Source organism: Podarcis muralis, chromosome 5, assembly GCF_964188315.1.
Source record: "Podarcis muralis chromosome 5, rPodMur119.hap1.1, whole genome shotgun sequence".
Taxonomy (NCBI): Eukaryota; Metazoa; Chordata; class Lepidosauria; order Squamata; family Lacertidae; genus Podarcis; species Podarcis muralis.
The window spans coordinates 57,930,302-58,001,120 of NC_135659.1; the positions used below are offsets into that span (position 1 = coordinate 57,930,302).

The 70,819-nt window shown below is 42.7% G+C and overlaps 3 protein-coding genes across 10 annotated transcripts; 1 reads left to right on the forward strand and 2 right to left on the reverse strand.

The window, feature by feature from the left end:
- The first annotated feature begins 1,856 nt into the window (after nt 1-1,856).
- On the forward strand, nt 1,857-22,568 carry FANCE (FA complementation group E). Of its 3 annotated transcripts, none has more exons than XM_028734116.2 (11): nt 1,857-2,070; nt 3,372-3,619; nt 5,165-5,822; nt 6,558-6,602; nt 6,771-6,830; nt 11,759-11,902; nt 14,599-14,722; nt 15,255-15,330; nt 16,203-16,269; nt 16,664-16,789; nt 17,774-22,568. In XM_028734116.2, exons 1-11 carry the CDS (start codon nt 2,017-2,019, stop codon nt 17,888-17,890), a joined length of 1,719 nt encoding a protein of 572 aa, XP_028589949.2. In that variant the 5' UTR covers nt 1,857-2,016; the 3' UTR covers nt 17,891-22,568. The 3 variants fall into 3 exon arrangements, with proteins under 3 accessions (XP_028589949.2, XP_028589950.2, XP_077785055.1); XM_028734117.2 differs by having other exon boundaries at nt 1,924-2,233; XM_077928929.1 differs by lacking the exon at nt 6,771-6,830 and having other exon boundaries at nt 1,924-2,233.
- Nucleotides 19,895-27,807, reverse strand: LOC114598461 (uncharacterized). Of its 3 annotated transcripts, XM_077928931.1 has the most exons (7): nt 27,114-27,806; nt 24,853-25,248; nt 24,165-24,575; nt 23,243-23,291; nt 22,572-22,675; nt 21,353-21,408; nt 19,895-20,269 (listed from the first exon to the last, which is right to left on the reverse strand). In XM_077928931.1, the coding sequence occupies exons 1-7, from the start codon at nt 27,169-27,171 to the stop codon at nt 20,015-20,017; spliced, it is 1,329 nt and encodes a 442-aa protein (XP_077785057.1). In that variant the 5' UTR covers nt 27,172-27,806; the 3' UTR covers nt 19,895-20,014. The 3 variants fall into 3 exon arrangements, with proteins under 3 accessions (XP_077785057.1, XP_077785059.1, XP_077785058.1); XM_077928933.1 differs by lacking the exon at nt 24,165-24,575 and having other exon boundaries at nt 27,114-27,800; XM_077928932.1 differs by lacking the exon at nt 21,353-21,408 and having other exon boundaries at nt 20,133-20,269; nt 27,114-27,807.
- Nucleotides 27,808-29,470: 1,663 nt separating this feature from the next.
- On the reverse strand, nt 29,471-40,838 carry LOC114599255 (triggering receptor expressed on myeloid cells 2-like). Of its 4 annotated transcripts, none has more exons than XR_013392954.1 (5): nt 40,702-40,838; nt 37,455-37,799; nt 36,095-36,149; nt 30,578-30,879; nt 29,471-29,784 (listed from the first exon to the last, which is right to left on the reverse strand). XR_013392954.1 is itself a non-coding variant. In XM_028734122.2 (5 exons), the coding sequence occupies exons 1-5, from the start codon at nt 40,742-40,744 to the stop codon at nt 29,780-29,782; spliced, it is 615 nt and encodes a 204-aa protein (XP_028589955.2). In that variant the 5' UTR covers nt 40,745-40,838; the 3' UTR covers nt 29,471-29,779. The 4 variants fall into 4 exon arrangements, 3 of the variants coding, with proteins under 3 accessions (XP_028589955.2, XP_028589952.2, XP_028589953.2); XM_028734122.2 differs by having other exon boundaries at nt 30,713-30,879; XM_028734119.2 differs by having other exon boundaries at nt 29,471-30,879.
- Nucleotides 40,839-70,819: the final 29,981 nt, after the last annotated feature.

Sequence of the window (70,819 nt, forward strand, 5' to 3'; positions counted from 1 at the left end):
GCATGATTTCTGTTCTCATCCTGAAGCAAAGTTCTTAACCTGAGGTAATATTTCTGGGTTAGCGGAGTCTGTAACCTGAAGCGTATGTAACCCGAGGTACCACTGTATATTTGTTTAGAAGGCAAGGTTTTTTGCTGAAAAGACATGGATAAATGATTGCAGTTACAACCACTTTCTGCTGGCAGTAGTTTCTGATTTGCACACAGAAAGGGAGGTATATTGTTACATTACAGGCTCTTCCCAAAATGAAAACAAAAAGGCAAATGTACCCCTTGAAATAGAATGTATATAATTCAAACAGCAAACAATCATTGCAGTGGGTATTAAATGCCACAACAGCAAATGCTTCTGCAAATGATGCCTAAAAGAACAACGTTACAAGCTGAGTAATTATTGCTAGCAGCTGAACTACTGAAGGCCCTGGTCTGTGTTGCTACATGTTCACCTTATGCCTTGCAGCAATAAAGTCTCCAGCGACTTACTGAAAAATCTCATGGGCAAGCTGGGGAGCTCTGCAATTGTTGTTGTTGTTTAGTCGTTTAGTCGTATCCGACTCTTCGTGACCCCATGGACCAGAGCACGCCAGGCACCTCTGTCCTCCACTACCTCCCGCAGTTTGGTCAAACTCATGCTGGTAACCTCGAAAACACTATCCAACCATCTCGTCCTCTGTCGCCCCCTTCTCCTTGTGCCCTCCATCTTTCCCAGCATCAGTGTCTTCTCCAGGGACAAAACAAAAAAATTCCTTCCAGTAGCACCTTAAAGACCAACTAAGTTAGTTCTTGGTATGAGCTTTCGTGTGCATGCACACTTCTTCAGATACACAGGGAGTCTTCTCTTCTCATGAGGTGGCCAAAGTACTGGAGCCTCAGCTTCAGGATCTGTCCTTCCCAGTGAGCTCTCAGGGCTGATTTCCTTAAGAATGGATGCGTTTGATCTTCTTGCAGTCCATGGGACTCTCAAGAGTCTTCTCCAGCACCATAATTCAAAAGCATCAATTCTTCGGCGATCAGCCTTCTTTATGGTCCAGCTCTCACTTCCATACATCACTACTGGGAAAACCATGGCTTTAACTATACGGACCTTTGTTGGCAAGCTGACGTCTCTACTTCTCAATTGGGAGGATCCAAATCCCAAGTTTCACTGGGCAGGTGCCAAGTAGGGTGCAGTGCAGGGTTTGGGGGCTCGCATGAGGCAATGCTGAGAATTCTGGAGAGTCGGGACTCTGAGCAGGGTGGCCCTCCTGCTTAGACAAGCCCTGCAGTGTAGTCCACCATTCATACTGTTAGTTAAAAGGCGAGGCTGGCATTAGTTTGACTCTAGCCAAAAGTTCTCCATGCACAACATAAGCCAGGATGCGACTTGTGTGTCTCCCTTGCGCCCAACTCCAGCTCTGCTGCAACCAGAAGCCTTCAGTCCCCGCTGAGCTGCAGCTACACACCGCCAGGGCGCTCCCCCGCAGTTTTAAATCACAAGTGGAATTGATTCACAAATGCAACATTGAAAACAGCAAACAAAGGTAGTCCTCAGGCAAAACACAACCTTTAGAACATCAGGCAAAACCCCTGGCAGAATAAAAGTGGTGGGTTGATATATTTTTTTGCTTGTGGTTCCATTATGCGTGGATAGGTAACTGCACTGGCATTTATTATTTTTTTCTATCGTAAAATAAGACCAGTTAGAGCAGGAGCTCTCTTTTATTGTGGGGAGAGGAAGGTTTTTCCGCTTTTTTCAATGGTTAGCTCTCTGCTCCGCCCCGGTGGAGAGCAAAGAAGCCGAGTCTCTGCAGCGGAGTGAAGTACTCTTTCACTTTTTCTATAGGCAGCAGAGAGAATTACTCTTTCACTTTTCCTATCTCTTGGGGCCTTGAGACGCCTGCTAGCCCCGCCTCCCTCCCGCCGGATTGGACATTGTATCTGAGCACAAATAGAGCGCGGGAAGGAAGAATAGGAAGGCGGAGGAGAAGGGCGCGGGGAGTCCGGCCTGCCCGCTTTCCAAAGAAGCGGCTCGACTGGGATGCAAGAGGGACGCGCCTCCAAGCAGGACTTCGCCCGGGCCACACCGGTAGAGGTAGCTGCTGCGTAGTTTGCTCCTTTTCTCACTTCTTTTAGGATTCAATTATATTGAATTCGGTGAGGTTCACTCCCAAATGTGCGCCAGATTGCAGCGCAATCCTACTGTGCGTGACTCCTCTGAAGTAAGCCCCGCTGAGTGCAGTGGGTCTCCTCCCCAGGTAAGTGTGCACATGCTTACTCAATAAGATTGCAACCTCCATCCCTGCTGCGATTGGACTTACCTTTCCGTTGGACGCCAGTGGAACGGAATCTTTGACCAGGAAAGCAGCGCCTCTGCTATGGGGCTTCTCTCACTCGGACAGCAAAGCAAAAAAATGCAGTTTAAAAGATGGTGTCGGTTACTGCATTACTGTTTCCCCCCATTATGCGACCCAAGAGCATCTATGCTTTAGTTGAGATTCCTGCATTGCAGAGGGTTGGACTAGATGACTTTAGAGTAGCGGGTCTCTGGGGACCCACAGGTTGAGAAAGGCTGCTCTAGAGGCCCTTCCATGATTTTATGATCAGGCTCCAGCAAGAACAGAATCGTCTTACAGAAAGAATTACTTATTGTAGGTAGCTTCACTGTTCAGGGAGTATGCTGAGAGGAAATTATTTTTTTGTTGGTTTGCTCATTAATAGCTTTGCAGTCTTTATGAGTAAGTCCCATGGCTCTTGGAAAGATGAGGAAACTGTCAAACCCCCAAATTTCTAGAGTGGGTTTGTCTTGAGGAATCACAACTTTTCATTTAATGTTTGACAAAGACAAATACTTGGTGGGAAATACCTTGTAGCTAAGGATTGATTGTGCTCAGCCTTGAATGTGTGTTTGTGTGTGTATATAAATGTTTTTGAGCATGTGCAGAGTACAGTTCTACATCACTTAGTAAGCATAACTAGGAGGGCTTCTGCAGAAGATGGCAGCACTTGCTTTCTTCTTCTTCCTAAGTCCTTTTTTCTTTTGTATTTTTCTAGTAGATTGTGAGCCTGCAGACAGATACTGTACTAGTTTATCTTGTATGTAGAGCGCTTAGAAAATGTTAAGTACTTTATAGGTGAAATACAGAACATGGCAAAACCTGGAGTTCTATGAGTCCCACTGTTGTAGTGCATCTTGTTTCCTCCCACCACTTGTGATGTGTATTATTATTACTTACAAAGCACTTAATATATTCTAAACACAGGATGACGATTTAAGGACGAGCTATTGATTGTGAAAGAAATACTTGTCTGGAAAGCTTGGACTAGACCAGGTGACTCTTGGGTTCATCCCAGTTCTGTTGTTGATTTGTTTTGTGTGCTTTTTATATTCATTAGAGCTTGATCAACTGTGCTGTCAACATGGATGGTCCGCCCGTTCCTTGGTTGCAACGATTTGATAAAGCTTCTCGTCTCCTCCTCTGCACACTGATGTCTGGGCATTGGGGGGCCCTGGCTGCTTTCCGCACTCTTCAGCGCTCCCTTTCTGGGCAAGAAGCAAGCCAGGGCTTCAGCTGGTGGACCTTCACAGAGATTCTGTGTTCTCAAGAGCCCGTCCTCACAGGCTCTGAGAAGACCCTCACCTTGTGAGTTGCTCAAATCTCTCATTTTAAAAAGTATGGGATAGGGTCCTCATAAACCAGAATTATCACTTGCTTCAGTGATGATCCAGTAGGTTGTGGGACATGCTCAGAACCAGAAAAGGTTGTGTTGAGATGTGTATTCTATCCCTGATGATTTTAGCAGGCAATCTGGGTTATGAAAAATGGTAGAACTGGTCCTCTGGGCATGCGTGAAAGTTTGTGTGGCTTTAAAAATCATTTTATGCGTACTGGATTCTAGATTGTTTTGGTGAATAAGTATAATTTGCAGATAGTAATGCCTATAATATGCAGCGTTGGAACATCATTTTCTTTTCTTGCATTCATAGCCCCTCAGTATTCTGGTCTCGTATTCAAATTCTGGATCCTAATGCTGCTGGATGTCTAGAAGTGACAACCTGAACACACATGTTAAAATTATGTGCCATGTTAACTAAGGTTGTATCTACAAAGGAGGAGAAACCATAGCTCAGTAGTACAGCACAGGATTTCCATAGAGAATATTAATTCTGAAGCATCTTCAGTAAAAAAAAATCTCTGTTAGCTGAACTCAGAAAGCCTGAGAACAGCTGACAGTCAGAATGAACAACACTGGGGTAAATGGTTTAGCTTCATATAAGGCAATTTCATATGTTCGTAAAGGTAAAGGTACCCCTGCCCGTACGGGCCAGTCTTGACAGACTCTAGGGTTGTGCGCCCATCTCACTCAAGAGGCCGAGGGCCAGCGCTGTCCAGAGACACTTCCGGGTCACGTGGCCAGCGTGACAAAGCTGCATCTGGCGAGCCAGCGCAGCACACGGAAACACCATTTACCTTCCTGCCAGTAAGCGGTCCCGATTTATCTACTTGCACCCGGGGGTGCTTTCGAACTGCTAGGTTGGCAGGCGCTGGGACCGAGCAATGGGAGTGCACCCCGCCGCGGGGATTCGAACCGCCGACCTTGCGATTGGCAAGCCCTAGGCGCTGAGGCTTTTACCCACAGCGCTACCCGCGTCCCCTCATATGTTCATATAATACCATATTTTATGATGTCATATAATGGCTGGGTCTTGTTCTTCCCTTTCCCCCATATGTGACAGAAAAGCACACATCCAGAACATGCTAGAAAGTGACTATATATTGAGGGGAAAGGACTACTCAACACAGAGAATGTATTTTAGGGCAGGGGTGGGGAACCTGTGGCCCTTCAGGTGCTGCTGATCAAACTTTCACCATCCAGGTTAGGGCTGATAGGAGCCCGATTCCAGCAACAACTAGAGGGCCACAATTCCCCCACTTTGTTTTATGGCCAGATGCTCATAATCCAGTTTCCATCATATGGATATAAAATCCCAACATTTTATAACAACAAAATAATAAACACCATTAAGACTGGTGGAAACCATTAGCAATAAAGCAACAGTAATAACAACATTCAACCTAGTATAATGAGGTGTGCTGCACATTGAGTTGTACTTCCTATGTTACTATAGAGTTATCGTATTTCCCTGGTGACGATCTTGCTTTTCTTCTTCCAAATGGTTATTTCAGAAAACCGTTGCTGTTGCTGCTTCCAGTGTTGTGCCAAAGAAACCTCTTTTCCCTGTTGCTTACAGTACAGTCTACAGTGCCAGAAGCATGCCTCCAACACCTACTTCAAGCTTCTAGGCAGGATCCCAGCCCTGACCTATGGGTGCAGAGACTGAGGGATTTACTACAAGTGAGGGTGCAAGAGAATAGCTCTGTGATGCCAGTCCTACTATCTGATTCATGTCGGCAGCAGCTGAAATATATTTGCCAGAAAGTTAGTTGCGGCAAACCTGGATTAGAAAGGAAATTAAGCTGGTGTGCTAAACAGGCAAGTCCCTACATAGCATGGGCTGGAGATGCTCCTGGTTCCGTGCCTCAGATAAGGGAAAATAAGGAAGTAGCTGAGGAACCACTGGATCCTGAAGAAAAGGTGCTGGAGAAGAGGTCCAGACTGGAAGTTGAATTGAATACAGAACTTTGTGAACCACATGGTCTAATGCAGGGAGTTGGAGTTAACACAGGGAATGAACTGATGATGGAGGTGTCCGAGAATGAAGGTGTTCATAGCACAAGCAATGATGTATATCAAAGTTGCCCAAAGGAGGAAACAGAAGAAGCAAAAGTTGCCAATTGGAGTCCGCAACAGGACACTGCAGCCGAGGTCCCTGATTATATCAAGGTATGGAAAACTCTTAGATTCTCTTCCTTCTTTGGCAAACATGGAACGTAAGTCCTCCTTACTAGGGATGCTACACAAGTATATTTTATCCTCTGCTAATGCCCTATAGGAAATATTGGCCCCTTTGACAACAGAATGATCCCTTGGACAGTTGGAACAAGTTTTGCAATTGCAGGAAGATTTTGTGGGGTAACCAGCTTCATATAAACAACTTGCTTAAATCTAATTAATGCATGAAGGGGTTAAGACCATAGAGTAAGCTGTTCTGCCAGGCTTAGTTCACATTGGGAGGAATTAGATAATTGTTCTTCAGTCTACCTGAGAAGCTCCCCATGTGAAGAGATTTGAGCTGGTTGAAGAATTATCATTGAAACAGTTCATTATCCTGGAAGAACTGTTCTGTCTGCTGCTGTACTCAGAGCACCCTATTGCTACGTTTGGAGCGCCTATCATCTCACATTTGTAGGATATTAACTGTGGAAAGGCATTCTGCCTCCATTTTAGAGATCTTTGACAGTGACTTACCACTCCTACCATTCCTGTTCATGGAACATTTGATTCTTATTACTTTGTGACTCCATACACACATGTCTTTTGTTTATAAATTTTGAAACAGTATAGTATTATAAAAATATTGTCAGTATATTATTAGCCGATGTGTTGCTTGTTGTTGTTCAGAGTGTGCAACTTTCTGAAGCACATAAACGATTTAACCATTTTTCTCTTGTATTTTAGGACCATGTACCAAAACTAAAAGAACTTCTAGAAATGCAGTTTGATGTAAGTATTTGTTACCGCATTTCTGCTTGGGGCAGATGCCCTGCCAGACTTCCTTATATACCCCTTGAATAAAGTTCTGTTCAGTTGGAGTAGTTTCATTTTAAGGAGAAGCAGATTCATACCCTTCCTTGTTACGTTATCTGTCTTTCCCCCCCATTTGACTTTTAGCTTTCTGATGGGATTGCGCCGCCTGAGCTACAAGTTTTTAATGAATGTACTCCAAGCCAGGTTAGTAGGGCAAAATGAATGTAAGTAATTTACAGCCTGGTCTTAAGTAGGTTTACTTGAAATTAAGTCCCATTTAATGCATCTATTAATTATTTTTTTAAAAAAATGTCCTTATGCCAATTGAATATTCACGATGTCTGTCTTATTTACTTATTTAAACCATTTATATACTGCTTAACTACAATCCTCTCTAATTGGTTACAATTGCCTCTAAGTGCTGTCCAAGAAATACAATACAGAAAAGGTTTTTTTAATGGTTAAGCTATAAAATTAGACTTCAGTTAAAATGCCTGCTGAAATTAAAAAGAAAAAGATTCCAGTAGGCACTGGAAGTTCAACAGGGAGGGAGTCTGTCTGACCTCAACAGGAAAGTAGTTTTGCAGAATTGGGCCCACTATACTGATTGCATGACTCCTTTTGGATATGAGCTGTGCATCCAAGCAGTGGGATACCACTAACGGTGACTCCCCTGAAGACCTCAGTGATCAGGCAAGGATTCAAGAGATTAAGGCAGTCTTTGAGGTATCCCGAACCCAAGTTGTTAAGGGTCTTGTAAATTGCCATATTTATTCAAGTCTAATGCGCCATTGAATGTAATGCACACCTCAATTTTCAGAATCTTGAAACACAAAAAAGTATTAAATGTAAATGTGCCATCGAATCTAATGTGCACCTTAATTTTTGCAACGTAATTTGGCCAAAAAAGGTGAGCATTAAATTCAAGTAAATATGGTAATACAAATATGTGGGCAGCTGGTTCAAGCAAGCCTTTGAGCACCAGAGTTATGTGCTGGCAATCATTTGTCCCCTTCAACATTCTAGCCACTAGTTTGTTTGTGAGGATGGGGTGGTTTTACTATTTTATGCAAGTTGTAATGTGATTTTTAATTCCCCCCCCCTGTATCCATTGTAAGACACATTATTATTATTACTATTATTATTACTCTTATTATTAAACAGCGTTTAAGAAATTTAATTAAAAAAGAGGACTGGTGGTTTATGTTAAAGAGAAATGGGAACCGACACTAATATGTAAGGATGAAGAGGGAAGAATTCTGGGAGTTCAAATTAATCATCAAGGAGAAAAATTTAATGTAATAACGGTCTATGCCCCCAATACAAAAAAAGCAGAATTCTTTAAAAAATTGGAACAAATGTTATTAGAATTAGAGAGCCACAAATTAATTCTTTTAGGAGACCTAAATGGAGTCCCCGACCCTGAAATGGATAGGAGTGAAAAAAAGAGAAAGACGAACCAAGGGAAACTCCCAAAATCTTTTAAAGATTTACAGGAAAATTTAGATCTGATTGATATTTGGAGGTACAAAAACCCAACAATAAGACAATTTACACACTTTTCAGATGTACATCAGAGTTGGGGCAGAATCGATCAGATTTGGATTTCAAGAGAGTTATCATTAAGAACAAGGAAATGTGAGATACAACCTAGAACACTCTCCGATCACAACCCAATTATTTTGGAAATAAAAAGTAGATCACTGGGACAGTACAGGTGGAGAATGAACGAATACCTATTAGAAAAGGAAGAGATTATTGAGAAAGCAAAAAACACCCTGAAAGAGTATTTTGAATGGAATTTAAACAAAGGAACCAAAATTGACATAGTCTGGGAAGCAAGTAAAGCGGTCCTCAGGGGATTCTTGATTCAGCAGAATAGTTATAGAAGGAAGTTAAGAGAATTAAAAAAGGAAGAAATAGTGAAACAACTGAAAGAATGTGAGGAAAAATTAATAATAAACCCAGAGGATGAAAAGATGAAACAAATAGCCAAAGTGCTGCAAACTCAATACTCAACATTATTAGGGCAAGAGGTAGAATGGAGGATAAAATCAATGAAACAAAAATACTTTGAGTCTGCAAACAAGACGGGGAGATTGTTAGCATGGCAATTAAGGAAAAGGAAAAAACAAATGGTGATTAATAAGATTAAAATAGAGGAACATATAATAGAAGACCCAAATGAAATAAAGGAAAAGTTTCTTCAGTTCTATGAAACCTTGTACAAAAGAAAGGAGGATGAAGATACAATAGAAATAGAAAGATATTTGGAGAAAAATGGGGGTGAGCGGCTGACAGACGATGAAAAATCCCATCTAAATAAACCAATAACGACGGATGAGGTTAAGGAGGCTATTAAAAAAATGAAACCAGGGAAAGCTCCAGGTCCAGATGGTCTGTCACAAAAATATTATAAAGTCCTGGAGGAATATGTAACACCTGTCTTATGTGACGTATTTAATAATATCTTACAGGGAGGGAGGATACCGGACTCGTGGAGAGAGGCCCATATTACCCTAATACCAAAACCGGAGGCGGATAAACTTGACGTAAAAAACTATAGGCCGATATCACTACTCAATAACGATTATAAAATATTTGCTGAGATAATGGCAAAAAGACTGAAAAAATATTTGATAAAATCAATTCATAAAGACCAAGCCGGTTTTTTGCCAGGCAGACAGCTGAAGGACAACATAAGAAATATAATAAACATCATTGAATATTTAGAGTTTAAAAATGAAATTCCTGCAGCTCTGGTATTCGTCGACGCCGAAAAAGCTTTCGACAATGTATCCTGGTGTTTCCTTGTAAAGTGTATGGAAAGGGTAGGGATAGAGGGGCCCTTCTTGGAGGGTATCAAAGCAATTTATTCGAGCCAAAGAGCGAAATTAATTATTAATAATAATTTAACAGACTCATTTATGATATCAAAAGGTACAAGACAGGGGTGCCCCCTGTCCCCCCTCCTGTTTATTATGGTACTGGAGATAATTGCAAATAAAATAAGGGAAACACCGGAAATAAGAGGAATTAAACTTGGAGTGAAGGAATATAAATTAAAGGCATACGCCGATGATCTAGTGATATCATTAGAAGAGCCACTAAAAAGCGTGGAAAAAGTCTTGGAAGTGCTTGAGGAGTTTGGGAAGTTATCTGGGTTTAAGTTAAATAAAAATAAGACAAAAATACTGACTAAGAATTTGGCGGAAGACTTAAGAAATCAATTAGAACAACAAACAGGAATTAAGGTAGTGAAAAAGGTGAAGTATTTGGGTATTTGGGTAACTACAAAAAATATAAATTTAGTGGAAAATAATTACAAAAAAACCTGGAGTGAGATTAAAAAAGATTTAGACATCTGGAGTAGATTAACACTCTCCTGGGAGGGACGAATGGCAGCCATAAAAATGAACATCCTTCCAAAAATATTATTTTTATTTCAGAATATTCCAGTAATCAGAGGAACAACAATGTTTAAGGAATGGCAGAGGACCCTGTCCAGGTTTATCTGGCAGGGGAAGAGAGCAAGAATTAAGTTTAAACTGCTCACAGACAGGAGAGAAAGAGGGGGGTTTGCCGTCCCAAATTTGCAATTATATTATGAGGCTGCATGCCTATGTTGGGTTAAGGACTGGATAGTTCTGGAAAACTTAGATGTGTTAGACCTGGAAGGATTTGATGCTAGATTTGGCTGGCATGCCTATTTATGGCAAGATAAAGAAAGGGTGCATAAGGGTTTCTCCCACCACATTGTTAGAGGAGCGTTGTTAGAGGTTTGGAATAGAACTAAAAGACTGTTGGAAAAGGGCATACCTTGGTGGCTATCTCCAGTTAATATCTCATCCCTTAAAAATTTAAACACGAGAAGCCAAAGATGGACCTACGAAGATCTCCTGACCAAATCGGATAAGGGGTGGAGAATTAAATCATTTGAAGAACTAAAAGATAAATCAATAGGGTGGTTACAGGTTCACCAAATTAACGCCCTATGGAATGAACACAAAAAAATAGGGATGAATGAGAAAAAATCAAAATTCCAAGTGGAAATATTAGAAGGAAAGAGTAAGCTTCTATCCAAAATGTACAATCAATTACTGGAATGGGATACAAAAGACGAGGAGGTGAAGGAGGTCATGATAAAGTGGGCCATAGATTTGGGATATAGTTTAGAATATGAGAGATGGGTGAAACTTTGGACTAAGGACATGAAATTTACAGCATGCGTTAGCCTCCGTGAAAATATGGAAAAAATGATGTATCGTTGGCATATTACTCCTGTTAAGCTTGGAAAAATGTACAAGACTGGAGACAAAAGATGTTGGAAATGTAAAAAAAAAGAGGGCGACTTCCATCATATGTGGTGGTCGTGTGAAGAAGTGAAGAGGTTCTGGGGTTCTATCTATGATGAATTGAAAAAGATACTGAAATACACATTTCCTAAAAAAACCAGAAGCATTTCTTCTGGGAATGGTCGGTGAGGAGATTAGAAAAGAAGACCAAACCATGTTCCAGTATGCAACGACAGCAGCAAGACTGCTGTTGGCACAGAACTGGAAATCATCTAAAATACCAACTATAAGTGAATGGCAAAACAAGCTATTTGAGTACTCTGAGCTAGCAAAAATGACACAGAAGATCAGGCATCAGAGTAATAAAATCTTTATTAATGATTGGAACAAATTTATATCATACATGGAGAAAAACTTAGGTAATATTAAAATAACAGTAGGTGAATTATAGAATCTGCGAAGTAAAGATAAAGGTAGAAAGAAGGAACTGCAAGAAGGGTATCAATGGGATATAGCTTAAATCGCGGTGGAGGGAAGTCAGAATGATGTTATGATAATTAATACTTTCGGAGAAATGTATTTAGGTCTTGATATTTTATTATCTACATCTGTTTATTTTGCGATGTCTTTTTTTCCCTTTTCTATTGTGATTTTAAAAGAGTGAATATTGGAAATAAAAGTTATAAAAAAAATAAAAATTAATTAACTAACTCACTTAGTGAGACTCCTTCCCAAGTAACTATATTCCCAAACCTTGCTGAAACCAACCAGCCCAGGTACTAGTGATATTTGGGAAACAGACTATTGGGTAATATTTCATGTCCTCTTTTCTGTTAGTTGGAAGTTCTGTGCTCATTACTGCAGCTCTCGGAGTGCCCAGAAAACAAACTTCTGCATTTCTGCACTTGGTTAGTCGCACTCTCACCTGATCTTGGCTATAGTAATGCAGCAGTTCTTGCTGAAAAGCTCTTTCTACCTCGGGTAAGTACTGAGAATATAAATCAGATGAAGAAGGAACCTCCTTCAGTGGTTTATTGATGTGTGTAATGTTACCTTATGGGTGGTAGAGTCTTTTCCAGTTCTTTAGGGAGTGAAATATTCCAGGCCCACTACCCTGAAAAATGTTTTTTTTATATACTTTCTTGCTCATATTTATTTATATATATATATATTGGCAACTTCTTATTAATGTAATATTTTTATATGTAACTGTAATTTTGTAGAATTTTAAGTTGTTTGTGGTTGCTTTAGTTTTCTGCACATTGCTTAGAGATATTTTTTAATATCTTAAGTGGTATAGAAATTAAACAATCCATCAGGCACAGAATCATGAGGTTGGAAAGGACCTTCATCCAATCGTCTGCTCAATGTAGGATCTGCAGTGTAGGATGCATAATAAAACATCGCCTAGTTTTCTCTTCTCCTTTAACGGGGGCTATGGATTTTAATGGAGTAGTACTATATAAAGCACATATATTTCCTGCCCCATCCTAAGTCATAGCAGTAAGAAATTACTTGTTGATTGTGAATGAGGGCCAAACTAGATGTTACATGGGGAGGTATATAATAGTCTCAAGTTTTTTATATTCTCTGGCAGATTTGCATGTGGGGGAGGAGTTGAGTGGGGAAAAAATCTGGAAGAAAGAGCTGAGCACCTTTCATGGTTTTAAAAGAAATAAATAAACCAGGAGACTGTTACACTTGTGTCTCCTGTGGAAATATCTTAGCTTGGTGCTAAAGAATATTGCATTCCTCTCTCAGCAGCCTATTATCCCTGCTCCACATACATGTTGTTTCTTGTCCCAAATATGCACCTATGAGTTTAAATGTAAGCATTCATGCTCATTTTTTTGAGAAATTAAACTAGCCAGTTAACTCAAGTGTTTACGGCAGATTAAGTCAGGAATAGGCAACGGAGATCTGTGCATCAGGATTGAAATGCTGGAGAAATGTGAGGACTAGGGGAGCCAACCACTGAACCTAACAGAAGTGGTTTGAGGAGCAGGAAAAGGTCAGCTTGGGTGGGTGGAGGGAAGCCAGATAATCCGATGGTGGGTGCAGGCAGCGTTTTATACAGACAGTTTTCCTAGGATGCTGATATGAGCTGTTAAACCTGTGTGTCTCTGTTTAGGGAAGTTTTTAATGTCTGATGTTTTATTGTGCTTTTAATTCTGTTGGGAGCCGCCCAGAGTGGCTGGGGAAACCCAGTCAGATGGGCGGGTTGTAAATAATAAATTATTATTACAGTCATACCCTGGAAGTTGAACAGAATCTGTTCCAGAAGTCTGTTCAACTTCTGAAACATTCGACTTCCAAAGCCTGGCTTCAGATTGGCTGGAGGAAGCTCTTGCAGCCAACTGGAAGCCCTGTCGGACCTCCGGCTTCCAAAAGAACATTTGAAAACCAAAACACTCACTTCTGGTTATTGATTGTTCAGGAGCCGGAATGTTCCACTCCCAAGGTGTTCAGGAGCCAAGGTACGACTGTGTTCTTGTTGCTGCTGCTGCTGCCATATTCTGTGTTTTAAAAATAATAATAATAATAATAATTTATTATTTATACCCCGCCCATCTGGCTGAGCTTCCCCAGCCACTCTGGGCGGCTCCCAATCAGTGTTAAAAACAGTACAGCATTACATATTAAAAACTTCCCTGAACAGGGCTGCCTTAAGATGTCTTCTGAATATCAGGTAATTATTTATCTCTTTGACATCTAATGAACAGTTCATTTAGTAAGTAAGGCACAAAGCAAACCTACCCTACAGTTGGGAGAAGCAGGATGGAGTGGCATGGCCGATTCACTGTTACGATCACATTAGAAACCTACTGCTTGTGTTGTCTAGAGCTGGCACAGCTCTGCAGGGACCTGCATCCTGTGGATACAAAGCTGTCAGTGCTCCATGCTGAAAAGTCCCTTTGGGGGCTTTTTGTTGACAGTAGCCTTTTACCCACTAGCACAGAGCCCCCAGAGTGGCCTGTAGAAAGGTGACTATGTGCCATCCTAACTCCTCTCCCCACCCTTTAACTTTGGGAAGCTAGGACTGCACTCCCAAGTGAAATTATTTGGCCAAAAACTATAATGATAGTGTACCAAAATTGGGGCTTGCAAACATAGTTTTAAACATAGTTTTCATTTTTTAATGAGTGGCAACCACCCTGAAATATCATGCTCTATGGTACTCCGAGTGCAGATGCCATAGTTTCCTATGAGGATATGAACATTACTGAAAATACTTTGATCTGAGTGCAGTACTGGAGATTGCTATAGACCAGTGAGGCATTATATTCTCAAATATCAATAGCTAGAGGATTGCAATTATTTTTGGTGCTACCAGGGCTCGCCCAACCCTGCGGCAAGGGATGGTGACTGCCTGGGTGCTATTGATCTGTAGGTAATGGGACAATGATCACTAGTATACCTATTATCCGTAACTTGAGTTCTCTATCCTTCAGTGGAATAGTGGAAACACAGCTCCTGTAGATGTGTTTTGCATTTTGAGCTGCTCATCTCGTATGACATGTTGCCATCCAATTTTAAATGCAAAACAACCTGAAGAAGGTTGTCTGTTTTCCCCCTCTTTGTTAAAACAGAATTATAGCTGCCTCTGAATCCCCAAAGTATGCAAGGTTGCTACTGATCCAACAGTATTATCTCCCTGCACTGCTTTTGGTCTGTAGGTTCTCTTGTTGACTGAGCCACCTTCCTGGCCTCTCACAACTGCCCTGATGATGTTCTGCTCCAAATATTCTCGCCCAGTCTGTTGCACCTTGATTTCTTCAGTTATACAGGCTCCAGCAAAAGGTGAGCTTATTTTGCCCGAGCTTCTGTTTGTAGAGGTGGCATAAATCCTTCTCTCTAATAGAGAACTTGAGTGGTTGAGCGGTGGCATGATTAGAGAGGAAAATGGGACCTCTACAAAACAGGGTGGTAGTGACATGTTCTGGTAAACAGAACATGAAAAGGGGTGCAGGGCTCAAGAGCCTATTGAGGGCTGGTCAGGCTCCAGGAGATACAGAATGTTGAGTATCAGATGGAAAGGGCTGGAGGGAGAGAATTGGCCTGCTTGTACATCTTACTGCTTGCGACAGGAGTGGGGAAGCTGTAGCCCACAGGTTCTAGGCAGGCTGGCACTACATTTTTTAACTTTTTAAGAATCAGAACTACTAGCAGTAAAGTACAAGACACTTGTGAATCACCAGCCTCTGGCATTTAAGAAATGAGCAGATAAGAATGTCCACAATTTAGCTAAATCATCAGATTTCTGAAAACAAAGTTCTCATTAGCCCCTTAAAAATATATAAAATGCAATTTTTTGGTATCTTTGCTTTTGAAGGCCTTGAGCAGATGAAGCTGGTGTGCAAACTAATTGAGGAGTGTTTGGAGCCTGAGTATGTGAGGCTGGTATTCAGGTAAATTCTCCTAGTGTAAAATGAAATGTAATATAGGAATTGCCTGAAAGGGGATTTGATTTCCAATGACGGGAATGAGTGTCAAGGTGTTCTAGAATCCTCAGTTGCTACCTTCCGATATATGAGACTGTATACTGGGGAAGTTTCTGTGTCTCCTTAATGAACATAAGTTGCAGAGCAACATTGCAAACCTAAGCACTTGCTGCATGTCACACAATCACACATATGACAATGAATAAATAACAGCCACAAGTTTTCTCATATTCAAAAGAATCGACTAAAACAGGAATTTGTTGGACTCCAACTCCCATCAGCCCCAGCTAGCATGGCCAGCAGCCACAAATGATGGGAGTTGTAGTCCAACATCTGGTGGGCCATCCTGTGTCTTCCCTGTGGACCTTTTACTTTTATATGTTTTCTAGGACTAAAATGAAAGAAACCTGAGTTGAATAATAAGATGTTTTTAAATCAATGAATAGTCATAAATTTGCATATAACTAAAATAATAGTTGAGCAGGGGAGAAGTATACAGTGGTACCTCGGGTTAAGAACTTAATTCGTTCCAGAGGTCCGTTCTTAACCTGAAACTGTTCTTAACCTGAGGTACCACTTGAGCTAATGGGGCCTCCCGCTGCCGAGGCCCTTGAGCTATTTTTTATCTATTAATCAAAGGTTGCAGCCCTAATGTCACACATCTTCTCTAACCACTGCTCCATAGAAGAGACCTGAAATCTTTTCAGTACTGTAATATTGTTATTAACCACATGACAATTAACATATTCTTGAGTCGGGGAATAGCCTTAGTGAGTGGCACAAAGACTACCCCTCATATAATTTTGTTATCTTTCTCCCTCCTCTGCCTTTCTTTGCAGCCATATTATAGAAATGCCGTGGTCAGAAGATCTCCTCGTAGCTGTGCATTCTTTGCTGGGAAGACAGGTGACTATAAATTTAAGTCTTCCTGTGCTTCAATATAGAGTTTACTAGCTGGGTAGCAATGGAGACTAGAATCTGTTCTCTCCAAACTAGCATCTTGCCATTTCTCTGCTGCCTGCACCTTTGTCCTTTGTCTTGACAGCATGGTGTGCACCTTTGCTGAATGTGGTTGAAGTAATCTCAAACTGTAGTGCAAAGCTAGTTGTGATATTAGTTTCTTTTAGTGTCTAAGGAAGCCTCTGTCTGAGCAACATTTTACTGTCCTAGTGCTAATTCATTCTTGTCCAGAATGGCTCACACTGAGTCTATCTGAACAACTAAAATGTACTCAAGGGCAATTAATATTTAGGCTGCCTCTCTCACCCCTTCCCCCTTGTTTATCTTCTTCACTTTCCAGGTAGTGTTATCCACTGAGCTCTTCAACATGTTGGTCTTGAATCTTTGCCAGATGGCTCAAGAATTTGCCACATCAATGCATTATGCAAATCTGGTTCTGACAGTGTTGACGAAATACCAAAGCAGTGTGAGTTACTTGCAACAGGTGCTTGAAAAGAAATGAAAAATGGCAGCTTGCTTTCTTAGATATTTCTGTAGAGCTTTCCTATTCCATTACGATAGTGTGTACTGTAGTGTTTCTTTCACTTACCTTCCAGCATACATTTGAATTTCCTCTTGAGATTGTGAACCTAATTATCCGAAGTGCTGAGGAGCCTCTATTCCTATAGCAGAACACAGATGCTCCTTCAGCCTGATAATGAAGCTTGGGCATTAGGCTGAGTTTACAAGAATTAGTCTTACAGTATTATTATATGTTTCTCTGCGTGAAAAGTATGGTTATTTTACTGTATGTGGGCAGGGTGGTGACGGGGGTTGGGACAGAGAGAGAAGGGGCAATCCTCCATTTGTTTTCTTTGCTGAGTAGAAAACCTGGTTGAAAAAGCCGGTAAGACAGAACCGACATAGATAATCTTGGTGCTAAGACATAGTAGCAAAATAGCGATCCCCACTCCCAGGTTCTTAGAGAGTATGGCACCACAAGGTGTGGCTTTCTTTTTATTAATGCATGATGGGAATACCCATGTTGGGTTTGGTCAATTAACATGCTTTGAATTCAATGATATGCAAATAATCATAGACTACAGTCAGTACACCAAACTGAAATTAAACGTACAAGTTTACATAAACTCTCCAGATGTGCAGTAGCTATCCACATGAAATCGATGCCTATATGAAGTATGTTTGAATGTTGCCAGAGTAGTGAGGTCCTCATACCATTGTGGAATAGATAGACTTTGAGCACGGAAGAATGGACAACCACTAAGTCTCTTAAGCCATCATAAGGGCTTGCAAAATCCTCTTTTGTCCTTCCAACTTGTGAGTTTACTGTAGACAATCTAGGCAACTGGGGCAGGGCATGAGAGTGGGATCAACCTGCATAAATGTAGCAAAAGGGTTATGGGTTTTTACCAGCATGCGCCAAGCAGCTACATTTTGTTCTCCTTTTTAGATTACATTGGCCCATCAGCATCGCTTCTCCTGTGCCCTGGACCTCAACAGAACAATCTTGAAGAAGTCTCTTCAGGCTGCACTGAAGCGAGTGACTTCAAATAAAGAGGAAACCTGAGTTCCTTTCCTATGTGGAATAATGCTAGAAGGCGACCTTTCTTTAGTATTGGTAACCATAAGATGGAGAAGACTAAAGACCCATTGAGAGGCTGAGGAATCAAAGATGACCTGTGTCTTTTCAAATGTTAACTCTTTCTCTTGTCTTTCAAGAAGATGTGACTTTACAAAAATGCCAGCTGGATTTGTCTGAACAAACGGTGTGCGCATTGTCTTGGAGTATATCTGGAGTGAGCCTGATTGCCAAGCAATTTTGCATCAGTAGTTGTGAGAAGTGAAACTTCTTTCATTGCCATTAACACTGGAAGCAAATAGGGAGCTTTATATATCTCTGTCACTTTCCAGTGGGAAGGGTGTGCCTCCTGAGAACAACAACTGCTGGAACTGCCATGGTTGGAGATAAAGATACCTCTAGGGTAGCCGTAGTATGAAATAACTGCCCCACCCCCAAAAACAAACACTCCATAATCTAGCTATTTGTGTGAATTCTGCAGCGACAAATAAAAATCAGTTAACTAATTTGTTATCTTTCAGCATGAAAAGCCCACAAGGAGTTGGTCCATAGTATAGTCAGTGCAGCTGTTGTAGCCTAAGTAGCAACTTGAATTGCCTGGATAAAAAATTTGAACACACCTGAAAGCTGGTATTTATGAACTACATCACTTTTCCAACAAGTTCTGTTGGATCATGAACTGTTTCACACCGCTCAGGGGGAAAAACCATATCTGGAGGCAAAGGCTGGCTGATGCTCTAACTGCACCATGGATTTTAGATGTGACCCATGCAACCATTTCCCTCATTCTATTGGGCACCAGCCCACACAAAAATCAGCTGTCACCAAAAAAGAGGAGTAGAAAAGTATATGAGGAGACCTTAATGTCTTTGTATGTTTTCTCATGTAATTCAATCAACATAAAGCACTAGACTACTATATTTACTACACTTTTAAGTATAAGATAAAAGGTTTTTTGGGCATTTGCCCGACAGTTATTGCTTAGGGCCAAAGTAGTTGCAGCAGAGGTAAGTTCTGTATTTTAAAGCACAAAGCTTCCTTTGTCATGTTCAAAGGGTGTGATGGAGATGCAACTTGAGCTTAGCAAAACAATTAACAGCAGCAACAACAACAATCATAATGGTATTAGGGTACAGGGTACTAAACTTCCCTGCCAAGGGTCTCCCCATGGCTCTTCACAAGTGCCGTTCACATCTTCAAATACTTCCAGTGTTGGAGATAAAACTGGACCTGTTTACTCTTCTTCCCCCAAGTGAAAAAAAGGATGCTTGGGTGTTTAAATGTACAGAATGTGCTGCAATTAGGTTTGACTTTAGATGTTCACAACTTAGAAGGTAAATACAACCATTCAACTAGAATATCTCCTGTCCCTCCCCAGGTTTGTAAGCTGTTGTCCAATTGTTGAGAAAAAATGGTCCAATGCTTTCTTATACAAAGAGCACTTATTCATACATGCACTGCATGCTATAACTCCTGTTAAATTTTTAACAACAGGTTTTTAAATCATCCATAGCATGAATGAGAAATGGACTTGGGAGCCTGGTATGATGGGAGAGCAAAAGCACATTACAGTGGTACCTCGGGTTATGAACTTAATTCATTCCGGAGGTCCGTTCTTAACCCGAAACTGTTCTTAAACTGAAACTGTTCTTAACCTTAGGCGTGCTTTCGCTAATGGGCCCTCCCGCTGCCGCCACACCGCCGCTGTGTGATTTCCGTTCTCATCCTGAAGCATTTGTAACCCGAGGTACCACTGTAGCTTGTTTTTTGCATCCATTCTATTCACTGCTAGAGATGATGGCTGCTTTCCTGTGTACAGACTGGTTCAAGCAAATGTGTCTCCATCTCATAGGGTCAAAGCTACTTTCATGGGAGTACCTGCCCATGTGAACTGACATGCATACAAGTTCCGGATAGGCTGATCTAAAAGATGGTAGCAGGTCCACTATAAGGTCTTACAATACTGGATATTAGTTCAACATTCCTAAGAAGTTAAAGGGGCATTTGGAAAATAGCTTTTAATTCTAATTCTCAGCCAAATGCAACTTCCACCTTTGTTTCAGAATTGAATTTCACAATTGGAGATCTAGAATTTATACATCTAGTTTGTCTTTAGTCCTTGATATGTGGAACCTGTGAACCAAAGATGATATTTGCATACTTCACAGATCCTGAAGAGATCACACCAGGAGAGCACTCTCCTGGAGAGGAAAGCTCACTGGGGTTTTTGTTGAAACTTGACCTTAATGGAAACTTTGTGTTGACATATGTCACATCCTCTGTCATTGACTTTGGCTTCTTCAATATGGCGTATACTGCGTTTGTTTCTTTGTCCAAAGGATTGCCGGTAGCAGTGCTTTCATGTATCTGAGAATGGATAAGAAACAAAAAGGCTTGTCTTTTTGGAAATAGACACTTAAATGCCAGCCTTATTTCACCTCCAAGACCAAATTCCCATTTTTAGTATTGTGTCTGCATCTGTTAAGGGTTTCTATCTTTTTTAAAATGTGTAAATACAAACTGGCTCTGACAGACTTCTTTCAAATAAGACAAACTGAACTACCGCTAGGATAAATAGTAACTTTTGTAGTAATATATTTATAGCCCAGCAGCATAAGCATTTAAGCAGAAAATGGTTAATAGAATAATCCTATAATCACATTTCCACTGAGTAGGAGGGGGACATAGTTAAATCTGTAGAATACCCATGGCACCCAAGATCTCTGCCCTGGTCTAGAGTCATGCTATATCTGTGAGCGTAACTGAACTGGGAGTGAGGGTGGGTGGGAATAGGAATTGGCTTGGTGTCTGCGTGGTGAACAATGCAATTTAAAAGCAAAAAAACCTTTAAGGAAATCAAAAACACATAATTGCATTTAAAAATAGTCCCGCCAGCAGAAAACCATATATAAAAGTATCAAAAAATTACCAAAAGATCTTAATAAATTTAAATGCCTGGAAAAAACAAATGCATCTTCACTTGCTGAAAAAAACATAATGTGGGTGCCAAGGGAGCCTGAATTAAATGCATTTCCCAAAGACATTATAAAATACCCAGTACTGAGAATGAATTTTAGTTGTATATTACTAAAGTTTTCAACATGGCATTCGCAGTCAAGGTTACTGCCTGGTTTGCAACTTAATGCTGGGTCTAGAGTCATGCTATATTTGGGCAATTGTATATTTTCAGGAAATGGAATGACAACATGGATTCTTTCTTATCCCCCTGGAAGAGGTGGAAGCTGTAGTCCAGATGCCAAATGTGGCCCAGGATCCAAATAGATCTGATTGCAAAATCTGAGTTGAATGTGATAATCTAGCAAAGCAAAGCAAATTTGAAGGGTTTTTTTTCCCCTATGGGAAATGATAATGCTCATGATTACTATTTTTCCACAGTGGAGAAACTGCCCATGGTCAGATTTTCTCCTAACTTGTGAAATGGTATCTTACCTGGAATGTAATTATTCTACAGTTTGGGTTATCACCAAAATTCAGGTCATCTGCTTCTATTAAGAAGAGAGTCTCATTTTAGTATATAAATGTGCCTGTCTGTGCGCCACTTCACATGTTAAATTTTTAACTGAACACTAAGACGTAAGTGTACACCTTAAAAATGTGAAGATGGCAAAATGTAGGGATACATTCATCAGACAACTGACTAGTGGCATCTCGTTGAATGTACATTCGTTGCCTGCCTCTGCATAATATGTGAGATGGTTCTGTTTATACAGTCATCCCTCGTGTTGTGTTCCGCTCTGGTTATGGACTTACAAATGTGGCAAACCTGGAAGTGTTTACTTCCGGGTTCGCCGCATGTGCAGACGCGATCTGCATGCTTCATGCACATGCAGAAGTGCTCAATCACGCGTGCACATGCGCAGAAGAGGCGCTCTAGTTGTGGACTTTTCAGGGTGCGAACAGCACCCCGAAATGGATTAAGTCCGCAACTAGAAGTACCACTGTATTTACTGATTGCTAACAGTGTGACATGGACTCAGTGCATTGGCTTTCTCTGAGCTATGAAGAAATGGCATCGTTGAAAGTCGTTTTGTCAAACCTTTTTGTTTAAAAGGTGACTGTGGGAAGTGTAAAAGCTATTGAGTCACATGAAGTAAGGTGTTGTACTGGATGAACATAGTTGTCAACTTTGCCCTTTTCTTGCGAGGAATCCTATTTGGAATAAGGGAATTTCCCTTAAAAAAGGGAAAACGTTGACAGCTATGTGGATGAATGGTTTGAGATGGGTGGTGATGTGCATCCCCCATGCTTCCAATGCCCATCATGTCACAGGGTGGGATAATGTCAGATGTTTTGCCATTTGGTCATTTATGCATCGCACAAGCACGTAACTCATGGAGGGAGTGACGAGATGTAGTCAGTTGATGCTTGCGAATTTCTGTTGAGCAGAGCCTCAGATTCTCTTACTGTTTTGTATATCGTAGAGACTTTTCAGCCTTCATTTAGAAAGGCAGATATTGACATGAAAGCACACAGGCTATTCAGATGAAGCCATTTAGGTGTGCAATCCTGACCATCTTCGATGCTACAATACTGCACAATATTCAAATCCAATCCATTCATTTAGATCCCTGTCAGGCGCTATTATAGTTATTCATGTAATGAAATCTTTAAAATGGCTGGGCTACATAAAAACAAAAGAAAATCATACCTCTTGTTTTCTTCTTGATGAGCATAGTGACAACTAATATGAGGGCTGCAATAATTGTAATGCCAACCGCAATGGAAACCAGGACTAAGACAATGTGGTAAAGTCTGAAACAATCCATAGTGCATTAGTTAAACCTGCTTATTAATTAATTACATTTTAAACCGCACCTTTCCTCAAAATGGTGAAAATTGTTCTCCGCCCCTACTTAATCCTCACAATAGTGTTGTGAGTTAAGTTAGACTAAGGGATATAGTGACTGGCCTAAGATAATCCTATGGGCTTTGCTAACAGGTACCTAATATATTTGTTAGACTGTCATTTACATGTACTGTACACAATAAAGTTTGTTTCGCTTTCAAGGTCAGACAGAAGTCTACAAAGAGCTCAAGGTTTTGTAGCACAGTTGTGCAGCAGAGAAAAGGCACATGCAGACTGCATGTTAGATGCAGATAATCATACCATGGTTTTTTGTAGAGGATATAAGATTTTGCAAGTGCCATAATATAATTATTTGAGCGGAAAAGTCAAATCCTGTAATTGCCTCCTTGTTCACATAATTTTTTTGGACTCAACTGCAATACAGTATAGAGCAGTGGGAGGAATAGATACTGTAGCAAACACAAATCCCTAATCCAGATGCCTTTAAATTAAAAATAATATAATATTGGTACCTTTGTTCATTTTCACTGGTTTCTGTCACAGTCCCGTAGTTTTGCTGCCCTGAAAATAAAGGAAGAGAAATAAGACTTTTGTCTTTATTGTAACTCTTCAAGGTGTATTCAGATTTTGCTAACGCCCTCTTTTACCCCTTACTCTCTTTAGTAAAATGTGAACGATTTATACGATCTGAAGAGAAGCCAGAGTATTGTCCCCTTATTAGCATGATAATTAATTAATACGTTAACAAACAACACAGGCCTCCTATATTGATCTTTGAAACACTGTCTTTGCAGCTTCTTTTTACGAACACTGCTGCTGTTACCATTTGTCTCAACTAAAGAGCCATTTCTTTCTTATTCCAGTTGTGGATATGTTGCCGTGGAGGTGTATCTCAAACTCTGTTCTTATACTGTGGTACCTTGGGTTAAGAACTTAATTCGTTCTGGAGGTCCATTCTTAACCTGAAACTGTTCTTAACTTGAGGTACCACTTTAGCTAATGTGGCCTCCCACTGTCACTGCGCCACCACCGCACGATTTCTGTTCTCATCCTGAAGCAAAGTTCTTAACCCGAGGTATTATTTCTGGGTTAGTGGAGTCTGTAACCTGAAGCGTCTGTAACCCTAGGTACCACTGTACAGCTCTTACTGATGGTGAACCTGCAAATGCAGATTCAAACTAGATGAGATAATCACATATTTGGGTGCTTCCACAGATAAAAAAACAATCTACTTGGAGATTTTAAAAAGTGGCATGTAAGGGCAAAGGCTATGCTAGAATGCATTTTTCATTGACAGGCAATTTTTCTTTCTGGAAGAATAATCAAATGTGAACTCAGTTATATGCAGATTAAACTGCTACATACTAAGGAGGACTATACCATGTGATCTAGATCTACCACAGGAACTAGATCCAGTTACCTCCATGTGCTCACCTTTTTGAACAATGACTTTGATTTTTCTTAAAGGGGTGATGTTCAGGCCATCAAGAACCCCAAACCAGTATATCCCCGAATCTTCTACTTGCAGAGCTGTTGTGAAAAAAGCAGCGCAGCCATTTCCCAGATCCTGTAGTGCAAATTTCTGGCTTGGTTCAGAAGTGAGATACTGCCATCCTCGGCCTGAGAGGCTAGAAGGCTCTGTAGGGTTACATTCTTTCAGCAGATCTCCTTTGCACCAGACTCCCTCTTGTTGCAAATATTGTGGTGAGCAGAAGCCCTCTATGCTGAGGGACTCTCCTTGCACCTTCATCACCACTTCTAGTCTCTTTCCTGGCTTACTAGAGCTTTTGAGGAATGGAACCTCGGGTGTTGGAGGTGAGAAAGTATTGGTAGGTGCAAGAAGGCCTAGGAGAATAACAGTGAAAGTACCTCTTGTAAAACAGTGTTGACCTTCCACGTGCCCATTATCCCAGTACTGTAATGTCCACCCTTGCTGTCAGTGGCTCTCTTGAGGTCATTCTCAGCACTGCAATTTACCTCCTTAAATGGGTAATGCTGGGAATTAAATTTGACACTGGTACAATCCCAGAAAAGCTATATCACGTGATCCCCCTGCCCCCGTGTGTCTCAGTCAGCCCTGATCTACCACAGGAACTAGTTCTAGTTACCTACATGTGCTTACCTTTTCGAACAATGACTTTGATTTTTCTTAAAGGGACAATATTCAAGCCATCGGTGATCCCAAACAAGTATATCCCTGAATCTTCTACTTGGAGAGCTGACATCAGAAAAGAAAAACAGCCGTTTTTCAGATCCTGTAGTACAACCCTCTGGTTTGTCTCAGTAGTCAGATATTTCCACCCTGGGCCTGAGAGGCTAGGAGACTCTGTAGGGTTACATTCCCTCAGCAGATCTCCTTTGCACCAGACTTTCTTTTGTTGTGAACAGAAGCCCTTTATGCTGAGGGACTCTCCTTGCACCTTCATCTCCTCTTCCAGTTTTCCGGGCTTGCTAGGCTTTTCGAAGAATGGAATTCCATGTGTTGAAGGTGAGAAAGTATTGGCAGACACCAGAAGACCTAGGAGAATAACAGTAAAAATGCACTTTGTAAAATAATGTTGATCTTTCATTTGTCTGTTTAGTTCAATGCTGTGCTGCCTACAATGGCCCTCGGCCCAGTATATCTGAAGGAGCATCTTCACCCCCATCGTTCAGCCCGGATACTGAGATCCAGCTCCGACGGCCTTCTGGTCGTTCCCTCACTGCAAGAAGTGAAGCTACAGAGAACCACGCAGAGGGCCTTCTCGGTAGTGTCGCCTGCCCTGTGGAACACCCTCCCATCAGATGTCAAGGAAATAAACAACTATCTGACTTCTAGAAGATATTTGAAGGCAGCCCTGTTTAGGCAAGTTTTTAAGGTTTCATGTTTTATTGTATTTTTAATATTTTGTTGGAAGCCACCCAGAATGGTTGGGGAAACCCAGCCAGATGGGTGGGGTATGTATGTATGTATGTATGTATGTATGTATGTATGTATAAATAAATAAATAAATAAATATTATAATTTGTTGTTGTTGTTGTTGTTATCCCACCACTGCAGCCAAACTTTTTAAAACAAACTGGAAATATTGGGGATTGAACTGGAGACTATCTGCATGCAAATTATGCTGTGCTACATAACTGGTTCTCAGGTGAGTCAATTAAATTCATCTGGAGATGCAGTTTCTGCCTACAAATTATGCTCTACCACAGAGTTAAGGACTTACTCTCTTAGGTAAGTAGACTAGAAAAAAACCTGTAGTTGGTGATCGTGTGGAGACACCAGAGCTTGATCCTGAGACTGTTTGCATGCAAAGCATGTATTCTAGCACTGAGGTACCAGCAGCCCTTCATCATGTTAATCTGCTGCAGAAAGCAACAATAGAGTCTTGTGGTACCAGAAGACCCTTTGCCTTTCCTTTCCTTTCCTTTCCTTTCCTTTCCTTTCCTTTCCTTTCCTTTCCTTTCCTTTCCTTTCCTTTCCTTTCCTTTCCTTTCCTTTCCTTTCCTTTCCTTGAAGCACCACTACAGCCTTCCTTTCAATCACATTACATGTCCAGACTCTTTCACTGACATTATAGTATGAACTGAAATAAATAATCGGGATTATTTTGGTTCATAAAGGAAGGTGGTGATGACCAGTCTCCCTGCTGTCCGACTCCCACAAGCAGTGCCGGATTTATGTATAAGCTATAGCTTAGGGCCCCACTCTCTTGGGCCCCCAATTTTTTTTTAAAGAAAATAAACCTGGATGTGCATTTCCAAAATATAAGATAAAAAACAAATAAAATAAAACCTACATACAGTTAGAGCTTAATAATTATTTCACTATTGATATACTTTTTAATTGTATTTCAGTTCAACAATTACTTTGATAAAATACTTATTTTGTTATGTGCAAATGGCTTTAGATACCTATTAGGTCCATAAATTACCATATAGCATATATTCAACACAAAAAACCATGGCAATTTGTTGTTGACAAAGGACGCTGTTGATAATATAATAACAATAATTTATTATTTATACCCCGCCCATCTGGCTGAGTTTCCCCAGCCACTCTGGGCGGCTTCCAATCAAGTGTTAAAAACAATACAGCATTAAATATTAAAAACTTCCCTAAAGGGCCCCATTACCTTCAGTAGCTTAGGGCCTCATCAAACCTAAATCCAGCCCTGCCCACAAGAGAATTATGATCTGGCTAACATTCATAGTCTTTCATTTTGTGAATCACTGGGACTGTATAAATGACATTGTATGTTTTCTCTATTTAAAAAATGGGAACAAAACTTGTTTCTTGTTTTCAAACTGTAACTACAAAAACAACATATTACTTTTAATTCAACACCATACTAGTGTGTTCTGTATGATGGCCATGAAAGGGTGTCCCCCTCTGTGCCTTACCTGTCAGCATCAGCCTTAGCAGAAGACCTGGGAGTCCCTCCATCTTGTAGCTGAACATAGTTTAGGTTGCAGAGCAGTGAATGAGTCAATTTGCACTTGCAGGAAGGAAGCAAATGCCCTTTGTCATTGCCTGTTCCTTTTCTTGTCCCAGATCAGCAGAGTTGGTTTGGCGCTGTGGGAAGATCTTCTAAACATGTTCTTAATTTTAGCGCTGAAGAGTTGCCCAACTTGGGTTGTGGGCAGTTGCTGTCCAGATGCATCGCACCAGACAAGACAGTGGACTAAGCAGTGACTGATAAAGCCAGTTCTGCTTTCTGCAGCTTCCCATCTCAATATGATGTGACCGCATCTCAATTTGCATGCATGTCGAGGCTTAGATGTAGGAGTTGTAGTAACAGAGCCCCTCATTTGGATTCCCTTAAATGGGGCATGAACCACAACATTAAGAAAAGAGTAATTTGATGGAATCCCCTAAATTCCTTGTGGCATGTTATGTTAGAATAAAGCCTTGAGAAAAATGGTTGTGCTGGCCATTTTGTAATAATTTATTAAAGCTGTGTTTTATCCCCACAATCATTCTTTATCTGTATTTATTTATGGATCCAAGAATATTACAGGCCTGTGTAGGTTGCGGCATTTTAAAAATATGTTGATTGTTGGATGTTCTTTCATCACTTCGCCAAGTTTTGAAGTGAGCAAAACAACAGCAACTATGAGCATCGTTGGTGCCCAGCATGATTTTTTAAAATTAGCTTTTATTGGGGGTTTTTGTGTTACAAAGCAGACCGATAAACAGGGAACGGTACATCTATCACCTCCACTTTCAAGTCATAATCTTTTTCACACGTTTGGTGAGAGACATTTTTGTCATAGACATCTTGCAGTTGGGGAAAAGGGGAGTGGGGAGAGAGATGGGGACATTGTTATTTTGTTCTATTGTAGGGGGGTTTGTGTCAGCATCACATGGATAGGTTGTTTATGTATTTATTTGTGTTTATTGATATTGCGAGAGGTTAGGGGTTCCCGAGCTTAGTTGGTTGTGTTCAGCTGATTGCGGTGTGGCTTATTTGTGTGAGGGAGGTGGGCCGGGGTGTTGGGTCAGGTTAGCCATATTGATTTGTATGCTGTTGGGGGTGGGATAGGTCATTGTCTTGTTGTGCTGTGTATGTAATAAAGGGGAACAACACTGGGGTGAAGGCATCCTCTGTAGCTTGTCCCCTTGCTAGTTTGAGTTTGTTGGTTAACTTTTCTAGTTGGGTGGTTTCTCATACGTTTTGGTGCCAGTGGTCTAGGTTGGTGCTCAGCATGATATTTGTGGATATCTGTGTCAGCTTTTGATTTGGTTGAAGTGTTCCTCACCCAGGTATCAAAAAGACCTAAGTTGACCATGAGAAGTGGAAATCTTTAGTGCTGCTGCTGATTTACTCAGTTACTGGCCTGCCCTTCCAACCTAATAAAAGGATGGTCATATGTTAGGTGTCAAAGGCAAGGATGAAGTTTCTCTCCCCCAGCTTCTGCCTAAGGTGGCTGCCTCACTCTATCTAATGGTAGGGCTGCCCTGTTCACCACATTCAATGGACCTGACCTTTCAGACTCCTTGCCCTGAAGACTTTGAAAGGTGTTTGAACCTGAGTTCCCAAGGTTGTGCACAAGACCTGTATATTTTATAACATGCATCAATAAGCTTCCAAGATTCTACCAAATCATGACAAAGGACTTCATCCTTCCCAAGTTACCAGGGGCATCTCTGTTTGTCTGTCCCTGTCAGCTCACCATCCCTGGTCCTGTCTCTTGGGGATGCCTTGTTAAAGTTTTGTGACAGTGCTTTCCTATTCATGTTTGCTCAGGAGCAAGTTTTATTGTGTTCACTGTGACTTACTCTCAGATTACTGTGTCACAGGATTGCACTGTAAACATGATTTGCTAGAGCAAGTGTTCTTCAGAGTTCATCTCCCTCCCCAAAGTCTCTAGAAGTTAAATTTCTAGGTTTGGAATTCTGAGTAAAGATGAACAGGATTCCATTGTGAGTCTGGTGTGGCAGGATACATCTTGTCTCTGGGCACGTGTACGTAAATGGGCCATGAACATGAGGGTCTGATGTAGTGTACAACCTAACCCCAATTCCATCTCTAATGCAGCAGTTACCTTTGGGGTATTTTTTTTACATATGCTCATAATTTTCATACTTAAGTTTCAAATTCACTCAAGGAACTATTATGTTTTCATACTACAGTTTATTTTTATTATCTTTGTTTTGAGTTCTTGCAGTTTATATTGTGTGAGCCATTCTTTTCTTTTTCTGCATGTAATTATTGTTATGCTCCCTTTGCAACAGAAAGAACTTAGAGAAAGAGATGTACATTCTTACATTTATTCTTACACTATACAGATTGTTCTCAAGATAATATTAAAAGTGCTTCTGGGCGGAGCATCCATCTGATACTCTTTATTGTCTACAGCAAAGCTGTTTAGTTTGACTTGCTGGCAACATCTGGCTTTATAAATGGAACCACCACAGTCCTTGCATTGGTCAAGGGGCACAGGCCACAGGAGAAAGCAAGCATGTCCTTCACATCTTGTCTATTGGAGCAATTTCTATGCACCTATCTTTGAATTCTTACTCATTCATCTTTCCATCACATCCCATTTATGCCAAACTTCCCCTTTTAGCCTGGAAACGAGAAGAGACATATGTGCTATGAAATTAAACGAAGCAAGCATCCAAATATAACCCAAGGTCGCTACTACCACATGAAGTTATCTTCTCTATTTAATATACAGCACTCCAAGCTTTCATTTTAAAGAAATGAATTTGCAGTTGGAATACTGGGGTGGCGGAGTAGGAGAATGAAACAGCAATTCATTCTAAAAGCTTGTGAACAAACAGCAATGCCTCAAATGTGTCACTTAGAGAACTCATGATCTACAAGCCCATTGCATCACACTAAATTCCTGACTCATTATTTCCATTTTGGGGTTAGCAATGCCATGGGTTTTTCCAGAAGGCACAACAGGGCTTGATTGCTGGATGTCTCTCAACAAATTTATAGCATTTTCACAGAACTTGTCATCAGGATTCATTGTGGAAAGTCATGAATTTGTATTGTGAATGTACCCATCAGCTGTGGGAGGGGGCAACTGAAAAACACGGCTAGAATAGGCAGCCATCAGGAGAGCCACGATTCAAGGAAGCAATGCAGAAATCCAAGATGGTGTGCTGTTTGCATTGTGGGTAGCTCTGCACACTAACTGAAAACAGGCCCCAGAATTCTGTGATGTCACAGGTGATTCTGGGCTGCATCAGGCCTAGACTAGACGTAGCTCAAGGAGGCACTTGCCTTGCTGGAAACAATATACACATTTGGGCTCCCATCTTAGCATTTTTGGCTCCTTTTGTAAGCTGGTTGTATGCCCCCGAAATGCTCTGCAAGGTGGTCTAGGGTACAGAACAGTGAGGCACTCACCTTGACATTCCCTATTCTACTAGGTTGGTACAAGATATGGCCAGCCCCATTCATGTTCTGTGGAAGTCATTTAAAAAGGACCTCTGCAGCAGCCCTGCTCTCAGTAGTCTCTTGCACTCGGAGTACTGACATCACCTGTGATTGGGAAGAGCTGGTGCTCATTTTCTCCATGGCTCTCATCCTTTGTCTGTCTGCTGCACTGGCTCTTGGCAGCGATCAAGATGACTACAGCAACCAGGAGCTTGAAACCCAAGAATCCAGCCACAAGGAAGCGAAGATTGACTTCAGCATCTGACAGGGTGCTTTGGAAAGATACAAATGCGACAGGGCATGAAGCAGGTAGTTTATTGTGAAAAGAATTATAACAAAGAAAAGGAGGGGAAACAATTTCTCAATTGAGCCACTCGGGGTTGCTTGGCATGGCTGTTGCTGTATTACATTGCAGCCATTTCACTTTGAGTAGCTAGCGACTGCCAGTTCTAACTAATATGTCTAGGTGTCATTTCCTTTATTTATGTATTTTTTCATCAAATTTATATACCACTTGATCACAAGTCCTTCAGATTTACTCAGGGAACTATTCATTGTACACAGTGGGACTTGTTTCTGAATAGAATTGCACTGCAAAATGCAGAAATAGTGAAGTAATGAAACTGCAGCGGTTTTATTGGTCTTTAAGCAGTGAGGACTCAGGTGCAATGTTCCAGAATTATTTTTGAGCTTAACTAGTTAACTTTGTATGCAGTAACACAGGGAGGAGGGGACTCATGGACCTGCAGATGATGTTGGATGACAACTCCCTCCCATGGACCATGCTGGGTGGGGCTGTTGGGAGTTGGAGTTCAGCAACATTTGGTGGGCAGAGTTTCCTCGTTGATGCACTAACATAAAAGCTCAGAGTGCCAAACTCTGCAGTGCAAGGCTTATTTCCTTTTGCTTGATGCCCCAACTCACATTCAAATTTGCTTAGAGTTGCAGGGCTCATAGACGTTGCAAGAGCCTAATGTAATGTATGGTATCAGAAGCTGCCCATAGATGGTTTGGCTCTACCTCAAAGATCCCTCTTCCCACTCTTGTCAATATTTACATGCAGCAATAGCAGCTGTGCACGAATAACCAAAGCTCAGTATCTCCTATATATTAAGAAGTCCCCAGCTCTGCTTGTTGTATGCCACTTTTAGGAGACCTTGAATAGTTCACTAGATGATGGATAACAAATGGACAGTGAGCCTGACAATGAATGAATGAATCTTTATTTGCATCAGCCACCAGCCATAGCCTGACAAGACGAAGGTGCTGAGGGGTAGGTCTTGGGGTTTGTGCTGTCCTTGATGGACTCACACTTTCCCTTAAGGAGTAAGTATGCAGTCTTGGGTGCTCCTTGATGCCACTCAATCTCATTGAGCTCCAGGGGAGGGCAGTGGGAGTGCTTTTTACAGATTTTAGCTGCTGAGTTGCCTTCCCTGGAGCCCAGGACATGGGCTGTGTGCACATTCCCATTCACTCAGCATTCAGTGGGGTGCCACTGCTGGGTTGGGAAACAGAGTACACATGGCATTAGCTGCAATCCGTATATATTCTGTCCTTTCTTATGAAATACAGTGTATGATGTGTTACTCCATCCCTCCCAAAAGGATTTAGTTCTTTCATTGAGAAAAAGAATGACCCGGCTGTGCTTTAAGATGGCAATGTGTACACAGCCATGGTCTGAAGGAATGTGACGCAGCCGTGTTGCTGAAGCAAAGCTGGTCTGAGCCTGGATGGAACATGGAGCTCCATGGAAAAAAGAAGAAGTGGGATATGGAACTGAGGGTCTTAACATTCACATGGAAGAGGAAAGTTAAGATTTTTTTAGCTTGACTAGATTTATGAGGTGCTTTTGCCTTCCTTCACAGTTCATTGTGTTTTGAAAATGTTCCTCCTGTCGAGTTCCATTTGTTTAACATAGCTTTTGGCAAGTATAAAATTCATTTTGCTGCCAAGAGTTTGCATTCCACATGGAAGCCTAATGAAGGGTGGAAACTCTTCCTACAGAGACTGGAAATATTCTGTTCTCTAAGGGCCAAAGTACACATGATGGCATCAATCCCGAGTGTCAAGACTGGGTTCCTGACAAATCCCTATAAAGCAGGGGAGCATGGATTGGGCGTGGGGAATGAACCTTTCCCCTACCAGTACCCCAGCCAGTTCTTTTAAAAGCTAACTTTTCTGACTTTAGGGGCGGAGGGTATAACAAGAATTCCCACCAGTATGGAAATAGTTAAAAAGCACTTAATTTACAGCGTTTTCATACCATCCATTAACATTAATTTCTTTGGATGGTGTACATTTAAAACACCCACACCTAATAAAATATAAAAATATTATAAAAATATGAAATCAAACAGCAGTTAAAACAACTTTAAACTAAAACCAATAGGTCCTAAGGTCTAAAAAAGTACCCAAAACATGCTTTTAAAACTGAAAAGCCTGGGGAAATAAAGAGGCCTTATCCAGATGCAGTAAAAACCACAATGTAGGTGTCAAGTGAGCCCTGCTGAGGAGGGCTTTCCACAAGTAGGGGGCTACCACTGAAAGGGTCCTGTCTTCAGTAGTCTTCTGCCTGGCCTAATGGGGTTGGGGTGGGCAGATGGAGAAGGGCCTCTGAATATTATTTTAGTGTGCAGACAGGTATATGGGAGTTGTTACTTCAGGTACCCTGGCTCTAAGCTATTCAAAAGTCATACCAGACCTTTGAACTGAGCCTTGAAATAGGCTGGAAGTCAGTGCAGATAGCAAAGCACTGGCATAATGTCACCATTTCAGCCTGTTCACAATAATCTTGCTGCCCTATTTTGGACCAGCTGAAGTTTCCAGACCATTTTTCAATGCAGCCCTATGCATAATGCTGGGGTGGCCAATATGGTGCTCTCTAGATGTTGTTGGACTACAACTCCCACCATCCTGGCTGGGGCTGATGGGAGTTGTAGTTCAACAACAAGCCTTAGGAACGGTTGAGGGAACTGGGTATGTTTAGAGGAGACTAATAGGAGATATGACAGCCACCTTCAACTATCTAAAAGGGCCGGCACATTGGAAGACGGAGAAAGCTTGTCTTCTCCTGTTCTTCAGGGTAGGACTCGAACCAATGGATTCAAGTTACAAGAAAGGAGATTCTGACTAAACATTAGGAAGAACCTTTTGATGGTAAGAGCTGTGGAACACACTTCTCCAGAAGGTGGTGGACTCCCCTTCCTTGGCGTTTTTAAGCAGAGGTTGGATGGCTATCTGTCAGGTATGCATTAATAGAGATTCCTGCATTGCAGGGGGTTGGACTAGATGACCCTTGGGGTCCCTTCCAACTCTATGATTCTATGACATTTGGAGGGCAGCATATTGGCTACTCCTAGTATGAAGCATTGGATTGATTCAAGTTTCATCAGGAAAGCCTAGGAGAGGGATGGAGTTAGCTTTCTCCTCCTGCCTCCTCATACTGTGCTTTAAATCTCTCCCACTGCCTTGCTTTATAGGCCTGGCTTGGAATCTGCTACCAGCATGTCTGCTTGTGCCTTACGTGGGCAAATAACAGCTGAATCACCCCTGAGATGTCACAGCTGAAGAGTCCCAGTGAATTATGTTCAAGGTAATCACATTTAGCAGATTTATTTGAGCCCACCCTTTGTCACTTGCTAGCAACACAAGTGTAGGAGCTGTAATGAGAATGGGTAATTTCTATGTCAGAATCATCTTGCATATCCCTGGTGAAATGTGCCAGTCAAGAAAAGGGGAGGATGCAGAGAATCAGAAATCTCCAAGGAAATACAAGGTTCAATAGGGCCTCGAATACATTTTCCCTTCTGCAACACAGGGGGGAGATGATGATTGGGGTAATTTCTTAAGAGATGGTCAGGCAAATCTAAATCCAAGGATTGGAAACACATCTGAGTCCTTCGAATCCCCTGCAGTTTAGTTGGATGAAGTGCTTTGCTCCATGGCAGCATTATTATTATTATTATTATTATTATTATTATTATTATTATTATTTTATTTTATTATATTTTTTTGCAGGCTACATGTTGAACAGGAACGGGCCCAGGCTCAGTGAGGTGAGGTGTGGCATCTACTCTACTAACTTCCTTGACACTCAAGATTGTGAAGGAAGCTATTGTCTTCCTACAGTGAAACCAACAGGGCAGGAGTCTGGTACCTCTCACTCACCAGAACGAGCAGAGAGGTCTCCAAAATCCAGCAAGGCTAGACCACCACTAATTGATCTATACACATTGCCACCTAAAAACCTGCTGGACCAAAAAGCGATTAAGTCCCAAGGAAGGACGTAAGTCTATTAAAGCCATTATATCTGTCTCTCATCTCTGCCATCAAGCTTCATCACTAACTGACTGTGTGCACATTGCCAACTTAAAATGCAGCGAGGTTGCTTACCTCCTCCACCCTTTGCCTGAAAAAGTACCTGCATGTTATTGTACACCTCAGTAAGACTGGATGTGCTTCTGAGTCACTCACTGTCTATCCACACCAGTGTGGGGGGATGTCTTAATACGTCTTAACATTTTCAGATCAGATCGAAGCTGGTTTGGGGGGGGGGGGGAAGCACACCAAAACACAGGACTTCTCAATCATCTGCAGGATAGACATGGATTGTGGCTAATGCCATGCACACATGGCTTCACAAACCATCAGTGGGAAAGAGCCTAAATTTCCTTAATGAAAAACCAGGCTTCAACTTCGACTGTACAGTGGTACCTCGGGTTACATACGCTTCAGGTTACATACGCTTCAGGTTACAGACTCCGCTAACCCAGAAATAGTACCTCGGGTTAGGAACTTTGCTTCAGGATGAGAACAGAAATCGTGCAGTGGAGGCGCGGCAGCAGCGGGAGGCCCCATTAGCTAAAGTGGTGCTTCAGGTTAAGAACAGTTTTAGGTTAAGAACAGACCTCCGGAACGAATTAAGTACGTAACCAGAGGTACCACTGTATTTGTATCCTATCTATAGTAAGAACTGCCAAGCTTGCTACTTAAAAACCTGTTGTGCACTCCCCATACCAGAGTAGCTTGGCATGGGATTTATTCATTCCAGCTCCACCCCCCACCCCCAGCCTTGAGCTGATGAAGTTTAAGTGTGTGCTGAGATGTTTCCTGCGCTGCTGTTATTTTTGTGTTCTAATGGTTATTATTCATTTCAACTTGCTTTTTATTCAGATTTTGCCATGTAAGCCACCTTGGCTGAATCCACACAGATTAAAAAAAAACCACTGTGAATTTTTTTTTTAAAAAATGTTTTAAAATATATATGGAGTTTGCCATTATCCCATCAGTGCCATCTAGCGTCGCATTTGTATAATGCACTTAAAACGTTATATTTGCAGCTGTATAGCTGAGTCCCTTGAGAGTACTTCTCACAGAAGGACAGGGTAGATATTTGCATATAGGCAAAGTACATGTATATGCATATATTTATTTGCATATATGACAATATGCCTGAGGCTTACCAATAAAACGAATGTACAGATTTACCTGGAGATGCTGTGCACTGCTCTGGGCTCCTCAGGTGCTTCAGTCTCCCATAGACCTGGGGCAGAAACACAGCAATTTAGCTGGCAAAATAAGAACATCTTAAGGCAGGGGTGGGCAGATTTTTTTACCAGAATCTTGAGGTCCACCAATCTCAGCTGGTGCAGAATAGTGGCCCAGGCAAGTGGACATATGTTAAGAATTAAGGAGCAAGGTACATCTGAGCATAAGCTCTGCCCAGGGATTTGGGATTGGTGCTAAATTCTTTTTTTTTTTTAAGTCCTTTCACACAATAAATCCACTCTTGGTTTTTCCCCAAGACTTGTTTTCCCAGCAACTTTGTACAGAGGAGGAAAGCTTTTTCTAGTTGTTGTTGTTGTTGCTGCTGCTGCTGCTGTTGAGCAAGGATTTCTGACTCCAATTGTCTATCAACTGCAAATCAGTCAGAGATTGATCAGAGTAAACCCCTATTTACCTTCCACTCCTTTACCCAAGGCAATGATTAAGAGCAGGCCTCTGTCACAACCAGGAATAAACATGACCGGCTCATCCGTACTGTTGCTCATTGTGGATAGCAAGTTTCCTTGTACCTCCATCAATTCACTGCTGGGCATAGGATGTTCTTCAAGCCACTGCTTTCCTCTCTCTCTCTCAGTCTGGATTTTTGCATCCCAGGGATACTCCAAAAAGGAGAAGGTATTAGCAAATCCAGATTGAGGAAGAGAGAAAGATGAGAAGGCAGTAATTTGGAGAAGAATTGTCATTCAGACAACACAGAATCAATGGAAGCACAGGAAGCTAACTATCCCTATTAAGCAACAGTATAGATGAGCCCAAAGACCACTTGTAGGTTTTGGACTAGAAGTGGAACCCTATACATCTCTGCTTGGAAGTAAGCCTCATTGTTCTCAATGGAACTTACTCCCGGGTACCATAAGTGTGTAGACTGAAGCCTTAAGGACATTGCTCTGTAGCCGAAGTCTTCCATCTTTGTTGAAATAGGGAAGGCCAGTGCTTTTTTTCTTAAAAAAAAATGTTCAGGGGTACTCTCATTTTCCTACTCATATTGAAATACTGCCCCTCAATGAGACCAAACTTAGATTCACAAAATGTTTTTGGGGAATGTGTACCCCTGAGTCCCCCCAGAAAAAAAGCACTGGGGAAGGCTATACAAGAAGAGCGAGAAAAAAGCTCTTCCTCGCCCTCCTTTGTGCTGAGCAAGAAGTTTACGCCTGTGCCTGCTTTTTATCATGTCTTTGTACAGTGGGTCTAATATCTTATTTGGGGTCATAATTTTGTATCATAGATATGACTATTTAGAAGGCAAGGCTTACAGCTGATTAAAGACCCTGGTGGGACTTACCTGTCAGAACTTCCACCTTCACTTTCTGCAGGATATTCGTAATCCCCAAGAATTCCGTCTTGCACTGATACAAACCAGCATCCTCTTTCTGGAATGGGTCAATGGTCACTGTGAGAATCCCCTTCTGGATGTTGTCTGCAATGGCGGTGGTGCCATTCTTTCTTTTGAGGAACGGCATCCAAAAACGCCGGGCGCTGACAACATGCTGACATGACATCTCACTGATGAGCTTGCACCAACTCTTCTCTCTCCACTGGTTCTCCTGGGGGTTGTAAGTGCAATTGATGGTGATGGGCTCTCCTTCGACACCATACACCGTTGGAACATCCTCAGTCGCGTATGCTTCTAGGAAGGAGAGAAGGGTTGTATTCCATACTTCCATTTTTGTAATGGGAGGTGACCATATTACAGCACTGGGGACACATCATCCAGAGCCCCACCCACATTGCTCAGATATATATATTTTACAATATACATGACCTGCATAAATGGGGAGGAGATCCCTCGATGTAAGAAGGCAAATCCACCCACTCACACCCCAGCTGATTTGCTTGCAAATTGCTTTAGTCAGCAACTTTTCAAAATTCAGTTTGTGCCAAACCTTGAGGTCTCTGAAGTCTCTGCATCACTGGTGGGAAGATTACTGGGCTGTTTTAATAGATGCGAGACCTTGGAGCCAGGTCTAAGGCCTATTAAAAACATTGTTATATTCATGCTTTTTTACATTTTAAAAAAAATCTTGCTTAAGCTGGGCATTTTTGTGTGAAGGAGCAGCAGCTAGGGGGGCCTTAATCCAGAACAGGCCCAAACTGATTTGCGGCTGAAAATTCTCCTTCTCCTGTGACTGTTTATCCCCCCCCCCCCCAAAGTGCTGTTAACTTTACTTAAAGGTAAAGTAAAGGGACCCCTGACCATTAGGTCCAGTTGTGACCAACTCTGGGGCTGCGGCGCTCATCTCACTTTATGGCCGAGGGAGTTGGCGTACAGCTTCTGGGTCAAGTGGCCAGCATGACTAAGCCGCTTCTGGCGAACCAGAGCAGCGCATGGAAATGGCGTTTACCTTCCCGCCAGAGTGGTACCTATTTATCCACTTGCACTTTGACGTGCTTTCGAACTGCTAGGTGGGCAGGAGCAGGGACTGAGCAACGGGAGCTCACCCCGTCGCGGGATTCGAACCGCCGACCTTCTGATCAGCAAGTCCTAGGCTCTGTGGTTTAACCCACAGCGCCACCCACGTCTCACCGTTAACTTTACTTATGGTAGCACAAAGCAGCTGGTGGGGGCAATATGCAGCAGGCTGTCAATTTGGACCAGGAATAAATTCAGGATCAGAAGCCCACAACTCTGCTTCTTGTTCAAAATAAAAATGGCTAGCTTAAGCACATTTTTAAAAAGCATGAGTAATGTAAAGTATGATTTGGTCAGATGTGACTCACGCATGCTGCCTCTGCCTTAAGTCCTGCTCCAGAGTGGTACAATATGGGGATTGCGGAAGAGCAGCCTGAGGCTGCTTTCAGACTGTCACTATTTTGTGGGTATGATTCAGTCATACGGTGGGAAAGTTAGGTTGAGCAATCAAAGTCTGGCAGAACAAACCCTCTCCCTGAAACCCGCAGATTTGGGGGAGTTAGAAAAATAATGGGGAAATGTAATGCAAAGTGTGGGATAATGGTGATGTTTGGTGATGCCATATAACCTCCACGCAAACAAATCAGGATGCATGCTCAATATAACCTCGTACAACCTCTGTGCAAATTTGTGCAACAAATTGGGATGAATGCTCAACAAACAGGTCTTTTGGAAGAGCTCTCTGCCTGCAAAGCATGGGGTTGGATTATCCAACCTTCGGGGTCCCTTCCAGCTCCACAGTTCTATGATTCTATGATTTAGCGACCAATTTCGAGAGAAGGAAATCTATTGATATAGACAGAGGAGCTCTCTCTAGTGCATCTTTTCTTGACAGGGGCGATTCCACTGCATAAGGGAATTACTTAGAGATTTTTGCCCTTGAAGTCAGAATCGCCTTCAACCCCTTTTCTGAGCTGGGACAGGGAAAAATGGAATCTGCTGCCTGAAGAAACAGTTTAATGTTGCTCCATGATCCAGAATGCCTTTTGTTGCAGCTTTGAATGGTTGTGTTCACACCAGTGCAACTCCCTTGCAATCAATAACATTCTGTACATGTGTTGGTCCTTTTCATTCCCTTGCAGAATGATGTATATTTTGCACATTGGTAACCTTTAATAGTGTGTGTGTTATGTTCTCCTTAGAGGTGAAAAATGGTGGAGGGGAGGATTGAGAAGAAGAGAAATGGCTGGATGAGAAAGGGTTTAGCATCCCCTCCACATCACCATCCCTTAAACTCACAGCCTCCAATGACTGTTTTTAACTACTGCTTCTGATCCACACAAATATTTTTGCTAAAGACATCCAGTCATGATTCAAGTATTTCTTATCTCATCGCTACTCCATTCCTTGCCCATTTTCAGCCCTCCCCTGTGGCAAAGAGGAGGGTGCAAACATTTAGATAAGCTGCTGTAAACTGCTCTGCACCCACCGAATATAGTGGGATGTGAAACAAGCATGCAAGCAAGCAGAGCAAATGGATGTATAAATAAAAGTAAGCATAAATATCATGGAGGATAAGGCTATCAGTGGCTAATAGCCATGATGGCTTTCTTCAGCTTCCACTGTTGTTGTGTTGGCATAGGCATCTGGTTTGCCATTGTGAGAACAAGATGCTGGACTAGTTGGCCTCTGGCTTGATATAGCCAGAGTTTTCCTTATGTTCTCATCTAGCACAGGGTGCTTCTGCTTTGCCCTTTGGCTGATCACAGTTTGAGGTTTTCGTAATCTTGTATCTGCTGTACAGAATGATAGAATATTAGGTCTATACAGCCAGAGGACAGACCCAACAGACTCCTTTAGCTCAGTCTCTTGCACTGTGGACATAACTTTCCATACACACCATCCCTAGCCCATTATCCCATTCAATGCAATTTGCAAAGCGTGCCACATGGAGACAGCAGAAGCAAGTAAGATGTACCACTGGTGCTTGGCAAATTAAGAATGACATTTTAGTAAAAAGTTTCTTAGTCCAGATAGCTTGTTTTCAGCAGGATCAATTGTGCCTTGATATGCATACATATCAACACAGTCCTTATCTGACCCATTCATACTATAATCTGTTCCTATAGCCTGCTTATCACCCGCTTATCCAACCAGCATAGGATTCTAAATCTCATACCTGACAAGGAGACCAAGAAGATGAGATGCACAAAGTTCTCCATCTCACTCCAGCAGATAAAGAGAGAAGATTCGCAAGTAAAGATGAAAACAGCGTCTTGCACAACGGCAGTTTTTTTGCCTTACTAGACACAAAGGACACAGAAGAGGAACATCTGTCACTCTCTGTTGTGGATTAAGCAATATACCAGCCAAATGTACTGAAAATGTAGGGATCAGCAGTGCTATGCCAGGGAGAGGGTTAGGGTTAGGGTTTTCTTTCTCCAAACCTTTATTAGGCATTACAGATATAGACCATCTTAAAACATCCAAATACAAAAATTTAAACAAAGAAGCAGCCATAGAAGATATATAGTAACAGATTTTTTTATTGGAGTGTTTTCCTACTAAACTGCGTCATTTACTAAGAGATAATATTGACAGTAACTAAATCACCCTTGCAGTTACCTCCAGGTTAATATCAGACAAGTAGAATCTGATATTTTCATTGTGCCATGATGTTTAACTACCCAAAAAGGGGGAATAATGTGTTTATGTAGCTGGTTGTGCAGTGGACAGTAGAAAAGAATATGTTCTACAGTGTCTGGCACATTCAAATATCATCCTCAATGTCTATTATTTCTAGGGATGTTTAAATATCTGCCCTTAACAAAATCTGAGGGGGAAATGGGCTGGAATTATTAACTTTGAGATATAAGTGATCCTGTTATCAGTTGTATTTAAACCATAGAACTTGGGGGGAGCAGATTTTATCTACAGCTGACTCAATGTTTTGTTTTTCAATATCCCTTAATCTAATTTGGATATTGCGATAAATATATTGCTCACTAGAATTATGCAATAATAGAATTATGCAATAATTCCAAGTCAATATCAATACAGTAGATCTAATTCTGCTATGTATGAGTTGGAGCCATCTGGATTTATAGGAGTCCTTAAGTAAATCGGAAAGCATACTTGAAGGTTGGGAACGAAAATGGCAATGTGGCCACTATTTTATAGTGCTAGTCCATGCCCAATATTCCATCATGTGTATACCTAATTCTGCACACATTGTCTCATACTCAATTGAATTTGGGAGCCCAAAGAAACTTGAATGTATCTTATTTAAATCACTATGATATGCTTGTATCCATATTGGGATCCCAAAAATTAGCTGGGATGACACTTTAGCTTGAAAAATCTGAATGGCAGCTAGTATAAATTGGTTACCTAGAACTTGAAAGCGGGAGAGGGACAGCTGTCTCAGAAGAAGAAGAAGAAGAGTTTGGATTTGATATCCCGCCTTTCACTCCCTTTAAGGAGTCTCAAAGCGGCTAACATTCTCCTTTCCCTTCCTCCCCCACAACAAACACTCTGTGAGGTGAGTAGGGCTGAGAGACTTCAAAGAAGTGTGACTGGCCCAAGGTCACCCAGCAGCTGCATGTGGAGGAGAGGAGATGCGAACCCAGTTCCCCAGATTACTCGACTACAGCTCTTAACCACTACACCACACTGGAAGTCATGATGATAGGCATTGACTCCTAGCCACAACCCATGCCTGCTTATCATTGCTGATGCCCACCGAAGTCCCATTGACTTCCCTGGCAATTTGCAAAGATTTGTGCAAGTTCTTGAAATCTGCAACTGATAGCCAGGTTCACAGGTTATATAAGTGAACAAGATTCAGTGTGTCTCATACTTATGGCACTGGGTTCACTTGTTAGATACACAGTCTGTGGACATATAATTGGACAAACAGAGCATACTACAGATATGAGATCCTGAGAGCAATTTTTTACACACATGAGCGTGGCAGAAGTGTTCCCCATATCTTTAAAGAAGTGAACAGGCTTGAGTACGTGCCATCAGTAATGACTGGTAAGGCTTTGTGGAAACCTGCAGATCATATTTTTCTGTGTTGGGCATAGTCTCTGTGATATGTAGCAATGCCACACAAAGTTGGCACCATAGCATCAATCCTAAAACCAGACTGGCATTAAGAGGGCCCTCTTAAGTTTTGTCATCATTGAATTTAGCATCTCAGTTCCTCGGGAAAATAAGGGGCTCCTGGAGAGTTTTCTAGCATTTTGTGTTAACCTTTGATGGTGCTTTCTGGGAGCTGGGTATTAACAAACTTGGGAACTGTAGTTCCTGTTCCTCTTTTGTCCCCCATGATCCTTGCCTGCTCTTTGCTTTGTTTAGCAGTTCCTCTTGTCTGCTTGCATCTGCAAATACCCTACGCATTCCTACCACTTCTCCTTGGCTGCCTCTTTTCACAGCTGTACTCTGTGGGTGTGCTTGTGTAAGAAGGTTTAATGACTCACACCTCACAGCCACTGTGTACAGTGTGTGTTGCTTTTGTGCCTCCATCACCCAGTGCCCCCCTGCTTGGGTTTAGAGCATCACTGCTCGGAGGGTCTCTAGACAGATGAACCAGGCTGCGCATTTTATTTCTGCAAATTAGCTGCACTTGTTTCCACAGAGCTCCAGGCCGGTTGTACATCTTACATTCTGTCTGGGGGATCACTTCTGGAAGGTCTGTGGCAAAGTTGTCATCAGTGCTGCATTCACCTGTTATTTGGCTGCCCTAGCACAAGTAGGAGCAAAAACCCACATTCCTTGGCTTAGAGTCATGTCTGCACTGGGGATCATGGTTTGTTTTATCCCCAAACAAACCACCATGTGAAGCTAAGGTTTGTTCTTGGCTTGAGTGAAATAAACCACAATCTCTGGTTCAGCCATAATGCTGAGTGTCGTTTGTTGCTCCCACTCGCTCCAGGGGAGGAGCTAAGTGGGAGAAATTCCTGTGTTTGCAGTAAATCATTCATTATGGCATGTGTGGGCAAGCTCAGACCTGGAGGACAAATGCAGCCCTCCAGATATCTTGAAATGGCCTTTGGGACAGACCTGGGAAGATCTGTGTGCAACCCCTCCCCCTCACTCTCTGACCCACACTGTGCCCACACTCTCTCCTGAGACTTCATGGGACCAGGCCCATGCAAACCCCCTCTCTCCAACTCCTACCAACCCTGTGTCCGCGCAAACTCTTCCACCACTCTCCACCACAGCAGGCCTGTGAAAGCTCTCTTTCTCACTCTCTGAAACTCACCCTCTGCCCACACTAAATCTCTCTCTCTCAAACAACTCCCAGACCCACCGCACCCTCTGCCCGTGTCCTGTGATCACTGTTGCTCTGCTTCTCCCATGGACCAACCCTCTCCCTGCACAAACTCCTGCTCAGCCTCTCTTGCTCCCTTCCTCTCACCAGTGACCGGACCCATCCCCTGGCTGCACAGTTTTGAGGAAGATGAGGTCCAAGTTCAAAAACAGAACATTAATGTGTGTGTGTGTGTGTGTGTGTGTGTGTGTGTGTGTGTGTATGTATTAAAGGACAGTCCCATTTTTCAAAGGGATGGGTGGCAAGCCTATCAAAGGTAAAAATTACATTCTTTGCTTCACGCACTTTTTCCTCTGGCTCTGCCCTCAAAAGACCATTGGACAGGTTGCCCAGAAGGGAATGAGCTATGGTTTTGCCAGGGTGTGTGAACTGGGGAATTGTGTTTCCCAGATACAGAATTATGTATTCAAGGGTCATATCAATGGAACCAAAGCTAAGCAAAGGAAGAGCAACTGCTTCCTCCTCCTCCTCCTCCTCCTCCTCCTCCTCCTCCTCCTCCTCCTCCTCCTCCTCCTCCTCCTCTGGTTCCTGCTAGTTCTGCCAAGATAAGGCAAGCTTCCTCAGGGGAAACGTAGGCTGAGGCCACCCAGCTCCTAAGAATCTAGCTGTGTGTTGAGGCCTAACCTGGGACAAGTGAAAACACCTGCTTCCCTGAAGAGGTGGGTTTCTGTGGGTATCCTTCTGCAGTGACCACAGGCCCTCCAGCCACTGTAGGAACAGCCGAGAGCTCAACGAAAGAGACAGAACACTGCCCCCACCACCCCTGTGTTTTTGCTGTTGAAGTTTTTAAGACCTGCGCCAGAACATAGTGAGAGATCATCTGGTAGACAGCACAAGAAATCTGCTTGCTATTTCCTGCCCTTGGCACTTTTGAGGAACTGGCTGCTGCTGGTTATGGTTTTGTTTTTGTTTTTTTAATGCCTGGCTGCCCTGGAAAGTTTTCACAACAGACTCTGCTTCCTAAATTTGAGCAATTGACAAATAATACTGATAACAGTGGGACACGGGTGGCACTGTGGATTAAACGACAGAGCCTAGGACTTGCTGATCAGAAGGTTGGTGGTTCAAATCCCCATGACGGGATGAGTTCCCGTTGCTCAGTCCCTGCTCCTGCCAACCTAGCAGTTCAAAAGCACATCAAAGTGCAAGTAGATAAATAGGTACCACTCTGGTGGGAAGGTAAACGGCGTTTCTGTGTGCTGCTCTGGTTCGCCAGAAGTGGCTGAGTCATGCTGGCCACATGACCTGGAAGCTGTACGCCGGCTCCCTCGGCCAATAAAGCAAGATGAGCGCCGCAACCTCAGAGTCGGCCACGACTGGACCTAATGGTCAGGGGTCCCTTTACCTTTACTGATAACAGTGGTTGTTGCTTTTTAATATATAGAATGAATTTAAATTGTTATGATGCTTGTGTTATCAAAATTACTTGGCTTGCTCCATTATGTTTCAGAATGACTTGTTATTTAGACTGTTTACTGGAATGAAGGTCCATAGCTCAGTGGCAGAGATCTGCTCTGCATGCGGAAGGTCTCAGGTCCCTGCCATGCTCCTGTAGGGGATGTGAATGCCCCTGTCTGGAATACTGGAGAGCCCCTGCCCCCCCGTGTAGCCAACCCTGAGCTAGATGGACCAATGGTCTGGCTCAGTATAATGCAACTTCTTATGTTACTTACGTCTTGACATTTCCCGTTGTGTTGTGAGCTTCTTCGCGGGACATTTATGTGGAAAGCGGCACACATCCAATTGCAGTAATAATCATAGAACCATCTTGCTTTGGCAGGCCAAAGGTCTGTTCCATCCATCGTCCTGCCTGTCAAAGTGGTCCGGTTTCCTTGATGCACAAAAAGGATATGGTAAATGTGTGTTTTCAGTGGGGGAGCTGATGATGTCCGTGCTCATTGGAGTGAAGGTTGCCTTCCTGTGACTGAGGCTTTTCAGCCATTAGAGGGCAGACAAGGATCAGAAATAAAAACAATTCACACTTAACCCGTAAGCTGATGAGGGGCTTGTAATGCAACCAGCGACCACTAGATGGAATTCTGTGACCACACTGCTGGCAATGACCAAGGCTTGATCGTTCATTGAGGACTCAGAAGCATACCTGGCAGATTTTTCCATAGCTAGCTGCACCTCGCTGACTTATGAGAAGTAGAAGCAGCTACCAGTGCTCAGCTTGAGCTAGTCATTTTGGGCTTGGTGTGACTGGACAAACTTGGAACAGAGATTATTTCAAACTCTGTTGCCAGTGATATCTTCCCTCTCATAGGCACTATAGTATGGATGGGGAACCTGCATCCCTCCAGGTGTTACTGGACCACAACTTCCATCAACTCTGGCCACTGGCCTTGCGGGCTAGGGTTGATGGGAGTTGAAGTCTGGCAACATTGTGGGCCACAGGTTCCCCATCCCCAAATGACAGACAGCAAAGTGCTAGAGATGATAGGTATGCCTAGAGTAAGCACAAGAACCTCCCAACTGAGGAGCGTGCAAGGAAAACACACTTTGGACAGAAGGAAAAAGAGACTATTTTGTTTTATAGCTAATGTCATTATAAGCATTACAGAGAGGTTGCAGACTTCGAGAGAACTGGGAGAATTTGTAGACATTTAAGCGCTGTTTTAGCTAGAGATGGGTAATAGTTGTATGTAGGGATGGGTAAGAAATTTGATTCAGTTCACATTTAAAGGCAAACCTAGTGCGGTCACACTTTTTGAAACAGTATGCAAACAGAAACACAGGCATTCTTTGACTTTGCGCGTACTCAGATTTTGCAATGCATCTCTCCAGCCAAGTAACTCGTACAAAAATGCATATGCTAAGGTCAAATGTGTGTATAAATGCATAGATTGGTGAAAATAACATACCAAAAAGCACTATATTAGGGGAAATAGCTTTGCATATTAGGAGAAATTGGCACTAGAATACTAATGGATTTTCACAAGGAATTTTTTTAAAGGAAACTGATTTGGAAATGTGGAGAACTTGTGATTAGGAAAATGAGAAACAGAAACTAAATTGACAGATTTGACAATCTTTGGTTGTGAGTGCAGATGACATCTGAATTCTAACCATAGCTTAGTGGTAGTGTACAAGAAGGTCACAAGTTCAATCCATGAGTGTCTGCGGGGGGGGGGGGGTGAGGCTAGGGGTGCAATTGCCCCTTGAAGAACCACAATCCCCAGATTGCCAGCATTCTTTTTTCCCAAAAGAATAAAGTTCTAGCATTTATAAAACCTGATATATGATGCAAAATGAGCAGGCATTATTCTCATTTGTTTTGTGAGAAACTAGCCAGCTCACACTTTTCAGTATTTTTAGTCAATGAATGAAGTAATAACAATGACTGACATTTAGGAAAGCTGATCTAGCCAATTAGACAAAGAGAAGGCTAGTGTTAAACACCCATTATGTGCTAGATTCTTAGTTTGTTTATAAGTCTTTACTGATGGTCTTCCCTGGTGGGTTGCTGCCCCATAGAAAACAATTGAGGTGCCCAGGATTTTAGTGTAACTTTGATTGGGGAGAACAGTATCATCTCCAAAGCGAAAGGCAGCAGCAAAAATAGGCACACGTGACCTTTCAAACTCTTATTACCCCCAAAATATTTCCTTCTGGTTTTGAAAACATTAAAAAAATTACTGCCTTCACGCAGACATGAAAAACACAGAAATGGAACCAGCTGCAACGCATGTGCACCTACACCTCTTGGTTCAAACATTTAGAGGGTAGGGATTTGGGTGCAAAATTGCTTGCTCAGTCAGTAAGCACAAGGCAAGGAAAAAAATTCGAGGTACAATGTTGTTAAAGAAAAGCACCCCGGCTTTTAGAGTTGTGACTTCAGTAACACACAGGAGCACAGATGCAGGAAGGCTATAGCTGAGGGGTGGGGGAAGGTTTTGGATGGACCGATCTGAATTGGGGGCTGGAGGACAAGCTGTGTTTGTTCAGGGGTTACAGATGGAGGAGGCCACGGCGCAGGCTGAATGTATGGCTGAGCTCTGGGTATACAGGGCTGTGAGCTTGCAGAGATATGAGAACAGTGGCCTTGGCTGTATTGTAAAGCAGAGAGGCCCCCACAGCAGCCAGCAGCAGCTTAGTGAGAGGCCTGGTGTTTGGTCTGTTCCACATCAATGGGGCGTCCAGCTGTGGCTGAGGATGAAAGAGAAAGAGAGGATTAAAGGATCCCAGGGTCGTCTCTAACCCGCCTAAGACTCACCGGCAGGGCAGTGCGCAGCTTCAGGAAGGTTTCTTCATATGGAAAATATTAGGAGACAGGAGAAAGAGAAGCTTCTCCCCAAAGTGCGGGGGGGACGGACACATTTATTCTGACGGAGCCCTAGAATCTTAGAACCAATGAGATCCAAGTCAAAAAAAGCCAGTTCCCACTGCCAAGGGAGGGAGGGAAAATTCAACGAGTTTACATTCCAGTGGTCATGTTTACTGGGCTAGATTCATGTCTGAGGCTGAAATCAGTGTTTGCTTAGGAAGATCAGTTCATGCAAATGTAAAACACTAACTGAATCTATACACATTTTGTTTCTGCCCTAGGTTCTGCTACCCCAAACGCACCGCGATTGTCACCTGTAGCACAAATCTTGCCAGACAGGTTCAAAGCTGCCCTGTAGTGTCTCTTGCAAAAATAGAAAAAAGAGGGGGATATTCGCCTGGCTGGTTTTGATGGGACTTCTTTCCAAAAAAGTGTGTTTGGGAAATGCTGTGTGTGAGTGACATGATTTGTGAAAAGATAGATCAGGCAATGTTTGGGGTGGGAAGGAGAAAGATCCAAATCCCCTTTGATAATGAAAGACGGAGGGGGGACACGCAGTGAGTAAAATAAGATATAAAAGAAGGAGAGGGGGGCGGAGGTGGTGAAAGGGAGAGAATGAGAGGAATCGGTGGTGAAATCGGACTGGCCGCTCGCTCCATCGTGCTGTTAAGCAGTTCGCCAGGTGGGGGCGCCGTGCCTGCAGGAACCAGGCGCCTCTTTCGGCCGGTCCACTTCGCTGCAGGATGTTTGTTATTGGCAACAAATTGCTAACAGAAGTGAGAATTGTTGTGCTCTAATCAAGTGAGGGTGAAGTTGGCTGCACCGGGCCGAGCCTAAAGGGTGTGGAGCAGTCTTCCCCAGTTAGGGAGCCAGCGTGTGGCCCATAGGTTAGAGTTTAGGATAAATAATCTAAAAAGCGAGCGTTTCCTGTCTCCTGTTTTGGCTGCAGGAATCTGGCTGGTTTCATTTACAGCTATTTTCTTTCCCTCTTTTTTTTTTTTTTTTTGGTCTTCACGTGGCTATTTCCATCTCATCAGCCCTTCTCCACCCCCCCACCCCACCTCCTCCCCATCCCCATCCCTCTCTGGCTACTGACTGGTGAGATCTCCGGAGGATTCTTCACCCCACTGCGCTCCTCCCGAGCTTGATGGATATCATTGAACGGAGTGAACTTTCTTGACCTCGCTTTTATGACAGAGAGAACACACGCCCCTACAATGGTGCGGAGGATGCGCACGCCTCACACAAACACACACACTCACACGTCGGAATGTGCGTATGTCTCTGGATTGATGCCTCCCGATATTGTCTGCTCAGTCCAGGTAACTCTGGCAAACAGCCCCAAATCCTCTCCTGCAGCACTTCAGACTTGATGTCCTATGTGTGTGTGTGCTTTTCCTGTAAGGAAAAAATAGCATTTATGAGCCAACCAGCCACTAGGTGTTAGTGCAGATGTAGGGAGAGAAAGCAAATGAGCATTACTTATAAGCTATGTGTACCCTGATACTGGCATACTACAGGAGAGAAATGACTGATCGGCATATAGAAACATCTGGGAGAAACTCTGGAAAGAACGGTGCTTTGCGGAGATGCCATTTGTTGGAAATAAAGAGTGCCATGGTTTAATGGTAGGAAAGGAAACAGCATGTCACAATATGCATAGCTGAGGGGCTAAGAGACTGAGGTCTGAAAAAGGATTCCCTGGCTCACAGCGGTCTTTCATTTCTCAAGCCTCAGTCTTCCAGCTGTAAAATGGGGATAGCAACATTGACCTGCCTTTTCAAGATTGTTGCAAGGATTCCTGATATAATGGGCATATTTGTTCAGAAGTAAATGCCATTGGGTTCAGTGTGATTTAGGCTGCACACTGATACCCATTTACCTTGGAGTAAGCTCCATTGATCTCAATGGGAGTTACTATCTCCAGGACTGTGGCATTTATTCCAGGGTGTGCTTAGGACCGCAGCTTGAAATGAGTAAATACTAAGCATATTGTTATTTGTGAGGTGGGTGAATATTTGTGTGTGCAGACATCACGTGCATGTTGGCCAATGGAATAAGCCAATAAGGAATTTAAGAGGAGTGCCCAAGGACCAGAGTGATTTCAAGAGCAAAAGAACACTGATGAAGCCAAATGGTGCATGCTGAGTGCTAGCAGTGGGATTATTTGGTTAACCAGTGGAACTCCTTGCTGTGAAGTGTTAAAAGAAAGCTTTCCGGAGGTTTCCCCCAAAACAGATGTCCTAAATGCATTAGCACATGCCTTCTCCCATGATCTTGGGCTGCAAAGCTTCCTTTCATCCACCTTTCCTGCCCCCTCCTCAGATACAGCCATACAACAATCTCTTTGTGCCCCCGGTTTGGAAAGCTGCACCTCCTCTGATCCCCTCCCTGGGAAGTCCATGTGGATGTGGGGCTGCCAGGCTGCCTGTCTGAGCCGCTTAGTTAAGAACAATAAACAAACTCCTAAATGGAAGGATATTCTTTTAAACCTGACTTCTTCTGCCTGCCAGGGAAATGCAAACAGCCCAGCAGAGCCCACCTCCTGTCCCCCTGCAGCCCCTGGCTTCGCATCTTTCTTGAAACCCGATCTCCTTCGCTTTGGAGCAGCCGAGCCGTGTGGCCTCTGAGTGCACCTTAGCCCCTGACCCTGTCTGGGCCCTCCTGTCCTTTTCCTGACACATGCCAGTGCAGCATACTCACCCAAGCGCACTTACCACTTGTACATCCACCGATCAACTTGCTTAGTCACACGGTTAACCACCCGCACCTACAGACTGGACATACGTGCACTCATGAACGTGAATTGCTTATAAAGGCAAAGGGCACCCCGGCTCCTCTCACGGTCATACTCTATACCATTTGCGCGCGCACACACACACACACACACACACACACTCATCTAGTGACTTCTTATGCCTTCCACAGACAGTGGTACATGAGGCTGTTTAAAAAGGCATCATGACTACTCGTGGCCAATAATTCCATGTGCTATATACATGGCATAAATGTTCATGCAGGGCACACATGTGTTCATCACCCTGTTGAGCTGCATGGGTTAGCAGCAACCAGAATGGGAATTGCCTCCTCTCAGGTGCGGACAGCCAATCTATTCACGTCAGCTTATTCAAGTCGACTCATAGTTTAGGTTTTGAGGGACAAGGGTTCGATTCTTGTGGCCCAGATGTTTCGCTTTGTTGAAGAAAGTTTAGCTGGAGTGCTAGACCAGAATGAATAATAAATTAGTCGTCAGCCAGAAAGCCAGCCTGGGATGGAGAGCTGATGTACATTTATTTTGATATATTCAATTTCTATCCCGCCCTTCCTCCCAAAGGAGCCCAGGGCGGCAAACATCAAAACGTTCAAACAATGTTACATTGAAGATGGAGTCCAACATTTCCACCACAGGTTGATAGCTCATAAGATTTGAAGGATATTTGTGGATCTGAAAACACAAGGTACACATGCCACGAGGAACTGTGATCTTCTGGTGCTCCTACACTCTTGCTTGCCATATGTTTTGAGAAAATGTACATGCATATGTTGCAGAAAAGACATGGCTGGCCTGAATAGGGAACTTTCTTTTCCTGGAATGTGAAGAATAGCTCTTAGGAGGAGCTGTGACTTTCATGATAGCTTCACCCATTGCAAGCAAAAGACAATATATTTTTTCTCTCTCTCTAGTAGGTTATTTGCATGTTTGAAAACCCATGTATGGTAAACGCAGTGCTCCCCCCCCCCCAGCTGGAGCACAGTTCTGGCACCTCTCAGGTGGGCACTATAGTAGGCTGGTGACTTACTGTTAAGAATTTCATGGTGAGTTGTGACACCTATTTTTCTTGAAATAAAGCTCTGGGTAAACGTATGTCTGGTCATACCAGTCAACCATATCTCCCAGGCACTTCAATGCCTTTCAAATGCTACAGAAAAATACACCCATTCTGCCTATGATGGCAACATGGAAGGTCATATTTTCTATAATTTGTGCAGTCTTAGACATTTGACCCGTCTGCTTCTCAGGAATTGTGTCACGCAACTCTACTAGTATAGTGGGATAAAGGCTTCGAGATATATGTGGCAAGCTCTGAATGAAGCAGAAACTGGATTCACCACATAGCCAGTTATTTTTGCCATATCCACACCTGTACAGGGGTGGGGGGCAGCTGGGTACATTTGCCCCGAGCATCAGAGAACTAAGCTGGTTGGGGCCCCCTGCCAGGCTTGTACATTGTCCGGCCCAGACAAGACTCCCATCCCAGACTTCACTCAAACTCTGCACAGCCCTGGCCATATCCATTATTAGCTCATGTGGCATATGATGTGCTAAATATTGATGTGCAAAACCAGAGGGTTACACAGAGAACCATGAATTATGTATGGTTGTTAAATGAATTCAAATGTATCCATTTACTTTGAATTGTTCCTGATTTCATTGAAAATAATATAGAGATTGTATTTTCTTCTTCATATAGTTGGAGGGGAGGGTCTCATGTCTTTGACTTGTGGCACTGTATCCTATTTTCAGGAAAACCAAGCCCACATGAACAAGATCAACTCTGGGCTTGTAGCTAATGTAGGTCCGATGTAGGTCGAGGGAAAGATTCTCATGAGCTACTTTTGCCTTTGAAATCATCTTAAGTGTGCAGCTTGATATATATGTGGTCAAGGAAGTTTGTGGAGATGTTTATGTTTTCAGGATTTGGAGGTGGCGTGAGAAATGTCTTCCAGCACTTTCCCCCAAACTCTGCAAATCCACTGACCCCTTTCTCTTGGCTTTCTGAAGAAAATTACCCTCCATACAGCATGGAAGTGTTACACAAAACTGTTTGCCACATGCCACTGGCAAATATAAGGCAACCATTTCATCTCAGTCCCTGATGGGCAGTAATAGTTTTATGAATGGCTTGATTGGAATAATAAAAGAAAGTCCAACTCTTCACTGAAGACTAAGCAGTGTATGCCTGATAAGTGTATTTAGAGCACAAAGCTGTGCAAGATTAACCTATTATTATTATTAATAATAATAATAATAATAATAATAATAATAATAATAGTATGTCATGCTTTATTTTAGGAAGATCAGTTACTCAAAGGTCATAAGGGCCATGGTGTTAAGGCCATTGACCATGGCCAGGTGTGAGCTGTGGGCCTTGGAGAGCTGAGCTGGAGCCCTTATCCCTTGCGATCCTGCATCTTTGTGGAAAACCATCAGCCTCTGGGGGTCCAAGTAGCTTTGCCTCTCTCAGTGAAGCTCTAGATCCTTCTGTTGTCCCTGAGAGACCCTGAATTCACTCGGGAGAAGGGGAGAAGGATCCCTTCAACGCATCACACAGAAGTCTAACAACCAGACTGTGCCTGGAACGTGAGGAGGAAAGGTAAGTGTGGATAAGCCCATAGTTTGGTATATTTTCAGACCTAAACCCAATTTTGTGAATTCTGAACCTGAAAACTGGAAGCTGTCACTTTCCAAAATGTCAGTATGTTTTACATGAAGAATCCAAATCTGTCAACAAAATTCACCTGTAAAATTATTCAGAAGGATTCTGGATGAACTTTGCACTTTGAATGTGTGTGCTTTTAAAAGTGTATCTGGTACAACTCTGTTGGAGGCCAATACGGCCAAGCACACAGCAGTGGGGCATGGGGACGTATTAGTGTTAAATTAAGGCATCGCACCTGGCTTGAAAGAGAAAACTCCTGCAATTTCAAATTTAGTGTTTCCTCCAATGCAACTAGAAGAAGCTATGCCCCCCCCCTTTTAAAGGAAAACCATGTATGTCTACTCAATTTGCATTTATTCCAGTATGGCTGAAGATTTTTGCAGCCCGTTTTACTACTCAGATAAGGTGGGACTAAGGACCAGTTCCCACTATGACAGCCTCCCACTGCACAGAATGAATGCATGTGCGATGAATCACAATCATGTCAAGTGACCTGGCCACTATGAACACTGATTGCCACTTTGCATGCCATGAGGTGAGGCAAGCGGGGGTTGGGGGTTGGGAGGAGGAATCTACGCAGGCTGTTTGAATTTGCTCTCCTGGTGGCCATTTGCCACAAACATGCCGTTGTCCATCGAAGGAGAAAAACCTGTGTCAGCTAAAAGGCTAAAGGCCAGCTGATCCCAAGAAGGACTGGGCTTGTTTGCTTGCTCGAACCCTTCATGTATTGTTTTTCTTTGCTGCCCATTAAAAAGTTATGGGTACCTCACAATCAAAATAAAACTGACACATTCATAAAATGGTAAAATTGAGGCTTGGTACATGTTACTGGCTTAAAAACCAGCTAGGTCATGCTTTTTCTCAATTCGGATTGAAGCCAGTTTAGGGATAAACGCATCAAAATGCATTGTTTCCTAAGAAATGACAGGATAGATATGGATTGTGGCTAATGTCCTGTGTACACTGCTTCCCCAACCACACTGGATGCAGAATAAAATGGGTGGGTGTATATACAGCCATAGTCCCTATCATCCTGAATATGTGGGAGAATACATAGCATCCTATTCCAAGCCAAAAACATTCTCTTGGTTACCAGAGGGGCTGTGAGGATGGAGACACTGTAGAATTCCCTGACAGCTCGGGATGGATTTAGTGTTGCTCTTAGCATCATCGTTCGTTCTTTGCTTTGATTCCTATTGATCAGTTTTCACAGGCCTTCATTCATATACCTCTGCTCTCTCCCAAGCAGTATCGTTTGTCCTTATCTGTCTCTCAGATTTATTTTTCTTTCTTTTTTCTTAACAAAAATGGCTTAACTATTTGCAAAAGCTAAAAAAGGGAATCACATTCTTTTCGAGCAAAGTTGGCAAAGAACATATCATTCTCTCTTCCTTTCTGCTCTTCGAAACTGTGTATGTTTTTAAAAAAAGAAAAGCAGAAGAAAACGTTGGGGTGGGGGAAAGAAATAGTGAGTTTGAAACTGCCTCACATGCCGTAGTCGACATGTCAAAGCTCTCGTCTCCATCCCATTCTTTGCCTCTACCCTGCTTGCAGAGATTCTTCTCTCCCCGACACTCAGCTCCACCTTGTTGTAAATTGACAACGAAAACATTATTAAATGTTCTTAAAGTTCTTCTTCTATTGAAAAAGGGATTTTTAATATATATATATTTAAAAGCTGAATTAATGTGATTCTAATGTGTTTCTTTTTTATCTTTAGGGGATTGTACGTGGATGATCCCTAATTCTGAAATGAATTTTTTTTTAATTGTTTTAAAATGCTTTTGTGAAAGGAAGGGGGTGGGGGAATTGTCCTACTTCTTTGGCACATCTTTAACCTTTAAGTACCTCCTGAAAAAATATTTAAAATATATTATACATTTTTAAACAGGGTGCTTTTGACAGGTCAGTTTCAATCCTCTCTCTCTCTCTCTCTTTCTTTTTCTTATGCTGTGTTGGAATAAGACAATTTTGCAGCTTGGATTTTTTTGACAGTTAAATTGCAATGTAGGCAGAGAGTGGAATAGGGATCCTGTCTCTTTAACTCTGTAACTAGACAAAGACTTTTTCCCCTTTGAGAGCTGAGCCCGGGATCAGAACTGTCAGATGATCTTCCAGCACTTGGGAGAGTTTGCAAAGTCATAATTATATCTTTTAACCTGTCTTGCTCTTTGCAAAAGAAAGGTCCTATTATATTGAAATGAGATTATTAGCCATCAAATACTTTCTTTCTTGGGATTCTTCCCTATTTTTTTAAAATTCAAATACCTTAGCTACTTTGCAATTGAATTTTTATAAGATTTACTTTATACTAAATAAATGTTCTGTTGCAGCTATTTTGTAAAGTTTTTTTTTTTTGTTAAATGGGTGTTTTCAATATGGGGGGGGGGGGAGGAAGCTGAATGCCTGAAATGTCATCCATATAATTAAAGGTAGGTAAAGTTTTCAGAGCACAAGCCTTTGTAAAGCTTATTGGGTGAGTTTTTGTCCATAAAATTTTGTTACTTTGTGATTTTTGCTGCCAAAAGTCTCTTTAAAAAATCCTCTCCTTTTCCATATTGCACTCGCTCACCCACCCACCCCTTTCTGTTTCTGTTTTAGCCAACATAAGACATTATTAAAGCAAAGCCAAGATAACCTGGGGTGACGGAAAAAAGGAAAATCCACACAATTAAAATAAATACACAGTGCAGATTAAATGTGTGCTTTGTGAGGGTGACACCTGAAAGGGGAATGTACAAGAAGAAATAATAAAAAAAGGATTCAGATTACTGAAAATAACGGCCAACTCGGGCCAGTTTATCTGAACCCTGAACACTTAACCACTTGTTCATCTTGAACGCAAACTGAATAGTCCTGAATAGTCTGATGAACTTGGACAAACCCTCAAGCTTCTTAAAGAGCCCAAATTCTATACAACTGCCATCTCCAACTAGATGTCCCTCAAGATGTTTCTGGATGCAGCCCCCCATCCTTCTTGACCATTGGCTATGCTGGCTGGGGCTGATGGGAGTTGGAGTCAAACAACATTCAGAGGGCACCAATTCAGAAAATGCTCCTGTACAGCACCATAGAAAGTATGCAGCTTTGGTGGGGGGGGGGGTATGGAGAAATGTTTAAATACCATTCAAAGGCAACAAAGTGCATTCTAACCACCATGGGGAATGGTTCTGTATTGAGGCTAGTTGGGCTGGATCACACAGAGTCCTAGGACTATCCATTCTAGAGCTCCAGGGTTCGTGTTTCCTTCAGGAAACGAGGCACAGCAGAGATTGTGGTGTCGTTATGATATATGGTTTATTTACACATATCACAGAATCAAAGAAATGTAGAGTTGGAAAGGGACCACAAGGGTCATTTAGGCAAAACAGCCTGTGATGCATATACAACCTGAGCCTGAGATGGAGGGCTTCACAGCATTAATACTCCAAATCCATAGCCACAGAGGTCAAACATTGCTCTCAAAGTTTGCTTTGGCCATGTGCATCTTGCTGCTTTACTTCTAGGTCACATCACTGCAATGAAACTCTAAACTCAGGCTTTTTCCTTCTAATTATGAGTTGAGGGAGAGGTTCCATTCATTTGCCATCTTACCCAGAGCCCCTTTCCTTTGTTTCCCTTAATGGCCCATCACCCAGGCGATCACCTCAACACAGGAAGCTAGCCGGGCTTATATTTTAACACTTGCTAGATCCAGGGGTTAGAAGGATCTCACATGCAGCCAGCTTCCTCTCCCCAAAGCTGGATCCTGAGTCCAAAAGGGCTGGAGCTTAATCTAGGTATAGCTTTCTCATAAAGTTCTTCTGGCCCTAGGCATTTGGCTTCCTCCTTTTATTCCATCTTGTTTCCCCTCTCCTTTTGTGGTACCTCGGAGTTACATATGCTTCAGGTTACATATTCTTCAGGTTACAGACTCCCCTAACCCAGAAATAGTATCTCGGGTTAAGAACTTTGCTTCAGGATGAGAACAGAAATCATGCTCCAGTGGCGTGGCAGCGGCAGGAGGCCCCATTAGCTAAAGTGGTGCTTCAGGTTAAGAACAGTTTCAGGTTAAGAATGGACCTCCGAAATGAATTAAGTATGTAACCAGAGGTACCACTGTATTCAGTTGCCTCCTTTAATGACATAATTTGCATGCTTTGCTTGCTTATCCAATTAAATGTTTATCCAGTACTAAAAAACCACCACACACACACACACACACACACACACACACACACACACCCATCCATCTTGAAATGTTGCTCCAGGCAAGGTATTGTGGGTAGTGGCGGTTTGTAGGGTGTGTGGATGTTGTGACTGCCACAAGTGCCAACCAATCAGCACTCTGTGCAGCTTGTTTCTCATAGAAACAGGCAGTACTGTACTGATTGCTCCTTAATTTTATTCACCAAGGTTGTATATCTTTCAAAATAGGCATGAATATAGATCCATAGTGGATTCCTCGCTCTGGCTATGTATGTCTTTAAGCAGCCTACTTCTCTGTGTGTCAATGATGCAGCCTTTCTTCTTTTCAGGCTTAGAGGATGTGTGAGTTCACCACAAAATCTACCATAATGACATTTATCAAAAGGATCATCTCTGTCCCTCTCCTCCCCACAGACACTGGGGCTTCAGAATCTTAGTGTTTCATCAATTAAATTTCAAAGGCGTGAAATACAGTACAGTACAAGTTACAGTCTGGCTTATCTGAATGGCTTGGAGGAATTTTGGAAAAGCGTATTATTTTCATAGTTATGTTGACTTGGGAGCACATATACAATAAACCAGAATAACCAACATGTGGTTCAGTCAATGGATATTTAAGCTGTAACAGTATATAGAAGGCAAAGGCTGGCTGGCTCTCTCTCTCTCTCTCTCTCTCTCTCTCTCTCTCTCTCTCTCTCTCTCTCTCTCTCTCTCTCTCACACACACACACACACACCTATATTTGCAGAGCCAAGCAATGTAATTCTAGGCAGTAAAACAACCTTCACCAACCTGGTGCCCTCCATATGTTTTGGATTACAACTCCCATCGGCTGCCACTAGCAGCATAAGTGAAGCTGCCCATATCAGAATCAGGTCTATGGTCTAAAATCAAAGATGTCAGCACTTAATTGCACTTCTATATTTTCAGCTGGAGATGTATATACCTTTTATCCCAAAGCTTAAGACTTAAAAGCCATTGTTTAACACATATACATCACTGCCTGCCAGGGCTCCCAAAGATGCAATGCAGTCACAACAAACCTCAGGAAATGGATTAAGAAAAGTCATTTTTTGCTAAGTAAAGTCTGGAGTTTGATCCATTACTAAGGACAGAGGAAGAGGGAGAAAGGAGGAACGTACTACTTGTTTTCTCCATGTACATCCTTGCTGACTCCCACATGATTCTAAAATAGCTTGACAAACATCCTTTTTTTTTTAAAGCACAATACATGATATCAGAACATTCTAGTTACACCGCTGCCATTACTGTACAGATCTGATCTGGCACTCCCAGATCTGTACAGATCTGATCTGGCTTTTTCTTTCTTTCCAAAAACCCAACATATGACTTTAGGTTGAGCAGATAATTGGGGTTGGGTTAGCAGGCAACAGGTCCAGCATCAAAATGTGGGATCCTGGCCAGCTGCCAGGACTCTATTGCCCTAGCAGTGACCACTTCTGAACTGAGGCCTTCCCTCTCCTGGACTTTTAATGCCTCCCACATAGAATCATTCAAGGAGCATTATGGGAATTAAAATGGCTCCAAGTTGCCAAGCAGGGTTGTGTTCTGCTGATACCAGGGCCTGGTTAGTCTGCCAAGGCCCATCAATATACGAGGGGCCACCCTTGATGGCACTTTCCTCAGGGGTCAAACCTAGAGACCACCTTAGTAAGCAGGGAAAGTGGCTGAACAGAGAGAACTATGGATGGGGAGAGTCTGCTTAACACTTCCCCCCCAAACACACATACATACACCATTTGTTTACTCAAATTCACTCTCCCCAAATTGCCTTTTTCCATCCACAGAGGATAAGATACAGTGACTCTGTACTACAGGAGTCACCAACCATTTTTGACACAGCTGGAGTTTTGAGAAAGTGCCAAGGGTGCCAGTCACAAAAAGGCAGCCACGGGTGTGGGTGTGGCATAACACAAAATGTCTGCCAGATCTAAAAAGACAGAAAAATAGACACAACCACAAAATGGTGCTGGCATTCTGCACATCAGTCACCTCCATCAACTGGGAACCTGCATCAGCCACTGCCACACCCACTCACAGAGAGAAACTCTTTGCACCTCTCCTCTGCTCCTAACAATCCAGGCATCCAATGAAATGTGGGCATGTTTCAATGTAGGAGAGGCTTAAGCTAACAGGAACTGTGCAGGAAAAGCAAACAGTCTCTTTGAAGTTGAACATTTTTGGGAGAATATATGCTGAAATCTTTAGAATGCACCACGGGAGGTACTGGTAGGTACACTCGTGCCCATTGGTGCCGCATTCATGACCCATTTGTATTCCTCCCCCCCACTGTGGGTGGGAGAGCAGCTGGGGAGGGGCAATTTTGTCTGGTCTGGACTAAAGCTGGAAGGTAGAGGGTAAAGCAGCCTTTTCCCCTTGCCAATCCTACACACATCCAAAAACTACCTATGACTGCCTTGCATTAATAATAAAAACGTCAGGGAAAACAAGCAGGTAACATGCAGCTTGTGCCTTTGTTGTAGTGGACTGAGAGGAAGTGTGGACCGACCTGCGTATTCTTAGCAAGTGATTTGCATGTTCACAGGGGACCTCACTAAGGCTGGCGCTGTGACTTTACCGGCTTAAAATACAGCAAGGTCATTCTCCCCCCTGCTGCATTTCAAGTCCTTTTTTTGTGGGATGTAAACACAGGAGCAGTCAATGACAACATTCCTAGAGTGTACATGTTAGAACATGGGGAGGGATGTCTGTCCAGCAAGCAGGTAAACTTCCTGGGGACGGACTTCCTCCACATGTGACCAGAGGTGGGTGTGGCCTCACCTGTGCAGGTAATGATAAAAGCACAGGGCAGGCAGCCATTCTCTCTCTTGCCTCTCTCTCTGCCATCTTCCTTCGATGAGGAAACATCTAAGGATGCTCTCTTGGCTCCCAGCCAAGAGAGGAGATAAGGACTATCTTGCTACAAGATAGATTCTGAATGTATGTAACCTTTTTAAGCTGTCTGCCTTCTGGGATCATATTGTGAACAGAACGTGAGTAAACTCTTTTATGCTTTTATAAAGACTGTGTCGTGTCTTGTATTTTAAGAGGGAACAAAAGGGGAAATTACCAGGGTAATTATTATAGAGGTTCCAGCGAACCTGTGCACACATTACCGTTGCGAACTTAAAGGGGAATGTCTATAAACTCTCCTGATATTTTGGGAACTTGTTAGCACAAGTTGGATAAGGATATAATTAGTCAATATATCCTCTCCTGCACCCCCGAACATTCCCACATTTTTTACATTGCTGTGCATACCAGAGAGAGAATGGGGATGTCTTCACCCAAAGCACATTTATCTGGCCTGTTTCCCTGCGCTGAACTCCAATTCACCGAAGCTGTCATCCGCACATGCGCAACGGCTGTCTCAAATGTACACACCTCAGCTTAGCCACAGCTTCTGTTTTCAAATTGAATGGAAGCTGGTTTGACCGGGGGGGGGGGGGAGGAATCATACAGAAGTATTTATCAAGAGAATACAGGATACATAAGGATTGTGGCAACACGTGTACCCAGCTACAAACGTCAGCAGTGGGAGCACATGGGAGCTGGAGTAAACGATACTGTGTACACAGCTTCATTTCAAATGCACTTTGAACTACTTGCTTGAAACTTTGAAAGCACTGGGTGTCTTGCCATGTTTATGCCTTATTCGCAAAAGTGCCACTGCAGTATTATTGCTACAGAATCAGACTATGTTAAATAACTCAGAAAGAAAGACAAACCCTGCATTGCAGGGGGTTGGACTAGATGACCCTTGGGGTCCCTTCCAACTCTACAATTCTGTGATTCTAATTTAATTGCATGTGGAACATGGTTGAAGTCAGTGTACATCAGCCTAGGTTGCCAACTTTTAAACCAAGAACTGTACACATGTCAATAGCAGCCCTGTGATCTGCTGGTGCCAGCAAGTCAGTGTCAGTCTCCTTGCTGTGAAAAGTGTCACCTGCTAATTTCTGCATATCAAGCTGCTGTTAAAAGAACAAAAACAGACCTGGCCACTTTATTTTTATTCCCCCCACCCTCTTGGTCAATTGGTAACTCGACGCCAGCTACAGATGTGGCGTGTTATTGTTAAGATATTCTTTGGGCAGATGTCAATTGTAATTGTGACCCGAGATGGTTTTCACTAAATTAAGAATCAATTTTGACTTTCTCTTGGATGGTTACTCATCTGAAGACAGTTAAGAGATGCATTGATGCTGACAGCTTGCTTGGTTACTTTGGCAGCAGCATGGAGCAGAGGGACACCTGGAGCTATTCCTTGAAGTCAGAGAGACTTGCAGGTGTTTACACCATCTATTGAAGAAAGGAAAGAGGGAGGGAGGGACTGGGAGGGAGTCCTAAGGAAACAGCCCCTCTCCCGTGATTAAAAGGAGCAAACTTCGTCTTGACAGATTCCGGCTATAACCTTGCACGCTTCCCTTTTATAGCTGTAGCCAACTTGAGTCAGATCCTTGGAATATTAAGCATGATAAAGTTTACTCCAACTCTAACTTTCAGGTTGCAAATGGAATGGAATTCTGGCTTGGGGTGGGGGGGGGACTGAAAGGCTTCTGCTCTTGTATTTATGCTGAGCTAAAAATAACACATGGACCCCACCTATTCTGAAGGCATGCTTTCATATCCGTAGTCAGAGCTGCACTCAAAAACTCATATTGTGCTAGTCTTTCTGACTTGTCATACTGTGGGAATCAGCTTGAGCTGAGGATCTGGCCCAGAAGGTTTGGGAATCCTCCCTTGTTTGATGTGGCATCCCTTTGTTGCCATTGGCTTAGGTCAGTTACAACATTAGATAGAAAAATAAAACATTTTCAGTGTCTTCATTGTTTCATTTTATAATAAAACATGGATACACCATGTAATACAATATTATTTTAAAAGTTAACAAAACCATTTATGGTTGTTTTTTTTAAGGTTGACCAAATCTCCAACCAGCGTAAATAAACTTTAACTACAATCCTCTGCATGTCTGCAGAAGTAAATCTCATTGATTTCAGTGGGACTGACTCCCAGGATGGAGTTCATCATAGGATTGCAGCCTTAATTTCACGAGGATGAATGGAAGGGATGGCAGCTTCCAGATCTGAAAACTTGGTGATGGCAACCTTACCACAAAGTGAAACTGCAGTTGTAGTGCAAACCCTGTCACAATTGTGGTGCCTCCATTTCAGATACTAGCTCCACCCTGAGTTTCTCTTTTTTTAGCTGAAAGAAAGAAAGAAAGAAAGAAAGAAAGAAAGAAAGAAAGAAAGAAAGAAAGAAAGAAAGAAAGTCTCCCCCTCATTTCTTTCAATAGCAGATGGGATATTTCATGTGGGATAAATATTTGGAATGTGCCTATGTGTTTATAACGTTTGCTGATAGTGTAACTAGAGCCCGGCTGGTCTCGACAGCGGCACCTGATGCTGATGAAACAGTTTTCCATCACCTCATATGGGCCAAGCAACCGCAGCACAACAATTAGACCAGGCATGTGAGATCAGTAGCAATGTCTGCCTTGCATCTGCTTGAATTTTTTAAAATAATAACGGGGAGGAAAATAGAAGCAACAAAAATTTGGCTTCATTGTCCCTCAGGAACCTGTTATTCCAGCACAAGATGGAAAAAACTATGGCACTGACTGAGTCAAGCTGAGCCAGGTTGTATGGCTTTTCAATCTGCAAGTTGTGGGGTCACTCTGTGTACATGGAGGGTGGAAGGGGGACGACTGCCAAACAAACCTTTAGTACCATATCTTCCAGAGAAACTAGGCCTCTGTGGCATGTTTCTCCACTGCAGAGGGACCATTCATGGACCCTGCGTTCTCTTAATCACTTTGCTGTTCCCTGCCTCCACTTTAATTTTAATAAATGTGCATCTTTAGGGGAAAGTATATTTCTCTTCTTTCTCTCTTTAGAATCCTTTTGAAGCAAGCCCAGCTAGGACTACCATCTTTAACGTATTTCATGCTAAACTGGGGGTAGTGAGAGATTAATTTTTCTCTCTTCCCTTGGACACATTCTGCACTTCCTCTTTATAAAACCCAACTCCAATGTTAGGAAAATAGGAAGCTACCTTCTGCTTACTGAGTCAAACCATTGATCTATCCAGCTCAAATATAGCGTGTTCTCCTTCATGGAGAGCACGTGTTGCAGTGGGGGCCGCCAGGACACTCCAAAGTTGGGGGCGGGCTAATTGATCGTTGGCCACTGATGCGATTGGGGCTTCCCTTGTTGTTGGGAAGAAGTTAATGTTGCCATTTGTTGATTGACAGCCAGAAATGCTAAAACTCCTTGCACGAGGCTAGGGCTTCCTCTTTTCACCCGTGCATCGGATTGCCCGTCCCTCCCTCCCTAGAATTAGGGTTGTTCGCTTTCACCTTGCTATGCCTGTCATGGGGTCGTTTGCTCTTGGGGCCCGGTAGGAATTTTGTCCATCTGGCTGATTGGCTGGGGCCATTTGGTTTTTGCCTACTGCGTAGCAAATCGTCACAACTTGTAAGGTTGTGGTTAGGCATTGGTTTATGGTTTGGTTGGTTGAGGAGCATGGATTGGCTGTGCCTGCCCCTCTAATGCTGCTGCTGCAAGGGATTCTGTTAAAGGAATCGGGGGCTAACTATTGCTTGTCCACTCTGTCAAGGGGGCTTGGACCATAGCAATGAGCTCCTGGTTGCATTTGGGGAGGGCTGAGGGCAGGTTCCCTGCTCCGTTGCTACCCCCAAGTGTATTCCCCTTTTCTGACTTTCGCATCGTGCGGAATGTCAGTCTGTCCCCCATGGTGGGGGCAGATAGTCGCAACCAATGCCTAAGCAACCACTCACATTTTTGTATTTTAATAAAGTTGTGGCCAAAATTATGCCAAAAACCTTAAACAAAAAATTCTGTGTGATGTGTGAGTTATTGGGGTGGCCCTGGGGACCTCGACATGCAACATCTATACTGACTGATAGCAGCTCTCCAGGCATTCAGACACGGGTGTCTCCCATCGTTACCTGGAAAAATCAGAGTTGGACATGGGACCTTCTGCATGCAAAGCAGGTGTTCTTTCACTGAGATGTGGCCTGTCCTAACCTCTGACCTATGTATGATCCGAATAAACAGATTGCGCAACCACAGGAATTTATAACTTCAAACTTGCCATTCCCGCCACCTTCATTTTATGCACATTTAACATTTGAAACCATCTTTGATGCTCAGAACCTAAACGAGTGAACAGTCACCACCGAAAACGATCTTCTCTAGAAAATAAATACTGTAAAATAATTCGTGGAGTGGCACTAGTAGATGTGGAATTGCTTTCCATGATGTTATATATGTGATGGCCCATTTGCAGGTAGGTGTAAGATATATCGCAGAGGAAGGGCGACAGAATTGTTGGTAGGAAGGAACTGGCTTTGCCTCTTGCACTTCTGACAAATGACCTGAAAGCAAAAACATCAGCCAGAACCTCTCCAGTTGGTAACTATATAGTCAAATATATCACTTGTTCTTAGAGTTTTACCTTCCAAAAACTGAAGCTAAAAAACTAATAATATGAGGAGGTTAGATACAGATAGCCCTACCTTTTCTTATTTAGGGGTGGGATATGAAAAGGAACGGTGTTCCGTGTGCGGCTCTGGCTCGCCAGAGCAGCGATGTCACGCTGGCCACGTGACCCGGAAGTGGCTCCGGACAGCGCTGGCCCCCGGCCTCTTGAGTGAGATGGGCGCACAACCCCAGAGTCTGTCAAGACTGGTCCGTACGGGCAGGGGTACCTATGAAAAGGAAACACAAACTCAATTGTATGTGAATTATAATGCAACTAAAAAGAGTGAATCATATAAACTGAGACAGTTGGCTTTGTTACCTTAATGATACCTACAGTGCAATATGTGAAATCTATTACTGTCCTGGACACTGGGTCATGCATTCATAACTGTGATTTTAATCTTCTTTATTATTATTATTGTACACTGCCCAGAGAGAGTGTGCGTCATTATTGGACAACTGATAAATAGAACAAACAAACAGACTTGCACACACACTATTGTAGGTCTTTTGTTTTTACTGGCTTCTGTAAAGCATAGTTGTTGTTGGAGGTAAGGAAACATTTTACTTAATTATAAGGGGCATGCTTTAAATAAAAGAATCTCACAACTGAGTGAATTAGCATGTTGTATTGTGGCTTATTGCAACACTCATGACACTTCCAGCCTCTTTGACAAGGCCTTTGGGCTAACAGCAAAATGTGACCATGACTGGAAGGATGTCCATTAAGTTGCCCACTATCTGTTCTATGTCACGGAAATGCCAAAGAAAAGGCAAATAACAGAAAGCAGAGGACACAGAGTCCAGCAAACTTTTGTAACTGCAGTTGCACTGTAACCCCTCCCCCCAACAGTAGGGACTATCAGTTATCCCTTTGACTTAAGTATATGTTAGGGTTGCCATATGCCCAGAATTTCCCAGACATAGACAGTATTTGGCCATTGAAAACAGTGTCTAGGCAGAAATCACTACACTGATGTCCGGGAAAATCCGGACATATGGCAACTCATGTCGGAAGTGTAGATTTTGGCATTTCCCCTTAAAAATAGCTCAGAAATTTATTTATTTTTAAAAAAGATTTTGCTGAACAACTTTGCCAAAAAAGCTCAAAGCTCAACAACTTTTGTGTCCGGATATTCACTTTTTCACTCTTTCCTGCACAGTGACATCACCCTACCCATTCATTACTATGAATGGCTGCTGAAGCACATCAGAATGGACATATTTATTCATGTTAACATATGAAAGCTACTTCCCTACAAACCTTATCGGGTGTTTAGTACTTCCAGTACTGCAGAACAATATGCATGACCACCAGAATCAAATTCCCAATCCACAGCTTTGCTGCCTTAGCAGCATGCTGGAATGTACCCTAGAATAAGATGCTTCAATTAAAAGAATGATTTCAGAGATAGAACCATGTTAAAACAAAATAAAAAAATTCCTTCCAGTAGCACCTTGGAGACCAGCTAAGTTTGTTATGGGCTTTTGTGTGCATGCACACTTCTTCAGATACCTTTCATGCATGCACACGAAAGCTCATACCAATAACAAACTTAGTTGGTCTCTAAGGTGCTACCTAGCAGTTCTAGCACGTCAAAGTGCAAGTAGATAAATAGGTACTGTTCTGGTGGGAAAGGTAAACGGTATTTCCATGCGCTGCTCTGGTTCGCCAGAAGCGGCTTTGTCATGCTGGCCACATGACCTGGAAGCTGTCTGCGGACAAACGCCGGCTCCTTGGTCTATAGAGCAAAAATTTTTTATTTTGTTTCGACTTCAGCAGACCAACACGGCTCCCTACCTGTATCTAGAACCATGTTAATTTGCTCATAAGCACCCTTCCAAAAATAAACAAGGAGTAGGCTGCTCCAAAACACATGGTCCAGTTTTTTTCGTGACCTACAATACCTATAAAGGTAAAGGTACCCCTGCCCGTACGGGCCAGTCTTGACAGACTCTGGGGTTGTGCGCCCATCTCACTCAAGAGGCCGGGGGCCAGCGCTGTCCGCAGACACTTCCGGGTCACGTGGCCAGCGTGACAAAGCTGCATCTGGCGAGCCAGCGCAGCACACGGAACGCCGTTTACCTTCCCGCTGGTAAGCGGTCCCTATTTATCTACTTGCACCCAAGGGTGCTTTCGAACTGCTAGGTTGGCAGGCGCTGGGACCGATCAGCGGAAGCGCACCCCGCTGCGGGGATTCAAACCGCCGACCTTTCGATCGGCAAGCCCTAGGCACTGAGGCTTTTACCCACAGCGCCATCCGCGTCCCACAATACCTATAAGCAAATATTATTAGTTATCAGTCTCTTTGCTGGAGTTCAATGAACCCAAAACATAATCTTCTGCTAAATCAGCGAAGAGCTACCAAGGCAGATCAGTGGGACTTAAACACAGTTTAACATTGCAACTGGCAATACAAATCACACTATCTGGTGCTCTCACAGACTTTTAACTGTGCTTTTAACTGAATGGAAATCAGGTAGATGCTGAGATGTTGCTATAGTGTCAGTAATGGCATGATTTTGTTGCTGATGCTGGTTTGATGATAACATGATTAGAAGATGCATCGTATAGGCCACTTACTGCCTGAATCCTAATTGATTACATATATATCAGAGACCTGGATCTTTCCGTCTAGCTTATCACAGGAGCAGACATTTTTAATGAAGGTGTGATCGCACAGGAAACATATTTTTCTACCTTAAGCAAAAATTATCAGAGCCAACAAATCAGGCAGCCGTTCAGACAAAGGTGACCCCACGAGCTGCTGAAAAATCCCAGCACTCATATGCAAAGAGCCATTGTTTCATCTCCGCAAATGAGAAAGGCACCTAAGTTTTGGTCAGACCATTTCAGTATGGGAAGGCTGACTGTGCATGGTGGCAGTGACTCCCTTTGGTTACCTGACAGCTGGCTTGCCTGCATATGCAGGAATGGGAACAGATGGTCATTGGCTGTGGATATAGACACATATGTTTTATTTTTTGTTTCCATTTCTAGAATGGCCATCAACCAAAGTCCTGCCAGTGCCTTGCAAAGATCAGTAAAATACTTTTATGGTGGGGTGAGTGGCTGGTTGACCATTTCAGTTTAGCATACAGTATTAGTGTGGATGTTCTTTAGTGATACATGTATGTGCAGCACAAAGGCTGTAGGTTTCAATTTGGGGTTATAAGCGTAAGATGGAATGATGCTCATTTGTGCTGTGAATATATATATTATGGGACTTCTGGTTCAGCTATGGAGTTAGGACCAAACCGGACATAATAAGGAAGATGTGGAATTGAATCTGCCCACCCCTTTTATGACTTTAAAGCAGCTGTGGAGGCAGGGCTCCATTTGGCAGGTGGGGTGACTTCCTTCATAGTCATCCACATCACTACCGTGTCTTGCAGCCTGATCTTACAACCACTGTGTTTTCTGTGCTGCCACCTTATCTGCTCTTCTTGACCTTGGGCTGAGTGGATGGACACTTTCCAGCAACAGTGAGTCTGCTAACACACACTCTCTCCCAGTTCTTCTCCTCCTAGCTGTTCCCCACCCAGTACTTCCCAGCTTCTGCCTTCTGAACTATGTCCCTCTTGAAACCACTGTTCCAAATCTATATTGTCCTCCTGCTCCTGGGAAGATTCAGGATCCTGATCCAGGGGAAGGAGAGGCTCCCACCATTCCTCCTTAGTGCAGCCCTCCTCAGCACGGTCCCTGACACACATGCTCCATATGGTTGCCTCTTTTTAAATTGCTTATTCTTACTTTGCTTTATTTGCTTATTTTTGATCTGTGGGATAACCAGCCTCGTATAACTAACATGCTTAAGTCAAATTAATGTGTGAAGGGGTTAATGCCATAGAGTAAGCTGTCCTACTAGGCTTAGCTAGTCACTCCCTCTCACCTTGGGAAGAAGGTAGTCAAGCCTATTGTACCTCAGTCTAGGCACAAAGCTCATCGTGAGGAGGTCTGAGCAGGTTGCTGCAGCTCAGACTGCGTGGCTCTCACAAGCCACTCTTGAATCTCTATACCAATAGTATTTCACCACTGTAACTAAGCCAAATTTCACTGCCTGTACAACTTTTTCAGAATGCTGTATGAAAAAGCACATAAATCTGATCTTTGGAGAGTTTGTAAGTAAACCATTTTTAACTTGCTAAATGTGTGGTCTTTTTCTCTATGCTAGAGGAAGAGGGAAGTTTTGGAACTCACAAGAGCATATTTTAAAAGTCTAACAGCCTATATTTCCATGCTGCATATTTTGTGATTTTAAATCTCTGCTAGGGTTCTCTCACCAAAGAGTATTTGCCCCAAACTTGGATCTTGGCATCCAGGGTTTTTATATTGTTTTCCTTGTAACAACATGATCATGGATCGCCCACATCGTATCTTGTTTAGCCCTTAGAATTTGTGTAGATGGGCAGTTTTTGTGTAGCACATATAAAGGAGTATGGACAGCTGCATGTGTAAATGATTTCTGTGTGGGAAGGCGAGACGGGCCATGGCATACGTTGGCTGCTGTCGTTCAAAGGCCACATAAAGGGGTTGTGGTAGATGAATACATTTTTCTTTGGTTGTGTGAGTAAGGCCGTGTGTGTGTGTGTGTGTGTGTGTGTGTGTGTGTGTATGTTGTTTCATTAGTGGGGTGGTCTTGGAAGGTGCTGTTGGCACGTGTAATCCTGCATAGACTTCTCTCTATTAGTCTCCAAAGGAGCTAAAATCTGGAGGGATAAGATGCCGGAGTCGCAGCCAAAGGCTGTAAAATCTGAGGTTGAAATGTAAAGGAAAAAGTGACAAGGGGAAAGGGCGGTCTGCTCCACCTTGCAGGGGCTGTACTGGAATGCGTTTGCATGCCAGGGTATGCAGTGCCTGAGTGTGTGTTAGCAGCAGTGTTGAGTTAGTAATATGAACCCTATACAAATACCTCCAGGGCAGACAGGTCCATTTCAGGCTGTGTTTATTTAATAAAGAGCCAGTGAAGTAACTGCAATTTCATTGTCAATTTACTAATGCGTTACAGTTATGTTTCTTAACCTCATTGTTTGGGCTCAGAAGCCAGCGCTACCCAGCCAATTGCCCCCCCACCATTCCCCCTTTGAGTGTAAAACACATTTTATTATGACTAGAATGTCTTCTATTTATTAAAAGCGGGGATTAAAGACCCTCACCAACTCCCCTCGACACATATACCCAACTAGGCGATGGGTTGGTTTATTAAGCTAATGAAAGCATCTCACTTTTATACATTTACTTAGGCACCTTCATATTTGAAAAGTTTATCTGGGCAGAACGCAACTGAAAGGAAAATGTGGCTGAAAGGAGAATTGTCTGTCTTTGTGGTTTGAGGAAGTTAGTCACACTCTTTTGGATGGGAATTCTGGATTGAAACAATGTCCAGGAATATTTGTACATTAGCGCAACACACAGCGTCTCTCCACAAATCCTACTCCCCCCCCCCCCAACAAATTTGTTGCCTGGCAGAGCCATCCCATGGCCCTTGGTATGCTGCCGGAACACCAACATCTTGTACAACTTCCAGAAA

What these genes read in the sequence shown, in the direction of transcription:
- FANCE (XM_028734117.2), top strand. Translation starts at nt 2,150, where the DNA reads ATGTGCGCCAGATTGCAGCGCAATCCTACTGTGCGTGACTCCTCTGAA. An exon ending in GCAGTGGGTCTCCTCCCCAG is followed by an intron (nt 2,234 to 3,371) that starts GTAAGTGTGCAC and finishes TATATTCATTAG; the next exon opens with AGCTTGATCAACTGTGCTGT. An exon ending in TATGTGAGGCTGGTATTCAG is followed by an intron (nt 15,331 to 16,202) that starts GTAAATTCTCCT and finishes CTTTCTTTGCAG; the next exon opens with CCATATTATAGAAATGCCGT.
- LOC114598461 (XM_077928931.1), bottom strand. Translation starts at nt 27,171, where the DNA reads ATGTTCAGCTACAAGATGGAGGGACTCCCAGGTCTTCTGCTAAGGCTG. An exon ending in ACCAGTGAAAATGAACAAAG is followed by an intron (nt 22,676 to 23,242) that starts GTACCAATATTA and finishes GGATTGTTTCAG; the next exon opens with ACTTTACCACATTGTCTTAG. An exon ending in GTAGAATAATTACATTCCAG is followed by an intron (nt 20,270 to 21,352) that starts GTAAGATACCAT and finishes ATCCATTCTCAG; the next exon opens with ATACATGAAAGCACTGCTAC.
- LOC114599255 (XM_028734119.2), bottom strand. Translation starts at nt 40,744, where the DNA reads ATGGAGAACTTTGTGCATCTCATCTTCTTGGTCTCCTTGTCAG. An exon ending in CTTCTTGGTCTCCTTGTCAG is followed by an intron (nt 37,800 to 40,701) that starts GTATGAGATTTA and finishes TCTCCTTCCTAG; the next exon opens with AAGCATACGCGACTGAGGAT. An exon ending in GAAGGTGGAAGTTCTGACAG is followed by an intron (nt 36,150 to 37,454) that starts GTAAGTCCCACC and finishes TTTCTGCCCCAG; the next exon opens with GTCTATGGGAGACTGAAGCA.